Source organism: Dipodomys spectabilis, unplaced genomic scaffold (genome assembly GCF_019054845.1).
Source record: "Dipodomys spectabilis isolate Male_0828 unplaced genomic scaffold, ASM1905484v1 ptg000006l, whole genome shotgun sequence".
NCBI classification, from domain to species: Eukaryota; Metazoa; Chordata; class Mammalia; order Rodentia; family Heteromyidae; genus Dipodomys; species Dipodomys spectabilis.
Window position 1 is genome coordinate 14,652,040 of NW_024870683.1, and position 72,089 is coordinate 14,724,128.

Consider the following 72,089-nt stretch of genomic DNA (forward strand, 5'->3'; position numbering starts at 1 on the left):
TGTAATCCTAGTTACTCAGAAGGCCCAGATCTGAGAATTACAGTTCGAAGATAGCCCAGGCAGGAAAGTCCATGAGACTTTCATCTCCAACGAACTACTCAGAAGCAACTGAAGTGGCGCTGTGACTTAAGTGATAGGGCACGAGCTTTGAGCCAAAGCTTAGGGAACAGTGCCTAGGCCCTGATTTCAAGCCCTAGGACCAGAAAAAAAGGAAAGAAAAAGAAAAGAAAGAAGGAAAGGAAGGAAGGAAGGATGGAAGGAAGGAAGGAAGGGAGGGAGGAAAGAGAGAAAGAGAAAAAGGAAAGAAGGAAAGAAAGAAAGAAAGAAAGGAAGGAAGGAAGGAGGGAGGGAGGGGGGAGGGAAGGAGGCATGGAAGGAAGGAAGGAAGGTAGGAAGGAAGGAAGAAAGGAAGAAAGAAGGAAAGAAAGTCATTGTCGGGAAAATAGTACTAGAGATCATCATATTAACTGAAATAAGGTAAAGTTTGTAATGTCAAATAATCACTCTCTTATGTTGACTCTAATCCTTAAAAATGAGTGACAGTAATGAAAAATATTCTGTTTGGGTATATCAATAGAAGAGGGTGTGGTAAAAGGAAGGGGTATAAGGACGTGAACAGGATCTAAGTGTTCTACACACGTATAAAAAATAAAAGAACCTGTCAAATTTGTTCAGGAAAAAGTAAGGAGGAAAGTAGAGGTAGTGATTAAAAAAAAAATGGGTTTTATCAGGGAGTATAGCTAATATATGCTAATAAAAATTCTAAAAACTAGAAAGAATCAAATTAGGCAAAGCTTCAATACTCTTACATTTGCAATTTTATGGACTAAAAGCTATCTGTATACACAAATTCCCTTTCTTTTCATCAATAAACTATTAAACATTAAAAAATTTATTGCATATTTACAAAGACTTGGGGGAAAAAAATCTAAAGAAATAAGACATTTTTAACCACCAAGTTCATGGATATCTACCTAGTAAGGATTTTAAAGTTTTTCTCTAGCACTTTTAACCAAATTAGCATGTTATTGTTGAGTTACATAATAAAAGACTTGAGGAACCTTCTTCTAAATAAGACATCATTTATTTTTTGTTATAAAATGATCTCCAAAAAGCTGTTTCTAAATTGAAATCCTAGATGATATTGTATGCATTTATGTGATTTGATGCATGAAACAGACTTTTTTAATTCATTAAATTTTAAATATTTTGTATTTACTTCTACATTTTCTGTTGGTCTTATATGTATGTAAATTAAATACACTTTTAACTTGTTACTTGGAACAAAATAGACTATTAATCTGATGATTTATCTTAATGAGGCTTATATAAGTAATAATTACCCAGAGAAAATAAGTTCATCGTTTCCAAGTATTTTTTTCTCTCCTACACAGATATTTTCTATAGACACTGGTAAACCTAAGAAAAACAAGCCAAGTGAATTTTTCCCCACAAGTCAGGATCACCTACCAATCTGGAGATCAACATCTAGACAGAAACTTAATACTGCTTAGTCTAAACGAAACTTTCTGCAATAACAAATAAATTGCTTTTTCCCTCAGGCAACTAACAACTTAATTTAGGGAAGTGAAAAGAATCTCTGATTTAATTTATTATGAAATCCATATACTTGTTTTAAAGGTAGAAGGTAGGCCAATTTTTACAACCATTTATTTGGAAATCGAATGCATTTTTATACCATCCAGATTGGTAGAGATATATTATCTTTGACTAACAGAATTTTATCAACTCAATGTTACTGAGTATATTCTAAAGTCAAGTATAGATTAAACTAATCGGTAAAACCACTGTGAAAGGCAATGCTATCCATTGAGATGCTTGGAAAAGCATCAAGGAATAATCTGAGTAAGATAGTAAGGTATTCTATTCTCTTTTCATTTTTCAGAGTAATGGGATTTGCTATTTCAGTGCAGAAGAAAACCTCTGGGCCTTTTGATATTTGATTGAACTTTAAATACTAAATCTATCCTGCATGCAATCTATATTCTCAAAGTAAAATCTGAATGAAAAAGCAAAATCTATGATTAGGAAAATTTAAGTCTGCTACTGCCCTCCTTCGTCACACTTAGCAATTTTAAATTCACCTTCATAAACACAGATTATTCTACAGTTTGCAATATTTATGAAAAGTTCTGCTAGACTGATCAATTACTCTAGTAGAAGTACCAAGGTAAGTATTTAGACTACTTCAGAAATAAAGCTATTTTCAAACTTCCAAAACTATACATTTTTTTCCTGCATGGTGTCAGTCATTAAGCAGCTGGTCTCATGTAGTTATTTCTTCTTCCTTGTAAGACTGATGTTCATGTATAAGAAAGCACCGAACTCCCAATGGAAATTACTGTAGTGTTGAATTCTTGTGTAGGCATTATTATATAAGCCAAATTCTTTAAAAAATTATTAAATCAGTTTAAAACATTTCCACTGTAAACAGAGGGAGATGGTTCATGCCTGTAATTCAAGGTACTCAATAGGTGAAGACAGAGTAATGGATAGTTTTAGGTCAGCCTGGGCAAAATTAGCAAGACTTTACTTCAGTTACAAAATAGAAAATACCAAAAGAGGTATGGCTCAGTAGGTACTACACTTGCCTTAACACACGCAAGGTCCTGGGTTAAATCTCCACAATTGAACACATACACACACACTTCCATATTTACTAATAGATATGACTAATAAATGATCATTAGAAGTACAATTGCCAAGAAGAACTTTGTGAAATGAATACTATACTTCATCATCAACATTATACTCTTTTATATCAGTACAGCTTAAAATAATACTGGAAGGACTAAATATTACATGGCAAGTGTGCCCTTGCTACACTTATTTTTTCAAAGTTCTCTTAAGGAAAAATATTCAACAAAAGCAATAGTATATATGTTCCCCAAAAGCATTAAGTGTAGTATTATCAGCAATAAAGTAAATTTTCAGCAATAGAGCAAGTCTTGCTAAATGATGAAACATTCATTAACACAACAGGATATTACATACTTATGAAATCAGTATAAAGACTAAGTGGAGACAATGATTTACAATATAGTTTTACATGAAAAAAAGAAACAATATATTAGAATTCATATTTGACACAAACTGTGTAAAATAATCTACGGTTAGAAATAACATGGAAGTAATAAGCAGAAACAGAAACACCTACTACTTTGTTACTCAAATAATAATAGACGATTTTGATTTTTTTCCTTTGCATTTTACTAGTAGTAAAAATGGAAAACATGGCCATAAAATCACCAATAACATATCCAAGGCAAAAATCCACAGCACAATCAGAGAAGTCAAAAATATTTTAATTTTTTAAAATAGACTTTACTTAAGAGCAGTTTTAAGGTTACAGCAAAACTGAGCACTAGGGTTTGATATGTGGCTCAAGTGGCAGAGCACTTGTCTATCAAGTATAAAGCCTTGAGTTCACACTCCAATATCTCCAAACAAATAAATGAGTAAAAGGTAAAATTGAGCATCAAGTACAGAATTTTCATATACTATTTTCCATATATGTATGCATATGTATACATGTACATATGTATGAGTATATATTTATATATTTAGATACACACACACACATATCCTCCTCCTACTGTCAATACTGTCAACATAACCAAGATGGTGTGTTTGTCACTGTGGCACATCATTACCACCCAAAGCTGATAGTTTACCATCAGGAATCACTCTTGATGTTTGTACATTCTCTAAGTTTGTGTAAATGTATACTGACATGTTTCTACCTTGCTTCCAGAATAGTTCATGGTCTTTCAAATTCTCTTGGCTGTGCTTATCTATCACTATTCCAGACTCCCCTAAACTCTGGCAATTATTAAGTTTTTAAAATATATTCTGATTTATTACAACGGATACAATTCAGAAACAGCCAATAGGAGAGAGATCTAGAACAATTTTTTAAAGCATACAGAATCACTGTTCTTACATTTTTGTTGCTACATTTATTGAGGTTTTAAGAATTTGTATATATTTTGCATTCCTTTACTTTTTTGAGACAGGTATGAGCGTGTGCCTTTTATAATACAACATTCACTGGACTAACCGGTCAAATAATATATTTGCTAGGATTATGTGGCACGTTAGTAGTCAGAAGAGCAGGCAGTTATATTTCCACTCACAGAGGTTCTTTGTTTAGATTAAAATTGTTAATAGGTAAACTGAAATTCCAATGGGGCCACTAACCTGGAGTTTCGAGTAGCAGTGGCCCTCTCTTAATATTATAACTCTGGGCTTTCAGTGCCAACATCTTAGCTCCCAGCAAAAACTGTTAACAGTTCTCTGGACATCCTTGTTGGCTGCTCCTTTCTTATTAGCATACTATAGCTGTTCCAGCTGCTATTATTCTCTAAAATTCCTCCTCCATCCTTGTCTTCAGAGCTCTTCACTCTCTAAAATCTTGCAATTTCATGACATTTCACTCTCAGGTCTCAAAAGTCTCTTTCAGTTCTCAGAAGCCTCTTGCCTTCTTACCACTTCTAGAGTCCTTCAGAGTTTCAGCTCTCTGCAGTTTCACCTCCATGCTGCTTTCTAAAATTCTTCACTCACTATCATTTGCTGTTGTGCATAGGAGTTAGCAACCTTAATAGGTATCTGCTGTTCATATTAACAGCTAGGCTCAGCCTGCTTTATCAGTGTTAAACACCACAATGGGCAATAAATTTCCTTGAATGAAGCTTTACTAGGGTCTAGGTTATAACACCAGGAGAGGTGAAGCTCTTGTCACATATGGTGACAAGATTTTTTTACAGAAGAGGCATTAATAGTAGGAAAAGAATTTTCTTCTCAGAGAACAAATATTATTGTTTGAAATAGTATATACATATATCCAAACAAATAAACCTAAAATTTACATTAAATAAAAAAGATCCAAGCAGGAAAATAATATGAGGAATTCTTACTATCAGATGTTGGTATTTAATATTACTAAAATATAATAAATAAAATAGTATTGAAAAGACTCAGGAATAGATATTTAGACATTCAGAGGAGCCCAGAAAGATATCCATGAATAGATGTAGAATACTGTAAAATTCTTTTGGAATAAAAATCACTGAAGCAAATTAGATTATTCCTTGCAAGGATTAGGAAAGTAAATTAGTCCAATGGAATAAACCAAAGGCATCAAAGCTAATAGAAGACACAGATGCTAGATAAGTGTATAGAATTCACTAGGTTTTAGGAAACATGACTAGAAAACAAATTGTTTTCAAGCTGTCAGTATGAAGGACTTTCATGGGATCCATTTTCTCTTTTGTAAAAATAAAAACAAAAGATTACTTCAACTAGTTGCCAAAGAAAGGAAAGATTTCTGAAAAGGAGAAAGATGGGTATTAGGGAATCATTCTCAAAAATTTACAATTTTTTTTAGAAAAAGTAGTGTCTTCAGGAAAATCAAATAAAAGGGAAGACCTAATTTAGAGAATACACTCAGAGCCATTAAAAGTTCTGGTATCCCATATAACAGGAAACCTTTTCTTCACTAAATTCATTAAATAGCTGATAATCTAATAGCTGCTAGGCGGTAAATTAGGACCTAAGAAATAAAAAATATATTAGCCAGTGTCTCTGAACCTTGGAAACTGAAAGAGTATTGTTAGGGATAGCAAAACACAAAAACCTATACATTATGTGATACTTCTTTAATGCTATAATAATAGTGTCAAGTACTGCAGTGTCTGAGACTTTACCTTCCATGAAAGATAAATAATAACCTGCAACATTTGCACATAGATTAATAAAATATGTAACTCTACACATGTATATGCATATATGCTAAACATATAAATGTACATATAACACATATATTTTCAATTTTTAACAGCTACTATTTCTTAGATAATTGTAATTATTTCAAAATTATTTTCCTCCAAATCAATGCTTTGTTATGTCCTTTATTTACAATGCTTCCTATATATTAGTACCCAAATTATTGTTTACTACATGTTATAGGATATGTTTTTGATGTGTGTTTGTAGATTCCTTTGCTCCTTTGGAAGAAAATTTGATGATGTGCTGAATAGAATTTTTCAGTTTCAATGTTTATTTTTTATGTTTTTTTTTTAAATTTTATTTTATTTTATTTGAGAACATACTGTACAGAGGGGTTACAATTTTGGGCAGGATAATGCATACATTTCTTATCAAGCATTGCAGCCTCCTCCTTTGTTTACCCTTCACCTCCCTTCCCAGCCTCCCCCCTCCCCCCCCACCCAATCATTCCCCCCCTCCCCCCCCACACCGACATTGTAAAGCTCGTTTTTGACATGACATTTTATACTTCTCATTGTTGCAACAGGTCCACCTGAATCCTTAAACGACTTGTTTGTCCCCCATCTCCTCCACAAGTTATACTGACATCAAATATAGTGAAAGCGGGAGTTACACTGTGGGGGAGGGACATACAAAGCAACAAAGAAATAATCTTATAAATGTGTTAGAAACACATGCATGAAAGAAAAAAAACATTAAAATACATATTTAAGGGTTCGTTTTCCTAACATCACATTATCTGACCTTTTCCGATTGACTCATACATATACTAGATATTGCAAATAAGGGAAACCATGGGACCTATGTTTCTTTGGGCCTGGCTTACTTCACTTAATATAATTTTTTCCAAGCCTTTCCATTTCCTAACAAATGGGGAAATGTCATTCTTTCTGATGGAGGCATAGAATTCCATTGTGTATATATACCACATTTTCTTGATCCATTCATCTACTGAGGGGCATCTGGGTTGGTTCCATATCTTAGCTATGGTAAATAATGCTGCAATAAACATAGTTGTGCTGGTAGCTTTAGTGTGGTCTTTTTTGTAAACATTTGGGTAAATGCCCAAAAGTGGGATTGCTGGGTCATAGGGGAGTTCTATGTGAAGTCTTTTGAGGAACCTCCATACTGCTTTCCAAAGTGGTTGAACAAGTTTACATTCCCACCAACAATGAAGTAAGGTTCCTTTCTGTCCCCTCCAGCATCTGTTGTTGTTAGAGTGCTTGATTTTTGCTGTTCTAACTGGAGTGAGGTGATATCTCAATGTTGTTTTGATTTGCATTTCTTTTATGGCTAGGGATGTTGAACATTTCTTCATGTGTCTATTGGCCACCTTCTTTCTTCTTCAGAGAAGTTTCTCTTTAAGTCTTTCACCCACTTATTTATTGGGCAGTTGTTTATTTGAGGATTTGTTGTTGGGGGGTTTAATTTTTTGAGTTCCAAGTATATTTTAGATATGAGACCCTTGTCCATTGTATGAAAGCTCACTATTGAACACATTCTATGAAGCCATCATAACCCTCATCCCAAAACCAGGCAGGGACTCATCAAAGAAAGAGAACTATAGACCCATTTCGTTGATGAACATTGATGCAAAACTTCTCAACAAAATTTTGGCCAATCGACTTCAACAATTCATCCAAAAAATCATACACCACGATCAAACAGGATTCATTTCAGGATGCAAAGCTGGTTCAATATACGCAAATCAATTAATATTATTCATCACATCAACAGGAGCAAGAATAAGAACCACATGGTTATCTCAATAGACGCAGAAAAAGCATTCGACAAGATCCAACACCCCTTTATGATGAAGGTTTTGGAAAAATTAGGAATCCATGGAACATTCCTCAATACAATAAAGGCTGTATATGACAAACCTACAGCCAACATTACACTCATTGGTGAAAAACTAAAGCCATTTCCTCTTAACTCAGGAACAAGACAAGGATGCCCACTCTCTCCACTTCTCTTCAATCTAGTATTAGAATGCCTAGCTACAGCAATAAGACAAGATGCAGACATAAAGGGGATCCAAATAGGGAAAGAAGAAATAAAACTCTCCCTCTTTGCAGATGACATGATCTTGTATTTAAAGAATCCCATAGACTCCACTCCCAAATTACTCAAGCTGATTCAAAACTTTGGCAAAGTAGCAGGTTATAAAATTAACCCCCAAAAATCAATGGCTTTTCTGTATGCCAACAATGAGAAAAGTGTGGCTGAAATTAGGAAAGCAACTCCATTTGTAATAGCCCCACAAAAAATAAAATACCTAGGAATTAACTTAACTAAAGAAGTGAAGGACCTCTATGATGAAAACTTTAAAATCTTGAAAAAGGAAATCAACACAGAACTTAAAAAATGGCAAAACCTCCCATGCTCCTGGATTGGAAAGATTAACATCGTGAAAATGGCAATACTTCCCAAGGCTATCTACAAATTCAACGCAATACCTATCCAAATTCCAACCTCATTCTTCAAGGAAATAGAAGAGGCAATCCAAAAATTCATATGGAACAATAAAAGACCCCGAATAGCAAAAACGCTCCTCAACGGAAAGAACACTGCTGGAGGAATATCAATACCAAATTTCAAACTCTACTATAAAGCCATAGTAATCAAAACAGCTTGGTATTGGCATAAGAACAGATCTCAGGACCAATGGAATAGAATTGAAAACCCAGAAATGAACCTACAGACCTATAGCCATCTAATCTTCGATAAGGGAGCTAAAACAATAGAATGGAAGAAAGACAGCCTCTTCAGTAAATGGTGCTGGCAAAATTGGTTAACTACATGTAGAAAACTAAAGCTAGATCCTTATATATCACCCTGCACCAGAATCAACTCCAAATGGATCAAAGACCTTGAACTCAAAGCAGACACCCTGAAAACATTACAGGATGGAATAGGAGAAACCCTAGGTCTCCTTGGCTCAGGCCGAAATTTTCTGAATAGAGACCCGGAAACACAACAAATCAAAGAAAGGTTGGACAAATGGGATTGCATAAGGTTGCAGAGCTTCTGCAGGGCAAATGACATAGCTAGCAAGATCAATAGAAAGCCACGGATTGGGAGAGGATCTTTATTATTTTTTATGTTTTGAATAGAATTTTGAACCTACAATTTTATATAAAACCACAGACTTCTTATTAATTATGTTGATTTTGTAAGAATCAATTTGGTTAGAAAGCCAGCCAGTTAAATCCATAAACTACACCAATTGATTACTGGCTGACTGTGCATTTTCCTGAAGAAAAAAAAAAAAACAAGGGAATTATTGATTTGCTAATATCTGAAGTATATTTTAGGAACCATCTAGCTAATACAGAATTTATCAATCCAAGCATCATGTAATTAAATTCAGTTGACCTGAATAGGCAGCATTTCCTTTCTCTTTCATTGTATAGTATTTTCCTTTGTGAATACAGGTGCTGGAGTTAAGGGAGGATGAATTCCACTCTTTTCTCTTTTGAGGGTAGATGGGGGGAGGGAGAACCTGGAGAATAACTGAGTGCCTAAACTTTTCTGTTTGTTTTGAAGGTTCGCTTTCCTCATTTTATGGATATAGAAAGTCTAGGATAGCTAGGTTTTTGCTTCAGGTAAAATCATTAATTACAGATAGAGCTGGGTCACAAACCTTCAACAATGCCATGTTACTCTTTCCAAATCATTACTTGACACAAGTTATTTCAATCAATTACAACATATATGCACATAGGAGTTTTTCTGGAGAAGTCATATGGAGTGAGATAGAAAGAGGTAAATATCATAAATCAAAAGGCTTGTTTGTCTAAAGCAAAAGCCCATCAATGAAATGAACTGATGCTCTATGTGACACAGGTAAGACATACTATATAAATATTTTATTTTAAGAGTCTATATACTGAGTCTCCAATAAGGCCATAATTCCTGGATCTGGGTTAATGGTGACGGAGACATGTTTACCTTTGTCAACTTGTCTTCAGGATATAAATGAATTTGAAGATACAGAATGACCAAGATCCATAAATTGCAAGACTGAGAAAAGCAGAAGATGACTGTGCTCCTCAACTAGAAAAAAGTAACTTTTGGTCCAAATATGTTCCTGTTATTTAAGGATTTTTCATAAATTATGTTAATGCATGAGAAATATTCAAATACACACATACCATTTTTCTGTAGTGCATCAGTAATATTTGATCACTAATACTTCTTGAGAAGATTTTGATAGGCTATTCACTTAGCCTGAAAAACAGAGTATAAAATAGCATTGACTATGGGCTTTCTTTATACAGAGAAAAAAACTGAAGCCATAGCCAGCTGCCAGATGGAAGATGTGTTTGCAGAGCTCAGAAAACTGCTGCAGAGAACACACTGCTAAACAAAGGCAACTGGGGCCTGCCTTGGCACTTCTTATCTATTTGCAGTTACTCATAAAACTTTAATGTTTGGACATTAAACAGGACACAGAAGAGATATTGCTATGGTCTGCTAAATGTTAGTGCTGGAGGAAGACATACCATTAGAGTTATGAAAAACACAACAGCACAAACAGCTATAATGATTTAAGAGGACATGACTGCTGTCGCTCTTGCATCTAAGCAGACAGAGTTAACTGATATATATACAGATTGCTTTATATAACTTATTTATCATCTACATGGAATTATACTATCATGTTGTGTAGTGATATATGCTATTGTTGGTAAGTTTATGGGAATAGTTTCAGAAATAATCTCTCCTTGGGGTGTCAATATGTAAGAACGTAAGATCCTTGTTAAGCTTAACTCAGTCAATTACCATTGAGTAATGTTACCAAGTGTTATTTTTTAAATGAGTGTGTGAGTATATTTTTGTGGTATGAGAGATATAAAAAGAACCCTCTGAAATAAAATATGTAATATGTTGAATAAGAGAACAGAATTTGAAGCTGGATAACAGAAAGGTGTTCCTCACTTTCTCTCTTACTTTATTACTTTATTCATCTATAAAAACTGACAATATGTTGTTCACATAGTTTAAAGAATAATTTAATTTAATAAGACATCATAAAAGTATGCAATTGTCATAGTTTATAACAAGATAAGAATTATAGAGAATTTGGTTGTTGCTGCTAGATTTCTTAAGGTTCAGAATTCTAAACTCTGAGGACGGATTCTTCAGCAGAACACCCTGGAGAAAATCTGGCCACTCTTTATCACTCTCCCTTCTACCCTATCCCTCCCACCCACTTCAATATTAGTTAGGGCATATCTCACCCAATTCTAGAAATGATCTATGTATGCCTGTAGGCTAAAACCCAAGTAGTATGAGAATTAGCCAAAAATGTTTTAGTAGTTCTCTTCTTAGCAAGTAAATTGGAAATAGTTCAAGCCTGTCATGCCTGATGAATGAGTTTCTAGAGGTGTTCAAAATTCCCAGTGCCTGTAAGAGCATCTTGTTGAAACTTCTTGACCCACACTAATGCTGGGCAGCAACTCTGCTGGGCTAGCTGTAGATTAACCTCCCTCTGACAAGCTGTGAATACAATTTCTGGCCTCAGCCTCTGGTCATTATTCAGACTCTTCTCCAATGTTCTTTCTGTTGCTCATAAATTCATCAGACCACACAAAATGTTCCAGTGACCTATTTAGAATACTTAGAAATAAATATTTCCCCAACCTGAATTTGGGTGTAGTTTTTAATATAGATTTATTCCACCATTCATTCCTTCCCTACCTGTGGTTGTACCCTCTGTCCTGATTGCAGGCTGAAACTCACATAAACTGTTAAAAGGTTTTATCCATCTAGTTATTGCCTTTCCATCCTTGAAACAGCTTCTAGTATTAGTAACACAGCCCAGTCCTATAGTTTAAGACACTCAGGAATTTTTATAAAGTCTCAATTAGCATAGAACTCCTACAATAGGAGAAGTAAATTTGTGCTTTCTGCTTATTATAAAGTTGTTAGACAGTTTTTCTAGGTTAACAACTAGGTTAACAACTAGTTTTTCTAGTTGTGGTTTGGGCTGAGCCTTGTCCCTGAGCCTCTTTGTGCTCATAGCCACCATTGTACCACTTCAACCATGGCACAGCTTCTGGTTTAGAGTGGTTAATTGAAGATAACATTCTCATGGGGACTTTTCTGCCCAGGCTGGCTATGAACTTCAGTCTTCAGATCTCAGCCTCCTGAGTAGCTACAATTACAGGCATGAGCCACTAGCTCTCAGCCAAACTTGTTAAAAAAAAAATATCTACTGAAATTAACTTTCTTATTTCTGCCATCTACACATACAACAAATAACATTTTTCAATGAAAATAACCATTGGAATTTCAAAACCCATTGGAATTATGGAAGATTATGTGTATTATACCTGAATTCAATGTATAGCGTACAAAAATAAGAAAAGTTAGGAAAGGGATAGGTTGAGTGATATTGATTGAAATTCATTGTATTCATAAACTGCTTTGTTAAATGGCAATTCCTTTGTACAACTACTTAGAGGCAATTAAAAAAGAAAACAAGTCAAGAAAAATTCAGGAGAAATTAATCAACATTATGCATATTATAAGATATAACATATCATTACTGTACAAATGATAAAGTAACCAAAAGCATTCAGTTTGGAAATATGAAGAAATAGAAGCTAATGATTGTTTTTGTCTTCAAGGATACTTTAAAGACTATCATCCATAAACTGAAGTTTGACAATATCAAGAACCTTGCTAGGCAAGGCATGCTTTAACATCAACTGGGAACTCATTAAAAGAATGCAGAATCTCCATATGAGCATTAGAGGCTCAAACCAGTAATCCCAGCTATTCAGGAGATTAAGATTAGGGTGATCTTGGTAGGAGTTTGGCCCAGTAAAAGAAGTTTATAAGACCTCCACTTCTCAATCTAATAGCTGGATGTACAATGAATGTCCATTACCCTAGGTATGTAGAAGCTGAGATCAAGCAAGATTGCTATTCCAGGCCAGCCAGAGCAAGAACAACCACAAGAATCCCACTCAGAAGAAATTGTGTAGTGGAATGTGCTTGTCATTGCAAGTATATCAGTAAGTGAGGTGGGGGAGGAGAAGTGAAAACAGGAGCTTTGTGGCTATAAATTGGCCTGAGCAGCACAAAAAAGAGTGGTGTTATTGCTCAGAGGTACAATGCCTGCCTAGCACACGTAAGACTCTGAGTAGAAACTCCAAAACACAGAAGAAAAAGTAAAGCTAAAGAGAGAGAGAAAGAGAGAAGGGGGGTGGGAAGGGAAAAAGGGAAAGAGGAGAGAGTGGAAGGGAGGGAGGGAGGGAGGGAGAGAAGGAAGGAAGGAAGGAAGGAAGGAAGGAAGGAAGGAAGGAAGGAAGGAAGGAAGGAAGGAAGGAAGGAAGGAAGGAAGGAAGGAAGAAGAAAGGAAGGAAGGAAGGAACAAAACAAATAAAAATATCATGTCTCATTCCAAACTGATTAGACTCTGCATTTTAAAGGAAGATCACCAGGTAGTTCCTACATGCTCCTTCAGGTAGAGAAATGTTTAATAAATACAGTAATTACTTACTATTTTAGATAAACTGCATAAACCCATGCATGCCCAAAATCAGATTTCTGGTTTAGCTTTTTCAGGGGGCAAAAAAGCCAGATAATATGAGATTTCACAACTACCACTCAGGGAAGTTTGGGAAACTGCTCCAATTGACAAAACTAAATCTAGATTTTGACTACAGTTTCTAAAACTTTGTTCTCATACAAGAACAAGCTGGTTTAGGCAGTAATGAGCCTCAGTCATGAAGCTTTTATAAGTAGATGCTAACCATCTGTCAGAAATGACAAAGAAAGGAAGTTTGTTCTCTGTGGGAGGTAGAATATGATGATTCTGTGTTTTCTTCAGAATGTAAAATGTAGATTCTTCTAAATCCAGCTGTGAATTCTCAAGCCAATTTGTAGAGACAAGCTTACTAATAAAAGCCCTAAGGCAAATCCAAGAATAAAAATGTTGACCTCCATTTCTGTAGGCCATTCCCACTTCTGCCTTTCATGAACATTTGCTGGTAATTCAAATAAACCATGATCCCAATGGCACTAAGAACTGAAAATAGGTTCACGATTTCCAGGAAGTAATTAAGGGTTTTTCTACTAAGCTCAGCTTGAATTAACTTCAAGGAGTCTTGCAGCTGCCTAGATTTTTCACACCAAGTCATGTCATGGTGCATAATTTGATGCTGTAATTTATTCACAGTTAATTCTTATTAAATGAAACCCAGTGGCAGTTTTACCATAATAAGGAAAGAAAGTACCGCTTGTTTTATTGCCAGAAAAAAAATTGTTCACTGAGGTGAAAAATAGGGACTCATCTATGATCTGTTAATATACAGGTAATTGTTATGAAGAGTTTGAAAATTGGTAGGCTACAAGGGTTCTCAGGTGGAACTACTATGAAATTCTACTCTTATTTCTCTTTTATTACTCTACTAATTTGAAGATAAGGCATCCATTAGAGTTTTATCCTTCTATTTCAAACTCCAGTACAAAGTTACACCACTCAATCAGAATTTTCCAACAGATAGTTCAACAAAATGAGACAGCCATCATTTCATTTGGCCCTGCTCTCTTTTTTACATATATTAAAGTTATCATAAAGGGGAAAACAGTTATTCTGAGAAAAGATGGAGAGTAAAGAGAAGAGAATATGACAGGAGAGAGTATTGGTTTTGCCAGTCTAAAGCTTAGATTTAAAGTGTATGACCCTTTTCTTGACTCAAGTGTACATCACTCACATGAGTTTGAGATTTGGGTTGGGAGGTTGATCTTAGTGGAGAGAAGTACAAAGAGTGATGAGAAACTAGGTGAAGTTATGTGATGTTCATCTAATGCCATTTGCTGTCATTTTAAGAAATAGTCTTTCCCTCAAGTTTGCATCTAATAAGGTATAATTGAACCTGTCTCAATAACCATTCTTGCTAGAAATCCCATAGTCATGCTCAATATTCCTTTTTCCTCAATTCTACCTCCAATTTTGTTGACTTTTTTGCACTATTCATATATTTTAGACATAAATCTCCTGTTGGATAAATATATGGTCGATTTTCTCCCAATGACTCTGGTCATTGATTCTTTTGTTTTGAAAGAGCTCTAACTTGATTAAATCCCATTGATCAATGCTTGGTCTCATTTCCTGAGCATTCTTATTCAGAAAATAATTGTCTGTGCTTAAATGTTGATGCATTTTTCCTCAGTTTTCTTCTAGTACTTTCAATATTTTACGTTTTCCATTAAAATATTTGATTCGCTTTAAATTGACTTTCTGTAGGCTAATATCTTACAATTTGGTGTAAAATAGGTCTTGTGGCATATGTTTTTTAAAGATTTCGCCCTATACCTGTGCAAACAAAACCAGAAAACATTTTTCTCAGGCAGCCAATATCCTTTTTTATCACCAAAGTAAGTAGAAACTCATTATTTGCAGAAGGAAATTAGAAAACTAGGCACTTTTGCATACTGTCTGAAGTTTTGCACACAAAAAAAGCTTGAAAGCAAAGATAATAATACTTCTCAGCTACAATTAGTGAGTCAGTGCTCAGCAGCAGTCATCACATTAAAACACATAGAACATACTTAGATGTTTATTTAAAGTAAAGGCTTTATCATTGGGTAGATGAAAATGCGGCTAAATCTCAGTATCTGTTGTGTGAAAAAGGAAACTGAGCCATTTTTGCATGACGCTCTTTCCCAGAAACATTTCAAAGTCAATCATGTAAATTTTAAGGGAAAATCACAAAAGTTTTGAAACTAAAATAAGAAATGTCTTGACTAGGAGAAAACCAATAAAAAGCACAAAACAAGCAAATGAACATTTGTCTGATATTGCCTTCCAGATCAGTTTCAAATCATCATGTGGACGAGAATCTCATATTTAGAAGCAAATTTAGAAAAGTGCTGTTTGCAGATAGGGCCAAATCTGTATGAATCAAAAGAGAAGATAGTTTACAGTTCCCTTTCAGATTTTGTGAGCTAATAGATTTTAATATATTCTGATTATGAAATGAATTATTCAGAAACTAAGGTACCAATTATATCTTACAATTGTTGGGAAGCACACAGCATAATGATTTAATGATATTATTTTTCTGAAGTACTAAATACATCAGACAAAAGTTCTCCAGAAAAACATAATACACACACACACACACACACACACACACACACACACACACAGGTATATATTATTGACATCATAGCATTGACTCACAGTATAGAACCTAGAAAACCTAAAGGCTTTTTTTTGGAGACCCACAAAAATCAACAGTTAGTTCTAGACTAGGCCACAAAGCCTAACAACTAGAAAAATTGAGCTTATTTCCAGTTCAAATGCTGGTAGGCTCAAAACTAAAGAAGAAATGATATTTCAACTTAGGTTCAAAGTCAAAATAAACAGCTGATAAGATATTGATCAAGATGTATTATATTCAAAAAGTACTTTGTTCAGTGGCAACTCCTTTGTGCAACTACTTAAAGATAATTTAAAAAAAAGATCAGAAGGAAAAACTTTTTGTTGTATTCAAGCCTGACTGATCAGAAGAGTCCCATTCATTATGGAGACTACTTATGCTTCTCTCAGCGTAGTGATTTAAATGTTACTCTCACTCAAAAGCACCTTTAGAGAAGCAAATAATAATGAACAGAGTAGGTGCTACTCTAACACTGAGTAGAATTAGATATGAAGAAGAAATTCTGCTATGCCCTGGCATAGTAAGGTAGTAACATAGTAAGGTAATAACAATATATATGTGTACTGTAAAATTCAAAACGTTAGAAGTGATTTTGAATGTTTTCACCACAAAGAAATGATAACTGTTTGAAAAGGGAGAATTAAGCTGATTTAAAGACTACAAAGTGTACCTGTGTATCAGAATGTTCATGGTACAGGATTACTATGTACAATTGTTACGTTCTTAGGTGTTAGTTAAAAGTAAACTCTAAAAAGAATCTTGTTAGTTAAAAGTAAACTCTAAAAAGAATCTTAAACCTTAAGTGCATAAAATATGCACACAAAAATTTAGTGATTCTAATTGGCTTCATAATTTGTAAATATAAACCTTAGTTCTTATATTCTTTTTTCTTATCTCTGGCCCCTCTAAAATCCACTTCCTAAGTAAGTGATCTCACAGAAATAAATAACAGAGAGAGCTGTTAAGCTTCCTTCAGATGGGGGCTGTTTTAGTATAGGAAATCTTAATTCTGAAAGAAAATAATAAAAGCAATACTTATGTGTGTATCAAAAGACGTTATATGATTTGGAATCATGAAAGGTTTTGTTATTTCTCACTTACATGATGTTTAGATGTATTGAGGAATCTGAAGAAAGTTAAACGACGTTAGCCCTGACATGGCTCTGAGACTCCCCCATAGAGTTGAGTACGTATCTGTGTTGAACTGTGGTGACATGGCATTTCTATTAGTTTCTTTCATCTTCAGTATAAGCTTATTTTCCTCTCTTAAGCTGGTATGCCAAAGGACTCTTGGACAATTGAACCTAACAGACCCTGGTGACTTTGGGCCATTTTCTACATGTCACTCTTTTCTCAACTGTAAAACTACACTCTGAAATCTAAACTAGAAAAGGATGGTCCTTTAGGATTTGAATAATTCTACTTCAAGGGCATGCTTCTACGATTAACAAGGAAAGAGGAGAAGGAAGAGATGTTGCATAGATCAGCAGGATGAATGGTTTTAAGTGCCTTCTACTTTGTAATTTTTCCTTCCTTCCTTCCTTTCCTTCTTCCTTCCTTCCTTCCTTCCTTCTTTCCTTCCTCCCTTCCTTCTTTTTTTTAAAAAATTGTGAAAATACCATACAGAGGGGTCACAATTACAGGGGAAAAATAATGAGTACAATTCTTACAAGCATTGTTGCCTCCTCCTTTGTTTCCCCTTCCCATTCCTACCCCCCTTCCCCCGCCCCAAGATGTAAAGTTCATTTTTCGACATAATGACTTGTACATCTCATTGTTGCAATGGGTCCACCTGTATCCCTAGTTAAATGATTTGTTTATTCCCTTCCCCTCCACAAATTATACCAACATCAAATACAGTGAAAACAGGGGGTATACTGTGGGGGAGGGACATACAAAGCAACAAAGAAATAAAAAATATGGAATGCGTCACGAATTTGCGTGTCATCCTTGCGCAGGGGCCATGCTAATCTTCTCTCGTTCCAATTTTAGTATATGTGCTGTCGAAGCGAACACCTTCCTTTCTTTCTTCCTTCCTTCCTTCCTTCCTTCCTTTCTCTCTCTCTCTCTTTCTTTCTTTCCTCTTTTTGTCTGTCTGTCTGTCTGTCTTGGGGCTTGAACTCAGGGCCTAGGCACTGTCCCTGAGTTTCTTTTGCTCAAGGCTAGCCATTCTACCACTTGAGCCATAGCACTACTTTGGCTTTTCCTGTTTTTGTGGTACTGAGGAATTGAACCCAGGGCTTCATGCACGCTAGGCAAGCACTCTATCACTAAGCCATATTCCCAGCCCCAACTCTGAAATATTTCTATAAAAGAATACTAGAAGCCTAACTTTTAGTAACTCAAAAAAAAAAAAAATGCTGCAATTGGCATCCTTGAAGATAAGCTCTTTCCTTTTCCTTTTTTTTCTTTCTTTCCTTTTTTTTTTTTTTTTTATCGGTGGTGGGGCCTGAACTCTTGGCCTGGGCGCTGTCCCTCAGCTCTTCAGCTCAAGGCTAGCCCTCTACCACTTGAGCCACAGCACCACTTCTGGCTTTTTCTGCTTATGTGGTGCTGAGGAATCGAACCCAGGGCCTCATGCATGCAAAGCAAACACTCTACCACTGAGCCACCTTCCCAGCCCCAAGATAAGCTCTTTTCAAAGACTACTTCCCTCCGGGTGCTGGTGGCTCATGCCTTTAATCTTAGTTACTCAGAAGTCTGAGAAAGCCAGTCTGGGCAGGAAAGTCCATGAGACACTTATCTCCAATAAACCACCAGAAAACTGGAAGTAGTGCTGTGGCTCAAGTGGTAGAGCACTCACCTAGAGCTGAATTGCTGAGGGACAGCGCCAAGGCCCAGAGTTCAAGCCTCATGACTGACCAAAAAACAAAACCAAAAAATAAAAACAACAACAACAAAAAACTACTTCCCTTTCTCTAAAGCAGAAGGAAGTCTTCCCATTGTTCTTATGTGTAATTGATTATGATACACATTAAATGTAACTTTTTCAAATTTACCTGACTAATATATGCCTCTGGAGTTCTGAATTTTTCCTTAAAGTGTAAGTAAGTACTTCACAAAAGACATCCTAGTAAAGAGACATGTAAAGACACACATGTGCTCACAGGACGGTTTCTACTTTCTGATGTCAATGCTTATCTTCTTGGTTATATCTCCTCCATTGCTATTTCAGTGAGTTAAAAAATTATAAAGACATCCTCCTTCCCTCCCAGCTCCCTCCCCCTACCCAAGAACAATGCCATACTTGAAAGTGGAAAAGAGCCTGCCAGAGCACCTGGCCAGAAACACTTGCTTGAGAAGCAGTGCCATTTTTTAAAAGCATAAAGGAACCTGAAGTTACCTTGCACCACTACCCTCTGATGGGGAAAACAAAAGGCCCAGGGAAGGCAGCCCTGCCCAAAGGGAGGTGACTCCCTTTCTCCACCCCTAGAGTCAGCAGTGAGCAAGGACAAGCTCAGTATTCCAGACATACTGCAACTCAGCCCAAGGCTAGCCAGTAACCTTGGAATTAATAAACTGAAAATCTCTAAAATCTCACTAGAAAAAAAAATGGACAGGCTGTAATGGCTCAGGGTGATTTCAGGCTGGGCTAAGAGGACAGTCTCAGGAAGGGGAAAGCCACTGGTTGCTGCTAGGCCACAGTACCACCCACATCCAAGGGCTGCAGAGATATTAAGTAGCAGATTACAATCACCTTCTTAATGTTCTAACACACAAAGCAACTCCCCCCTCCAACACACACACACACACACACACACACACACACACACACACACACACACACACACAAAGTTAGGCTGGGTGGAGGCCAGCAAAGTCTCCAAGTTTGTAAAGCAGAACTTTATACTGGCTATTCAAACAAAGAGATTTGATTATTCAACTATTCACTTTGAATTATAAATAAGGTTAACACTTACCTGGGTATGGCAATGTAGGTAACTGCCACACCCCCATATCAAGAAGGCTTCTAAATTCAACTACTCCACAAGGAAAGCTACCACCACAAAGACTCTGTTAAGAAATAATAGCAGACATTGGAAGATAGAAGGTTCTACACAAAAAATAAATGGAGAACCTTTTTATAAAATTTTCTGTTCTTCTTAGGTCTTTTGTTTTTCCTTTTTCATGGCTCTTCTGCTTAGTCTTAGATGTAGAGTCTAGAGTGATTACTAGGCCTCTTAGTTGTGTGCATACCTCATTCTGGCTATATTTTTGATTGCTCAATTTTCAATTTCTCTACTTTTCTTACTATTTTTAAAATGTTAATACTTTTTATATATAATTTTTAATTGTTTTTATTTGAGATCATAGCTTTCTTCTTTTGGTTACTTTCCTTTACTGTATTCCTCTATTCTTATTTTATCCTTCCTCTATTTTCACAGTATTGCTTAATATTTCTTTTAATTTCACTTTAACTTGTTTCTTTTTTTTCTTTTTTTCTTTTTTTTTGGGGGGGGGGGGGTCCGGTCGTGGGGCCTGAACTCTGGGCTTGGGCACTGTCTTTCAGCTCTTCAGCTCAAGGCTAGCACTCTACCACTCGAGCCACAGCACCACTTCTGGCTTTTTCTTTTTTCTTATGTAGTGCTGAGGAATCGAACCCAGGGCCTCATGTATGCAAGGCAAGCACTCTACCACTGAGCCACCTTCCAAGCCTCTAACTTGTTTCTTTTATTTCTGATACTTCTCTCCTTCTTCCTTTTTGTGAGACTGATGATCCCTAATTATTTGTCTGGAGATAGACTGTATTTGTTTCCATTTTGACTGTGTATAATTGGCTCATCCGGCTATCTTTTTGGTTCAGATTGTTTTATTGCTAACAACAGATTTGTTCACTGGCTACAACTATGTGTAATCTCTTTTCCTGAACCATAATACCCTTCCCCAAACAAAGAAAAAGAAACTTAGATGGAAGAATAGCTATCACTGATTTCGAACCTCTAAATCTCTGCAATTTCAGCCCTCTGGGTTGCTTTTTTACTTAAAGTTGTGTTCTGTCATGGTTTTAGATTTGCTTTTGTTTCCATCTGGGCAGAACAAAACACCATATTTTGCCCCCCAAAAACAAAAATATTCTGAAAGTGAAAGGCTAGAATAAAATCTATCAAGCAAATGGCCCTATAGACAAGCCAGAGTTGAATTACTAATATCAAATAAAATAGACTTCAAATTAAAATTGTGAGAGGAGACAAAGAAGGACATTACATACTAATAAAGGGATCTCTTCAAAGGAGGATATAATGATTCTAAATATCTATACACCAGATGCCAGAGCATCCAACTTCATGAAGCAAGTAATACTTACCATGAACACAAATAGATACAAGCATATTGTTTTTTGGTAACTTTAACACATTACTGTTGCCTCTGGATGGATCAACCTGGCAAAAACCCAACAGAGAAACCTCAGAACTAAACAATTGCATTGACAAACTAGACTGAACAGACATCTACAGAATATCTCACCCAGCAGCATCAGAATATACACGCTTCTTAATAGTATATGGTATATACTCCAAAATATATCATATTTAGGGCACAAAGCAAATCTGTGAAAATTCAGAAATACAGAAATTATTCTCTGGATCCTATCAGACCACAACGGAATAAAAATAGAGCTTGACATCCAAAGCCATTATAGAAAATTATCTAACTCATGAAGACTGAACAATAAATTGTTGTAGAACTAGTGGGTCATTAATGACTTCAGAATGGAAATTCAAACACTTATGGAACTTAACAAAATGAATATATAAAATACCAGTTCCTCTGAAATATAGCAAACGCAGGAGTCACGGGAAAATGTATAGCTCTGAGTACCTACATCAACAAATTGAAGAAATTTCAAATCAACAATTTAATAATGTACCTTAAGCTCCTTGAAAAAGAGGAACAGGACAACCTCCCCCAACCAGTAGATGGAAAGAAATAATCAAAATTAAATCAGAAACAAATGCATTAGAGACCAAAAAAAAAAAAAAAAAACTACTGAATCAACAAAAACTTAGTTCACTGAAAAAATTAACAAAATTGACAGAACCTTAGCAAATCTGACCAAAAAAAGAAGAGAACATACCCAAATAAAATCAAAGATGAGAATGGAAACATCATGGCACAAGCAAGCATGATCCAAAACATTATATGATGATAGCTTGCAAACTTTTATGCTAACAAATTGGAAAATCTGCAAGAAACGGAAGAATTCCTAGGAAATATTGATATACCCAAATTAAAGAAGATTTGAACAATTAAATAGACTCATAATAAGAAATGAAGTAGAAATTGCAATAAAAGACCTTCCATCTAAGAAAAGCCCAGGACCAGATGGATCATAGCCAAATTCTGTAAGGCATTCAAAGAATTCAAAGCAGTACTCCTCAAACTCTTCAATGAAATTGAAATGGAAAGCTCACTACTAAACTCATTCTATGAAACCAATATAACCCTCATCCCAAAACCAGATAGGACCCGGCACCAGTGGCTCATGCCTATAATCCTAGCTACTCAGGAAGCTGAGATCTGAGGATCACGGTTCAAAGCCAGCCTGGGCAGGAGAGTCTGTGTGACTCTTATCTCCAAGAAACCACTCAGAAAACCGGAAGTGGCACTGTGGCTCAAGTGGTAGAGTGCTCACCTTGAGCTGAAGAGCTGAGGGACCGTCCCAGGCCCCGAGTTCAAGCCCCACGACCGACAAAACACACACACACACATCAAAAAAAGAGAAGTATAGACTCATTTCTTTGATGAACATCGATGTAAAACTTCTCAATAAAATACTGGCCAACCAATTCAACAACTAACCAAAAGGAAAAAATCATGCACTGTGATTTAATGGGATTCATTCCAGGGATGCAAAGCTGGTTCAATACATACAAATCAGTGAATGTAATTCAACACATGCACAGGAGCAAGGACTAAGGACATCTCAATCAATACAGAAAAATCATTTGACACGATCCACTGTCCCTTCATAATGAAAGTCCTGGAGAATCTAGGAAAGCATGGAACATTCCTCAATATAATAAATGCTGTATATGACAGATATGATAGACCTACAGACAGTGCTACATTCAATGGTGAAAAGTTAAAACCATTTCCGGTAAAATCAGGAAAAAGACAAGGATGTCCACTCTCTTCAATATAGTACTAGAATTCCTAGCTAGATCAATAAACCAAGAGACAAACATAAAGGGGATCCAAAAAGGGAAAGAAGTAAAATTCACCTTCTTTTCAGGTGACATGATCGTATACTTAAAGAACTCCATAAATTCCTCTCACAAGTTACTTGAGCTGATCCAAAACTTTGGCAAAGTAGCAGGATATAAAATTAATCCACAAAAATCAGAAGCTTTTCTGTATGCCAACAATGAGAAGAGCTAAGCTGAAAGTAGAAAAGAAACTCCTTTTGTAATAGGCTAACCAATCCCAAAACCCTATTAATTAATTTAACCAAAGATGTGAAGGATGTCTATGATGAAAAATTTAAAGACCTGAAAAAGGAAATTTAACTAGATTTAAGGAAATAGACAAACCTCCCATGCTCCTGGATTGGAAGGATTAACATCATGATAATAGTAATACTGCCCAAAGCTATCTGCAAAGTAATACAATACCCATCATAATCCCAACAACATTCTTCAATGTTATAGAAGAAGCAATCCAAAAATTTATATGGCGTAAAAGACTCCAAATAGCAATAACAATCCTTAGCAGAAAGAATAGTGATGAAGGAATATCAATACCAAACTTAAAGCTGTAGGAAAAAAAAAAAAAAACTGGTACTGGCACGAGAATAGGCCTGTGGACCAATGGAATAGAATAGAAGACCCAGAAATGAACCCATAGACCTATAAGCGACCTAATCTTTAATAAGAGAGCCAAAAACAAATGATGGAAGAAAGATAGTATTTTCAACAATTGGTGCTAGCACAACTGGCTATACACATACAGAAAACTGAAGCCAGATCTTTAAATATCACCCTGCACCAGAATCAATTCCAAATATATCAAAGACCTCAATGTAAGACTAAGTACCCTGAAATATTACAGGAAGGGATAAGATAAGGTGGCTCAGTGGTAGAGCACTTGCCTTGCATGCATGAGGCCCTGGGTTCAATTCCTCAGCACCACATAAGCAAAAAAAAAGCCGGAAGTGGTGCTGTGGCTCAAGTTGTAGAGCGCTAGCCTTGAGCTGAAGAGCTGAGGGACAGCACCCAGGCCCAGAGTTCAGGCCCCACAACCAGACCCCCCCCCCCCAAAAAAAAAAAACACTAAGGCTCATTGGCTCAGGTCAAAACTTTCTATGTAAAGATCCAGAATCACAACAAAACAAAGGAAGAGTAGATAAGTGGGATTACATTAAACTGAAGAGTTTATGCATATTAAAGGACATGAATAGAAAGATAAATAGATAGCCCATAGAAAAGGAGATGATCTTTACTAGCTAGCTATGTATCTGACAAGGAAGGGCCTCATATCTAAGATATACTTATAACTCAAAAAAATTAAACCTTCCTAAAACAAATCCTCAAAATAACAACCCCATTAATAAATGAGCTCAAGGCTTAAAAAGTGACTTCTCCAAAGAAGAAATAAGAATGGCCAATGGACATATGAAGAGATGTTTCACATTTCTGGCCATAAAACAAATGCAAATAAAAACAATAGTGAGATTTCACTTCACCCCAGTTAGAATGGCCACTATCAAGAAAACTAACAATAACAGAGACTGACAGGAATGTGGCCAAAAGGGGATGCTACTACACTCTTGGTTGGAATGTAAAATTGTTCAACCACTCTGGAAAGCAGTATGGTGGTTCCTCAAAAGACTAAACATAGAGCTTCCCTATGACCTAGAAATCCAGCTTCTGAGCATGTATTCAATTGACCACAACCAGGCTACACTAAAGCCACTCATGATTTTGTTCATTCATTGCAGCACTGATTAACATAGCCAGGATATAGAATCAACCCAGATGCCCCACAGTGGACAAATGGATCATAAAAATATAGTATATATACACAATGGAATTCTATACTTCCATAAGAAAGAATGGCATTGCCCCATTAATATGGAAATGGAAAGATTTGGAAAAGACTATACTAAGCAATGTAAGCCAGAACCAAAGAAACACAGGCTGCATGTTTTCCTTCATTTATAATATCTAGAATGTGCTTATAAATCTACAAGTAAACCCAATCAACAGTAAAAGACAAATTATTATACCTGGGCATGATGAATGAAACAGCAATATAAACATTCACACAGAGAGAAGAAAGGTAGATATTCATAGGGGAGAATCACAAGGGTTCAATAACTATGTGCATAAGGTCATATAGAATGATGCTGATGGAAATGAACTCCAAGAAAGAAAGAGAAGTATTGTTTTTTACTGCACTGTTTATGGTTTTTTACTGCATTGTTTATGGTTTCTTCTCCTTCCTCCTCTCCTCTTCCTCCTTCTCCTCCCCCTTCTCCTTCTTCTTCTTCTTCTTTCCTTTTTTCTTTGGTTTATTCCCTTCTGTCACTGTTTTTTTTATTTTTGTGACCTTTATCTTGTATATAAGTTTATCTGATTTGGGGAGGGGAAGGGGAAATACAGAAATGGTGGGACAAAGTTTGAACGAATTCAGCAGTAAAACCCAACAGATACTATGTTGCAAGTGAACTATACAACTGGGAGTTTGGGGAAGAAGTTGGGAAGGGGAAAACTGGGAGAAAATAAGCAATGGGGTGGCATTGCTCTAAAAGAAATGTGTTCATTACTTGACACATGCAACTGTAACTCACATTTACAATTTTTTTATTTTTATGTTTTTTTTATTGTGAAAATACCATACAGAGAGGTTACAATTACATGGGCAAGATAATGAGTACATTTCTTATCAAGCATTGTAGCCTCCTCCTTTGTTTCCCCTTCCTATCCCTATCCTCTCATTTCCCCATCCCCACCCCTCACCTTTACAATATTTTTTGGGGGGAGGGGGGTCTGGTTGTGGGGCCTGAACTCTGGGCCTGGGAGCTGTCCCTCAGCTCTTCAGCTTAAGGCTAGCGCTCTACCATTTGAGCCACAGCGCCACTTCTGGCTTTTTTCTTTTTGCTTATGTGGTGCTGAGAAATTGAACCCAGGGCCTCAGGCATGCAAGGCAAGCACTCTACCACTAAGCCACCTTCCCAGCCCTTTTACAATATTTTTTTAAAATACCACAGCTTCAATTTAAAAAGAGTAGTAGAATGTTTGAGGCAAACTATCCACTCTATCCTAATTTCTGTTAAGATTCTTTATATTTAAATATTTATTAGCAGAGATATTAGGCATTTGTTCTCTATCAAGAAGATTATGAAGTTTATAAAGATTTTTCAAATTCTGTCATATTCTTATGGTTCTGCTCTCAAATATATACATTTAAGAAAATGAAAGATTATAATTACAAATTGTCCTGGGTTCTTATCTCTTGTGTTTTTCTACAGCAAATTTATTTCTTACTTATCAGCTTTTACTCCACAAGATTATGAGTTCTTTTTGCCTAGAAATAATGTCTAACATATCTTTGTATACCCCTACCAACAGATGAATGCCTAACTCAGAAGGGAGAAAGATGGTACATATTTATGCAACAAATGAATGAAAAAAATGAATGAGTGAGAACATGGGACTAGAACAGTTACATGATATTATTTTATGTACTTCCAGATGTAACATGACTATCCATATTAGAAATAAAAACTAGTTGTTTAACATACTACATAACATATGACATAATGCAGCTTCAGATAGGAAGATTATCCTAGAACATTCAGACAGGCCAAATATAGAAGAATGGGTTCTATAGCTGACAACAGAAAAAGACTACAGAATTTCAGTGCAGAGGGAGTCGATGAATCACTGATGAAAAATGAGTCAGAGCCAACAAACAGTAAGAAAATGGGTACTACAGTTCTACAAATGAATATAGACAAAATAGTCATACATGTATGAAAATGGAGCTTGTATGAAAAAGTCAGCTTGATGAGATTGATTTGAAAATAGAGATGAGGGAAGAAGGGGAATAATAGAGGGGTAATTATGATCATGAAGCATTGTATATAAAAAAGGACTTGTTAAAATGAAACCCCCTTGTACATCTAATTAATGACAATAAACTATATGCTATTCTACATAGCTTTGGAAACAGATTTTTTTTCTCTGAGTTTGATAAAAAAAAAAACAAAAAAACATCGCTCAAGCCTAGCTCTTCCAGACTTCCAGACACGAAACAGAGATAGAGAGAGAGAGAGAGAGAGAGAGAGAGAGATGGAAGGAAAGAAGGAAGGAAGGAAGGAAGGAAGGAAGGAAGGAAGGAAGGAAGGAAGGAAGGAAGGAAGGAAAGGAAGGCAGGAAGGCAGGTAGATAACTGTAATCTGCTACAATAGGCAAATTTATCCTTAGCTTCACATAAACCTGTTTCGTTGTGTCATTTCCAGCTATTCAGATTTCAATATGGAAAACTGAACACTTATAAATAGACCAGATCTGTGCAATAATATGACCATAAAACAAAGAAAGGCCACTTTGTCTGAAATTAACAACGTAAGTTTTTACTAAATAAAAATGTTTCAAAATAAAATATGACCAAGATAAGTTTTGTGTTATAAATAAATATCATGTATTTCAATTGATAAATCATCTTTCAGCCAGGTGTTGGTAGCTTTTGCCTATAATCCTAGCTACTCAGGAGGCTGAGATCTGAGGATTACTGTTCAATGCCAGCCTAAAATGAAAGTCCATGATACTCTTTCCTCCAGTAACTATCAAAAAAGCCAAATGTAGCTGTGGCTTAAGTGGTAAAGTGCTAGCCTTGATCAAAGAAGCTCAAAACCAGTGACATGGCCCTGAGTTCAAGCCCCTGAAACAACACAAAATATTTAAAATTAAATAAATTATGTTTAAAAAAAATTTGGGGGGCCTGGCTTACTTCACTTATTTGCAATAACTAGTATATGTCTGAGACAAGCAGAAATGGTCAGATAAGTTGATGTTAGGTGAAATGCACCCCAAGATAAGGATTCAAATGGTTTTTCTTTCTTGCTATTGTTTCTAACATATTTATAAGATGATTTATTTGTTGCTTTGTATGTCCCTCCCCCACGGTATAAGCCCTGTTTTCACTGTATTTGATGTTGGTATAATTTGTGGAGGGGAAGGAAAAAAAACAAATTGTTTAAATAGGGATACAAGTGGACCCATTGCAACAATGAGATGTACAAGACATTATGTTGAAAAATGAACTTCACAACTTTTGCAAGGGGGAATGGGGCAGGGTGGGGGAAGAGGGTGGAAACGGGGGAGATGGGAAGGGATCGGAAGGGGAAACAAAGGAGGAGGCAACAATGCTTGATAAGAAATGTACTTATTACCATTCTCATGTAATTGTGGCCCCTCGGTATGGTATTTTCACAATTAAAATATATATATATATATATATATATATATATATATATATATATATTTCTTTACTGAGATTGACTATGTACATTCACAATACTGTGACATACTTAGCTAGTCACAAACACATTTTAACCTTCACAATAATACTCATCATTATCTTAATCTATAAAGTTCATGGACTTACAAACTTTAACAATAAAACTATTTCTTATAAATTGAGCAATATATACATTTCTTTCCATTTGCTTTCTTTCTCTTTTATTCCCATCTTGCTCTCATTCTCATCTTTCAAAGATTAATACTGGCAAGCATAACATGTATATATAGAGTAATTTGATCTATATGCTTGATGTTAATATATGTGTAATTATTAGGTCACAGATTAACTAGATATCATCATTTGAACTTTATAACATCTTTTTTTTAAGTAGCTAAAGTTGAAATTTTATTCTTGCTCTTAAGAAATCAGAAAAATGAGTATTATTAACTTCACTTACTTGCTCATCCATGCAAAGCCAAGATCAAACTTAGGTCCCATTTCAAGTGACAGAAAAAGAACCATCTTTTCTTTTTTTTTTCTTCTTTGTGTTGGTCATGGGGTCCTGAACTCTGAGCCTAGGAGCTGTTCCTCAGCTCGTCAGCTTCAAGGCTAGTACTCTACCACTTGAATCACAGCACTACTGCTGGATATTTTTTCTGCTTATATGGTGTTGAGGAATCAAATCCAGGGCCTCATGAATGCAAGACAAGCACTCTACCACCTTCCCAGCCCTCACAGAATTTTTTAGAGCCACTTGTTCTCAGAACATATATATTTCCTCAATGGCACCTCTTTTCCCCTTGGATCTTCTACATGTCTTCCAGACTCTATGTATGAGCAATTAAAAATGCTACCATAGGTAACAATCTGGACATCTCCCTCTGCTTATGTGGTGCTGAGGAATCAAACCCAGGGCCTCACACATGCAAGGCAAGCATTCTAAAACTGAACCACCTTCCCAGCTTCAAGAATCTTATTTTCTAGTTACAACTTTCAGGAAGTTTATACAAGGTGGACAGTTCCTCCTTCCTTTCTTCTCTTGCTCTGAGAACCACTCACACATCCATGTGTAAAGAATGGACTTGAGGATAAGTGCAGCAGACTCTTCTGACAGTCTTATCAGATCAGGGATCTGGAAGACAAGCTCATTACCAAGAAGTTGCAATGAACAATTTATTCCATAATGCACAGACCCTCCCTCTGTTTCTTACTAATATGATTATGAGGGATGTACAATCTTTCTGGACTAAATGAAATTGGGCAGTTTCAATATACATACTTTTTAGGGTTAGTTGAATTTTAGAAGAAATCTTTACTCAATCTCTTTGTTCTCTTTTGGTGGGAAGGCCCTCCTAAGTATGCGTTTTCTGTCACAAATATAGTTTTTACTTTATTTCTTCTTTTATTGCCACTCACCCTTCCCCTAGTTAGTTGAAATTCTGCTTTCTGATGTCCTACTTGCCTAATCTGTTTATCTAAGTGCATAGACTTTATTATTGTCATACCAGTAAGCTGTTGCATCATGTAAGCAACTTTTCATTCAGTACCAGGTACCTTGTCTTTAAAATAGTCCACTACTGACTCTACTTTCCATATAGCCCTGACTAATTTTCATGAATTCTAAACCATTCATTACTAGGGCCCAGTTGCCTCACTGTGAGCATACCCATACCTCTGTCTATAGTCTACCTCCACTTAAACACAGCTCTAATCTTTTACTAGCATACTAATCATCTTGCCTACAACTAAAAGCCATAATCAAATATTTCCCTGAGACGCTAGCATCCCAGAAAGTCACTGAGACTAGGTAGTATGTCTATTATCATTCTGAGCTATAACTTGCATGGTGTTTCAGGACAATATCCTAGGACTGAACCTAGTTGTCAGCTCACTCAGCTTAGGTGGCTGAGTTGAATAAAAGAATGCCAATGACTCTATATTCAAACCTTTTTAGAGTGTCATGAAAGAGTGTGACTTTCCTCTCCAGAAACAGAAATTTGGGCTTTGAGATACTGGACTGAGACCTGTCAGAGAAACAAATCATGAAAAAAGGTATTATTCTCTCACAATCTGGAAGCCTGGAGGCACAGGGACTAACTCTCCTGATTCTCAGCTCCCTAACAACAAAATACTAAAATATAATTTAGACACCATTCATCCAGAGGTGTGAAATTATCATATATTACTATAACTAGATTTTCTCAGTGCCTATACCAAGGCTGCATCCCTAATGACTTGAACTGTCCCACTTACCACACCCCCACACACACCTCTGCCCATCAAGATATCATGACAGTCACAGGCCACATGATAGCTTATAAGACATTATACCCTTACACAAAAATAGACTCACTTCCTCCGCAACCAACCTATAGCAAATTTTGAACACAAAAGCTATAGGCTCATGATTAAAAACATAAGGAACCTAAGCTTTAAAAAAATGATAAGGAGCAACTAAGAAACAACAAACTAATTAAATCAGAGCATGAGATTAAATATGGACAATCTGATTCCAATTCTGAGTCTAGGAGTTATTAGAGGGGATAATACAGAAAATGGAAACTATGTCGATGGACAATGGCTCTCAAAGCTGCTGGCCAATGTAGTATCATGTCTCAGAGGTCAGAGTAAAGTCACACTGAATTAAAGGTGACACCTTCTACTTTTTAGTGATGACAATAAAAGAACCAGAGTAGTGTTTGTATATGTTTTAATACTAGTTGTTTCAATCCCAATTAAAATAACATTTCAATAAACCACATAGGGAATAAGTATACAATAGAGAACTTCTGAATTGTAAGCACACTAGAAAAATTTTAGTTTTCCATGCAAAAACCTTCTTTCTTAGGAAACATCCAAATCCTTTTTGGCAGAAATTTTACAAAAAACAGAGTATCTTCAGTGTCTCAAAAGCCCTGCTCCCAATCTGACTTCCAAGCCTGGTGCTCTGCCCCTCACCCCTCCTCCTCACATGTGACCTCTGTCCCTCTAACTCCACAATACTGTCAGTTCCACAGAATGCCAAAATCTTCTTATTTCCAGGTCTTTTCTTATATCTTAATTTTTGTTTGGAACATTCTTATTCCACTCATTCCTTTTGTCGTTTTTCCACAAATCAACTTATCCATCATTACATTTGAGTAATCTTCCTTAATGCCTTTGATTACAGATTTCTTTTATTGAAGAACTGTACTGTATTTTTTGCTAAAGACATAACTCACTAAAAGTAAGCTCCTGAACAGAAAATTTCCATCTGCTGTAAATGTGCCTGGAATAAACTATAAGCTCCAAAAATACTTTTGATGTAATATTGTATGCTTACTGTTAAATATAATTTTAGATCCAAAGTTACTTACTTTTATAAGAACTCAAATTACAACACAATAAATGAACTAATGAGTTAAAGAGAGACTTCTCAGAAGAAGGAGTAGACATGGCCAATAGACACATGAAGACAGGCCCATCTCTGGTCATAAAGAAAATGTAAATCAAAACACTACTGAGATTCCTCCCATACCCCAGTTAGAATGGGCATACACTGTTGGTGGGAATGTAAGCTTGTTCAATGACTCTGGAAGGCATTATGGAGGTTCTTCAAAAAATTAAACATAGAACTATTCAATGATCTAACATTAACACTCCTGGGCATTTATGCAAAATATTACAAACCAGGTTACAGTAAAGCAACCAGTACAACCATACTTTTTACAGCACTATTTACCATAGCCAAGACTAGAATCCACCAAGATGCCTCTCAGTGGACAAATGGGTCAAGAAAATATGATATGGATGTACAATGGAAATTTACTCATCTATTAGAAAAAATGATATTGTACCATTTGTAAAGAAATGAGAAGGTCTGGGAAAATATATGTTAAGAGAAGTCAGGCCAAGAGAGACAAAAGATCCATGCTTTCCATGAAAGACAGGTTTATCTTATAAATTTATAAGTAATTATGTTGGGTTGTATGCAAAGGTATATAAATGCATTAATTGAGATACAGTAGATATTAGGGAGCTCTATAGTGTAGTTCCTTAGAAAGCCAAAATTAAAGTTCAGCAAAATAAAACACCAGAAAGCAAAAGGGGTGGGATTAGATCAAGGGGGAAAGAGAAGACAAATGGAGAAAAGAAGAGGAAATGCAGACAAGAATCCAGAGGTTCCTATGAACTTAAGTATGGGGAAGAAGTAGGAAGCAGGAGATCAGTGAGTATGTTGAAAGGGGTGATAATAAGTTGCTTTGTTAAATGGCAATTCTTTTGTACAACTAGTTAAAAGATAATAATTAATAAAATAAAATAAATAAGATTTCTATCTTTAGTTGAGAGTAGGCACTTTAAATGAGTAAGTCTCTGAGAAACCAACATCTGAAAGGACCCAGTCACCCAATAGATAAAGCTCTTATATATACCATCTACTCATATGGTCACAAAGAATTTATTCTCAGTGCAGTAGTGTGCAATTATTTTATTATAATCCACAAGTACTAACCCTGGAATTGAAGGCAGTATTGTCTTCAAGCAAAGAACTATCACTTCTTGCAGACATCAATCAGTTTGATATTAAAGGTGGTTAACTTTAACACAATCACCAAGCTTAGAACCAATGAGGGTATTTTTAGAATCAGGAAGTCTGCAATACAAGTATTAGTTGTCAAATAGAACTGAGAAAATAAGAGAGCGAAATGAAGAGAAATTAAACAAAGAAAACCACTAATGGATTTCCCAAGCAAGTTTTCTACTTCCACCTTGTGGCCAAAGCTCCTTTTGTTCTCCCTCAAAATAGCGTTTATTCTTATTTGGTCATATTATAAAAATGCAACTGACTCATTTACAAGAAAAATATGGGGTGTATGTTGGAACGCTTATATAGAATGCCATGTGGAAATGTATAAATTCTACAACTTTTTATTAACAAAAATATTTCTTTAAAGGATTAAATTGGCTATCCATTTTAAAGCAAAGTAATCCAGCCAAGATCCTGACTGATTTTTCCAAAGTAGAAAAAAAAATGCAACATGAGAGCTGCCAATTATTTTGTGCTTACTATGTTCTATACATGTGTAAGCATTCTAATTTTAATCCTCAAAATATGCCAATAGGATTAGGTTTCATTAGCCTTATTTTTTCATAGGTTAGAAAAACAGTCTCCCACTTCAACTTTCCTAGATGAAATTCCTTATGCAAAACATATAAGAAACTCCAATCAGATCAGTGAGTTTCAAATTCTCCAATATAACCACTACTCATGTTGTCTTGTTTCTTACTAAATTCCAATTGTTATATTTTCTACAACTTTCTAAAAGTTGATTCATATATTTCTGACAAGAACACCCCGGACCTGTGCAGGATGATCATCCCCTCATTGTGCTGCTCTAACTTTCTATACCAAAAGGTGAGATAAACATTCTTCTTGACGTGTATATGACTTACCTACTGCAATTATATTCAATGGGTATCTTGGAATTAAGAAATTCATTTTGTTTTCTTCTACACACCCTAATCAGCATACAGAAATACTCCATAAAGATAATACAGCAAGATTATTTTCTGTAAAATTATAGTAGCCACATCTGGAATAGGGAGCATTTGAAAGAAAACTGCAAAATCATACAAATCAAGTGGAAAGACCTGTGGATTTATGTTTTACTATACCAGAAAATCCTAATTGTCCTTTTTCAGTACAACTGGGTGGGTTTAATTCTGCCCAATCTTCTCATACTATTTAAATGGTAACTATAAAATACATTGATAAACAAATGTAAAATACACAGAGTTGTAGGCTAGGTGGATTGTGGTAGAAGCATAAGATAGGAAAAGTAATTATCAAATTCTAAAGGCTTAATATTTTGTTTCTACAATATAATACCCCATCTAGTAAATGATTAAAAGCCCAGTTGCTGCTTTAGTTTAATGCTTGGCTTTTCAACTTTACAAGAGTGTGACACTCAGCAGATTCATATGTTTTGTAACCTTCCATTCCACATTTGTGGTGATGACTACAAAAATCTGACCTGAGTCTCAAGTGAGTAATGTTCTTAAGTACAGAATATGAGAGAGTTCAATTAATGTTTGCTCTTTGTATTGGAGCCTCAAAATTACCCAATCTTTATACTCAAAAGACATATTTAACAGCATGTTAGTAGTAGCTATACTGTGACTATCAAAGTCAAGAAGAATCTGAGTAGCATTATTTCCTTGATAATTTCCTGATGAGATTTCCTTTCATATTTTCCAACTCTGTTAAATATATCTTGCACTTATAAAACAATTACATGTTTCAAAAGCAATCCTATAGATTTACTTACTTGTTATGACAGCCAGAAAGCCACTGTATGTTTCTGTAGCTACTTCTGCCAGTTAGTTCTTGTTTTAAGCTTCAATTTGAAGCATTGCTAGAACTATATGTGGTAACCTGTGCTGTTTGCCCCTAAACATCTGTATAAAATACTGTTAAATTATGTGCTAAACATTAGGACATTATTAATTAAATATTCCCCACTAATGTACTTATCATTAAAGCTATTCTGACTAGCTTTTGTGTAATTAAAAAGGTAAAACAACTGTAAATATATATAAGAAAAGGAACTGGGTGCTAATGCCTCATACCTCTAGCTATTCAGAGTCTGAGATATGAGGATCACTATCTGAAGCAAATTAGGGCAGAAATGTTCATGAGACTCTTAGTTCCAATTAACCAGGAAAAGGCCCTAAGCCAGGGTGTGAGTCAAGTGGAAGGGGCCAGCCTAGAAAGAACAGGCCCAGAGAGAGTTCAAGGCTTTGAGTTCAAGTTCAAATATTGCCACACACACAAAAGAAAGAAAAAAGAACATGTGTTCTTGTGAGGGTGAAGATAGGCCTTGTCAACACTTTCATGCATTTTACTCTATAATTTTTCTATAAATGTTTATAGTTTTATTAGGTATAGAAAGGAAGTTCAATACACACATAGAAAAAAAAATACATACATCTTGTTCACAGGTTTAATGAGACAGTGGATGTGATTATCTGAGGTTTCAAATATAAATGGGTCTCGTAAACAGCAATGATATGCAACTATACTATGCAACTATACTATGAGTGTCTTAAGGGTAGGGTCTATGGATTGTTTACCTTAATAAGAAATCAATGTAATGGCTAAAGAATAGGGTTCTGGAGTAAGATTGGACAAACTAGTTTATTAATTCAGCTCTCTAACATTTGGAGAATCATTTATGAACCATCTTGTAAAATAATAAAACAGAACACTAAAGAATTGTCAAAATGATTTTCCAGAACTTATATATAAGGAAATTAGTGTGTGGTAAATGCTCCATAAATAATAGCTCTTATTATTGTCTTTACCAATCCAGAGTTTAAGATTGAGTATGGCATAAAAAAGATCATTTAAGCGACTATGACTAGCTTTTGTGTGATTAAAAATGTAAAAACAACTGCAGATGTATAAGAAAAGAAAAGGAACTGGGTGTTAGTGTCTCACAGCTCTAATCCTAGCTATTCAGAGTCCGATATCTGAAGTTGTAAGAAACAGCTCTGGATTTGGCCTTTCTCATCTGTAATGTGGAAATAATGAGTATTAACATCAACAGATTATAATGAAAGCCACTCAAAAACCTTACTTTCAGCTTATTTTCCTGAGATGAATGCTTTCTAGAATCACTTCTAAGGAATCAGGCTATGAATATTTTATCAGGTGCTTTGATATTTTTCTTCCTTCATTTCCAAAAATGTTATGCCAGTTTTCAAACTTAGTAGCACAATTTGCATTTCACTCTCAGAAGATTGTTATTTTTAGAAAAACAATTTGCCAGTTTGATGACTTTGTTAGTTTTTATTGTTTTTTCAAGTTGCTTTTTCAGTTATGGTTGGAACTGTTAGGTGTAGCTTTTTATTGATTTACCTATGTATTTCCAATTTGTTTATTATGTCTGCTTCTATACTTTTTTTATTGTTTTCTTTGGTCATTTTCCAAAGGACTATTTCATATTTTCGTGTCAACTATGTAATATCCTATTCCTTATAAAGGATTTTAAATAATAACAAACTTTTTACTCATTTTGGAGATATAAACATAGAATAATTATAAAATAGAACAGAATACTGAATATGAACTGAATATAAACCTCTTAGCTCTTTTAAATAACTTTTCAAAATAATTCTAAAATACTAAATGCAAGTACAACTTAGTCTTCAACAGCCTTCTTTATACCTTATAGACTAATTTATAAGTATAATCTCATTAGACGCAAGCAAACTTCAGAAGCACTCCTGAAATATTGTGTGAAGTGCTTTAAAATTGTAAAAATTTTAAGTTGTCACAGTTCTGAAAAATAGCCTGGTTTTGCAGCTAGAAGCTGGAGTGAATTCTCACTGATTAAAGTTTAGAACCTCTTAAAACATTTAATGAACTGAAAGTTTTTCTAATATTAAGCACTCTCACAGTAAATTTTAAAGAGCTTTAATATCAAACCCAAATTATTTTCCCCCTAAACTAAAGCCACCATCCATTTTACTAAATAGTAAAAAGTTTTAAAACATTTTGGCAAAATGCAGTTGTTTTATTTTTCCACAGGGTTACCATAAAAAATCCTTAATATAAGGAGAACATTTAGCCTTTATATTTTAAAGCCATCCACTTAGTCGTTGAGTTCCGACTCCTAAAAGTTTTTGTTAATGGATTTCTTTTGTAGCCTTTAAGTCAGTGCTGTTACTGAGAGTAACATAGAACTTTCTTTCTCTGTTGACAGAAAACATATGTTTATGTATTTATTTTATCACAGATTCTCTTTGAGCTGAGAAGAAATATTAGTCATTCTCCCTATAGAACCAGTACTGTGCTTGGTCTACAACAGATCCTAAGTAGTGTTTTATGGAACCTAGCAATGGTGAGATATATACAAGAACTGTGCCATTAATTTACCTACTTCCTTCTTATTTATGTGGGTAGAAAAAAAATTTAAAAATTCTTGTATAACATTTTCCAAATTGGGATTCTATTGGATGACATTTAAGGAGATTTTTACAAGTCTCTACATACTCATAGGAAAATGCTAAATATTTAGAAAACATTGCTCACTCTTGGAGAAGTACAATGAATCTAATATACCAATGAATCTAATATACCTAAGAAGCCTCTAAAGAGAGCTTCTTTCACCTTCAAAAATAACTTGCCTGCTTGGTTTATTTTCAAAACTATAATATGTAACTTCTTGAAAAAACAGAGCTACAAGCTGAGAGTTCTTCCAGAGACATGTGGTTTAAGCACAGATGCAAAGATATTCTCTTCAAATAGTAAGAACATATAAAGTATATTAAAGACATTTAGTCCTCTGGGTATCAAAACAGTTATTTGATGTCTCTGTGTTTTTGTATTTACTTATTGCTAATTACAGTTCACTGAAATCCCTAGCATAGTTCCAACAGAATTTAAGAACAGAAAAAACAGAAGAGACACTGCAGGGAGGGGGTGGTTCTTTAACATCTAAGACTTTTATTAGAAGGATATTTAGGGGTTCTATTATTATCTATTTTTCAAAATACAACTCTCAGGTAAATCTTATCAGTCCACATTTCCAAATGTATAACTCTCTTGTTTCTGTTATCCACAATGTTGAGAATTTTGTCTTAGTCCCTCTCTTTAATTCCCTTAGAAGATAAAGTAAAATCTTGTGAATAGATTTTCTGAGAGTCAAGATTGGAGAATAGAGTTGTTCAACAATGCTTTTCATGGTCAATATATACTGTCACACTTCATTTTCTATGAAGTTATCACCACGTTGGCTTCTGACTCACCTTACCCTTCCAAAATCAAGTTTCAAAAGAAATCAAACTGAAATGGTATCTTCTGAACATTTTATTTCATGATCTAAGGTAGCCTGGCATTTCTTAGTAGCTTAGGTACAAGTTTTAATGTGTCCTTCATAGAAAGGATGTCTTCAAGTTAACTGTATATTCAGAAGCATCCCTCAAGGTCTTTTAGCAATCTTCAGAGTTTAGTGAGACTAGCAAAACAGTTTGCTAAGAAAATCATCAGATTCCCAAAAGTAGTATATAGCAAGTAGTTATTACCTAAGAACTACATATACTCAAGCATTCACTTAAAGTCTACAAGAACTTAAAAGTATCTTAATTCATGAACACTTATCTGAACCAGCAGGATGCCCTTCACGTGTCCCTTCCAATACAGAATCAGAGATCCTACCCTAAACTGAACATGTCAGTGTTTAGATAAATGGTGCCATGCTCTCTGTAATACTTCACATATGCATTACAAACTTCTGTGCTAAACCACAGAGAGTTTTCCCAATTATAAATATATACTTCGTTTTGGATTTTACTTATATCCATCATTTCGCTCCCATTCCTTACTATATAATAATTTATATCTCCTGTAATTTTCTCTGTCCATCATGGGTCTAACAGATATTTTCCTAATTTTTTTGCCCTGTCTCCACCCAGTTAAATATATGAAAGAACAAGAAATCTTCCCTGTTGCTGCTTTCTACTTCAAATGAAAGCATGATTCATTTAGGAAGAAGTTTGATAAACTTTAAATTAGTCAAGTACCTATAGGTCCTCTGACACTTCCTAAATACCTATATTACTAAGGGTGAGTTATTTCAGTAAGTCACAACTAGTCATGATGTCAATTTTAGTGCTAAATGATTTCCAATTTAAGTGCATGTGCTAAAAGTAAAATAGCATTATTAAAAAGGAATTATAAAAACAATCTCTTCTATGAGGAAGGGAAAATATCAGCAAGATAGAATCAGAGCCACTAAAAGTATTTTTGACTGGAATGTCAATAATAGCAATTTTATAGCTGAAAGTATTGCTATAAAATCTAAGTATCGCAGATTAAATGTTCTCGGAAAGAAGACAGGGGTTATAACATAGGGAGTTTGGTATTGGGGAAGGGGTGATGTATTTTGGTTTATTTGTTGGCCTCTAACTTGAAGTCTTCTGCCTTAATCTCCCAAGTGCTAAAATTATAGATATACTCTATCACACGCAATATGCACACATTTTCCTATGCAAAATAAAGGGCTTAGGTTTTCTATCTCCAAAGGCAAGAAATTGAAGAATTTTGCATAGTGAAAAACTAAAATGTTTTAGTTTTTAAAAATATATCACTCTGGCTTCATTCTGAAAATACATTAAGAAAAACAAGTGGATATATTAGCACAAATATGAATCTATATGTGCTAATATATTAGCATAGACATGAAGTGGGAATGACAATAATGGTGGGTTTGTTCTACTTCTGGACTTACAAAGAATTCCTCAGACCTTGACTTGTCTGTTTACTTGAGAATTCATTTGCAGAAATAAAAGCACAAGACATTATGCTGAAAATCATGTTTACATGATACTGATGTTCTCTTCTTTATTACACTGAAATGAATATCTTTGTGAGTAAAATTACAAAATTAAGATTATTTTATTGGATTGGTAGAAAATGAGGGAAGAGGTAACACTGTTCAAGAAGAAATGTATTCACTACCTGACCTACGTAACTGTTAAACCCTCTGAGCATCACCTTCACAATAAAATTTTTTAAAAGATTATCTTATTGGAACATGAAAATAGATAAGAAATTTAAAGTTTTGATACATTACTGAAAACCGTTCCCCAAATTTTATAGCGTTTAATAGTTCCCCTCTATATGATAATATTTTTCTATTTCATTTTCCCCAAAATTTAGTTCATTTTTCAATGAATACGCATTATTAAATAGACAATATCTATTCACATTTATCTCTATTAAGAATTATCTTCAGCATTGTACATACAAGTTTCTACTGAAAAAGCTATGGACTAGAGTGCTATATCTAAACTAGAATTCTGCATTTGAGACATAGGGAAGAAATTGACTGGTATCAACAAAGATTATATCACCTTGAAGCAAAAGGTAACTGAAAGTCTTTCTATTTCCTAATGGGGCAATGTCATTCTTTCTGATGGAGGCATGGAATTCCATTGTGTATATTTACCGCATTTCTCTTGATCCATTAATCTACTGAGGGGCATCTGGGTTGGTTCCATATCTTAGCTCTGGTAAATAATGCTGCGATAAACATAGTTGTGCTGGTAGCTTTACTATGGTCTTGTTTGTGATCATTTGGGTAAATGCCCAAAAGTGGGATTGCTCTATGTGGTGTCTTTGAGGGACCTCCATACTACTTTCCAAAGTGGTTGAACAAGTTTACACTCCCACCAACAATGCAGTAAGGTTCCCTTCTGTCCACATCCCTTCCAGCATCTGTTGTTATTAGAGTTCTTGATTATAGCATTCTAACTGGGGTGAGGTGGTATCTCAATGTTGTGTTGATTCGCATTTCTTTTATGGCTAGGGAGGTTGAGCATTTCTTCATGTGTCTATTGGTCATCCTTCTTTCCTCTTCAGAGAAGTTTCTCTTTAAGTCTTTAGCCCACTTATTTATTGGGCAGGTGTTTCTTTGAGGATTTGTTGTTGGGGGATTTAATTTTTTGAATTCCAGGTATATTTTAGATATGAGACCCTTGTCCGTTGTATGGCTAGTGAAGATCTCCCAATCTGTAGGCTTTCTTTCCCTTATTTGCAATTACTAGTATATGTCTGAGACAAGCAGAAACGGTCAGATAAGTTGATGTTAGGCTAAATGAACCCCAAGATAAGGACTCAAAAGTTTTTTGTTTCTTGCGATTGTTTCTAACATTTATAAGATGATTTCTTTGTTGCTTTGTATGTCCCTTCCCCACGGTATAACCCCTGTTTTCACTGTATTTGATGTTGGTATAATTTGTGGAGGAGAAGGGAAAAAACAAATTGTTTAAATAGGGATACAGGTGGACCCATTGCAACAATGAGATGGACATTATGTCGAAAAATGAACTTTACAACTTTGGCTGGGGGTGGAGATGGGGGGTGGTGGGAGGGAGATGGGAGAGGATGGGAAGGGGAAACAAAGGAGGAGGCAACAATGCTTGATAAGAAATGTACTCATTATCTTGCCCATGTAATTGTAACCCCTCTGTATGGTATTTTCACAAAAAAAAAAAAGGTAACTGAAAAATAGCCTTCGTGGGTGAAGTTCAGATTGAAAAGTCAAATGAACTAAAAATCCAATGATAAGCAACCAAATATGTTTGTGTTATCTTGAATCACTGTTTAGGAAAAAGCCAAGTGTATGTCAAAAGAATACTCAAGATTCCCGTGGAGAGAACCATGTGATTACAAACTTAGGTGACTTGCCAATAGCTACAAAAGCAGGCCAAATTTTGAGCAAATCTTCCAGCTCCAAACAAGTCTTTAAGAGACTGTAACTCATTTGAAATCTCAGCAGAAACTCTGAACCAAAACCACCCAGTGAAGGCATGATTATATTCCTCAATCATAGCACTGACAAATAATATATATGTGCTTTTCTGATATGGTACTGCTCCAGAATATTTTATCAGATAGCAGTAGATCTGTTTCACCTACTTTACTTTTATCCCATGGCTCTCATTACCAACATACTAATTTATTTATTATGTATTCATTTTAATTATTGCATATTGTATTGCACATATTCAAGTGCCCGTTCCTATAGCCCTCTGGAGAAGGATTTCAGTTTCTTCTCATTCTGATATGTCTTTGACAATTGTAATCAGAGTAAGTACCCAGTAAGCTTTGACTTAATAAATAAAACATATAGTAGGTCCAAATAGTAATTTCAATTAAGCAATTAGATAAAAAAAACAATTCCAAAATTGCTGAAAAGAGCCATGGATAGAGAATGAGATTTGCAAGTCTTAAACACACTAAGCATGCTAAAGATATTCTTGGAACTGAATAAAGTCACCCAATGCTATAGAGAGATAAAATACATCAAAAGTCATACCTCTGTACTGCTCCAATATTTAGCAAGGTAAAGGTAACCAACTAAATGAGCAAGAGCACTCAGTGGGTGATAGAGATAAGCATAGAGCAAGTATCAAAACCTGACAGCAAAACAACAATAAAAGTATAGAATCCCTGCTATTTACAAAGCTAGCCAGTTAAAGGAATTTAAATCATTTAATTATGGAAATATCCCTGAAGGTAGGTTTTATTACTCTCAGTTTTTAGGAAGAAACCAAGGTTTTTGGAGGCTATCCATGTGCCTTAGGTAACATCGTTAAGAAGAAGTGTAGTTAAAAAATGATTCCAGATCAGGCTAAAGCCATTTCTATCCATTAAGTCATTACTGGAATTAGTACTTAGCATTCATGATATCACATCTTTCTATGTGAAACTTATGTTTCACTTTGTATACTCAGACTCAAATGCATATTAATATAGTAAAATAACACATGGCAAAGTTTCAAGGCAGCTGGAAGTTAATACTAATAAGTAAACTGTAAGGTGTAACACCTCAAGAATTATCAGGATACTCAAAGAGATACTTTGAAGATAAGTCGCTACTTGACTTTTAAAATTTAATTTGGTATATTTGGTGAATTTACCTACATGCTAAAATATATGAGTAAACACTGTAAATTTTATTTAGTCATAACTAATGACTATATCATGCTAAAATGTAGTCAAGTATGCTGTTCCTTGAATGACTAAAGATTTAAATTGTTAATTATTTAATTGAGACTCACTTCAGGCCAGGGGCCAGTGTCTTATTCCTGTAATCCTTACTCAGAGGAATGAGATCTGAAGATCACAGTTCAAAGACAGCCTGGGCAGATAAGTACTTGAGACTCTTAGCTCCAATGAACTACCAAAAGAGCTGAATATAGAGCTGTGGCTCAAGTGGTAGATTGACAGCCGTGACCAAAATTGCTCAGAGCCAGCACAAAAAAAAAAAAGAAAAAAGGAACTGAGAATTTTTTTTTATTTTTATACATGACTTTTTTATTGTGAAAATACTGTACAGAGGGGTTACATGGGCAAGATAATGAGTACATTTCTTATCAAGCATTGTAGCCTCCTCCTTTGTTTCCCCTTCCCATCCCATCCTCCCTCCGCCCTCCCACCAAACCCTCCTCCCCAACCCCACACCAAAGTTGTAAAGTTCCTTTTCCACATATGACTTGTACGTCTCATTGTTGCAATGGGTCCACCCATATCCCTATTTAAACAATTCGTTTTCTCCCTTCCCCTCCACAAAGTATACCAACATCAAATACAGTGAAAACAGGGGTTATACCGTGGGGGAGGGACATAGAAAGCAACAAAAAAAATAACCTTATAAATGTGTTAGAAACAATCACATGAAAGAAAAAAACACATTTGAATACATATCTTAGGGTTCATTTCCCTAACATCAACTTATCTGACCATTTCTGCTTGACTAAGACATATACCAGTTATTGCAAATAAGGGAAACCATGGAACCTATACTTGTTTGGGCCTGGATTACTTCACTTAATATAATTTTTTCCAAGTTTTTCCATTTCCTAACAAATGGGGCAATGCCATTCTTTCTGATGGAGGCATAGAATTCCATTGTGTATATATACCACATTTTCTTGATCCATTCATCTACTGAGGGGCATCTGGGTTGGTTCCATATCTTAGCTATAGTAAATAATGCTGTAATAAACATAGTCGTGCTGGTAGCTTTAGTGTGGTCTTGTTTGTGAACATTTGGGTAAATGCCTAAAAGTGGGATTGCTGGGTCATAGGGGAGCTCTATGTGAAGTCTTTTGAGGAACCTCCATACTGCTTTCCAAAGTGGTTGAACAAGTTTACACTCCCACCAACAATACAGTAAGGTTCTCTTCTGTCCACATCCCCTCCAGCATCTGTTGTTATTAGAGTTCTTGATTATAGCCATTCTAACTGGGGTGAGGTGGTATTTCAATGTTGTGTTGATTTACATTTCTTTTATGGCTAGAGAGGTTGACCATTTCTTCATGTGTCTATTGGCCATCCTTCTTTCCTCTTCAGAGAAGTTTCTCTTTAAGTCTTTAGCCCACTTATTTATTGGGCAGGTGTTTCTTTGAGGATTTGTTGTTGGGGAATTGAATTTTTTGAGTTCCAGGTATATTTTATATATGAGACCCTTGTCCATTGTATGGCTAGTGAAGATCTTCTCCCAATCCATAGGCTTTCTATTGATCTTGCTAGCTATGTCCTTTGCCATTCAGAAGCTCTGCAATTTCATGCAATCCAATTTGTCCAACCTTTCTTTGATTTGTTGTGTTTCTGGGTCTCTATTAAGAAAATTTCGGCCTGTGCCAAGGAGACCTAGGGTTTCTCCTATTCCATCCTGTAATGTTTTCAGTGTCTGCTTTGACTCCAAGGTCTTTGATCCATTTGGAGTTGATTCTGGTGCAAAGTGATATATAAGGATCTAGCTTTATTTTTCTACAAATAGTTAACCAATTTTGCCCGGACCATTTACTGAAGAGACTGTCTTTCTTCCACTCTATTTTTATAGCTCCCTTATCGTACATTAGATGGCTATAGGTCTCTAGGTTCATTTCTGGGTTTTCAATTCTATTCCATTGGTCCTAAGGTCTGTTCTTGTGCCAATACCAAGCTGCTTTGATTACTATGGCTTTATAGTAGAGCTTGAAATTTGATATTGATATTCCTCCGGGACTGTTCTTTCTGTTGAGGATCGTTTTTGCTATTCGGCGTCTTTTATTGTTCCATATGAATTTTTGGATTGCCTCTTCTATTTCCTTGAAGAATGAGGTTGGAATAGTGATAGATATCACATTGAATTTGTAGATAGCCTTGGGAAGTATTCCATTTTCATGATGTTGATCTTTCCAATCCAGGAGCATGGGAGTTTTTGCTACTTTCTAAGTTCTGTTTTCATTTCCTTTTGCAAGTTTTTAAAGTTTTCATCATAGAGGTCCTTCACGTCTTTGGTTAATTCCTAGATATTTTATTTTTTGAGGGGCTATTAGGAATGGAGTTGCTTTCCTAATTTCAGCCACACTTTTCTCATTGTTGGCATACAGAAAAGCCATTGAGTTTTGAGGGCTAATTTTATATCCTGCTGCTTTGCCAAAGTTTTGAATCAGCTTGAGTAATTTGGGAGTGGAGTCTATGGGATTCTTTAAATGCAAGATCATGTCATCTGCAAAGAGGGAGAGTTTTACTTCTTCTTTCCCTATTTGGATCTCTTTTATGTTTGCATCTTGTCTTATTGCTGTAGCTAGGCATTCTAATACTAGGTTGAAGAGAAGGTAAGAGACTGGACATCTTTGTCTCGTTCCTGAGTTAGGAGGAAATGGCTTAAATTTTTCACCATTAAGTATAATGATGGCTGTAGGTTTGTCATATACAGCTTTTATTGTATTGAGGAATGTTCCATGGATTCTTAATTTTTTCAGAACCTTCATCATAAAGGAGTGTTGGATCTTGTCAAATGCTTTTTCTGCATCTATTGAGATAACCATGTGGTTCTCATCCTTGCTTCTGTTGATGTGATAAATTATATTAATTGATTTGCGTATATTGAACCAGCTTTGCATCCCTGAAATGAATCCTGTTTGATCGTGGTGTATGATTTTTTGGATGAATTGTTGAAGTCGATTGGCCAAAATTTTGTTGAGAAGTTTTGCATTAATGTGGGTCTATAGTGATCTGAGAATTTTTTAACAGATTCATTCTAATATTGTTCTGAAGATTACAATTCGTTTTCCATATCAGAAGAATAGTAAGCTATTTATCATCTATTTTATAAGTTGTCAATAACAGTGAGATAGAATGCTCTAATATTTTCAACCTAGCAATTTGCAACCAAGCAAACTTTAAAAACCCAGGCATAAATGATTTCCACAAAGGTGTCAGAATAACTAAACATAGTAGAAATACTTCTGCAGTATCTGCCAAGACTTGTATGGATGTCCTTGTAACCAATCTTGAGCCTACCTAATCTAATGTCCCCAAAATCCCAACTCCATGTATACATAGTAAAGATATACAAACTAGGAGAAATTTTATGCTTTAAATCACACACACACACACACACACACACACACACAAATGGATGCATGCATTTACGTATTTATGTATAGTTAATTCTCTACTTCTATTTCTATTCCTGGTCTAAATTATTAGTGTAAGAGCTTGTGACTGGTTTCCGATCATATTCACTTCAAATTTTCCAAGTACACTGTTGCCAAATTTTGTGTTCAAAACTGCAAAATCATACCTACTGAAATCTATCCGATAGCCTGCCTCTGACTACAGAATAAAATTCAAGTTTCTCACATGGCATAAACCCTTCATTATGCATCCCCTGCCTGGGGCTCCTGCTGCATCTCTCATTACTCCCTGTGTTGCACTGCATGCTCCAACAACTTCAAACCACCAACAATTTTCTACTCATGAAACACTATGCATTTTCTCTGCTGCTCCTTTCCCAGTGACCTCTTGCTTATTCTTTCAGACTGAACCCAGTTATCACATCATCCTGGAATCTTTCTTGAGCTTTCCAAAGCTTCTTACAGTAAAATACAGTTTATATACCTTTATCACTCTATTTTAGTGAAGTTGTAGTTACTTGTTTAGGGATTTATCACTTACCAAAACCTGATTTCTTGGAGTATAACAGCAAAGTTTCCCTGCCTAGTGTTTGTGATATGGCTTTGGTGCTGAAATACTAAGAATGATTCTTTCTCCCTTTAAGTATTCTCTTATGAAAAAGCTCAGTAAATATAAGTGATCATAACCAAGTAAATAATGAAGAATATATTTTGTTAATCACTATTTTATTATTACAAACAAAAGCATTTCTGGCAAACACAATTGGTGTGAAAGTAGAAGACTGAAAAATGAATGGAACATTCTTGAGTTATTTTTCTCAGTCTGAAATGGTCTTTGCTGTAGGTGATGATGAGATCTATCTTACCTACTTACCTACTTACTTATTAACAAAACAGAGGAACAGGAAACAGCTGGTTTACAGAAGTAAACTTTGGGGCTGGAAAGGTGACTTAGAGGTAGAGTGCTTACCTAGCATGCAGGAAGCCCTGGGTTTGATTCCTCAATAACACATTAAGTCAGAAGTAGTACTGTGACTCAGTGCATAGGGCCTGAGTTAAAGCACAAGGACTGGCCAAAAAAGAAAATCTCAGCCTCTTGAATTAAATTTTGTTTGGTGAATTTTCTAAGTAAAGCTAAGGGGTAGAAGAGAGGAAGTAGAACCTGAGGCCCTATAGTTTACAAATAATAACACACACTTTACGAAGATGAATCCTAGAGGTCTTAGGTTTTATCCATTGAAATAAAGGAAGAGCAAACAGAATTGGGCATAATGGCACAGGACTGTAATTACAGCTATAAAAGAAGGAGACATTAAGATAGAGGATTTCTGACTAAAGCTGGCTCAGGCAAAAATAAGGAAATCTCAGATAAAAAGAAAGAACAAAGTAAAAGAGCATAGGATATGAGGAGTGTGACTCCATAGCTCATGCCTACCAACTGGGAGGCCCAAAGATCAATCCCCACAAGATTTCTTTTCTTTTTAATTTAATTTAATTTTTTTTTTGTGAACATACTGTACAGAGGGGTTACAATTACATGGGAAGGATAATGCGTATATTTCTTACCAAGCATTGCAGCCTCCTCCTTTGTTTACCCTTCACATCCCTTCCCAGCCTCCCCCCCCCAACCCCCACGTAATCCCCCCCCCCTCCCCGCACCAACTTGTAAAGCTCGTTTTGGACATGACAACTTGTACTTCTCATTGTTGCTACAGGTCCACCTGTATCCTTAAACGACTAGTTTTTCCCCATCTCCTTCACAAGTTATACTGACATCAAATATAGTGAAAGCAGGGGTTATACTGTGGGGGAGGGACATACAAAGCAACAAAGAGATAATCTTATAAATGCTTTAGAAACACATGCATGAAAGAAAAAAACATTAAAATACATATCTAAGGGTTCATTTTCCTAACATCACATTATCTGACCTTTTCCGCTTGACTCATACATATACTAGATATTGCAAATAAGGGAAACCATGGGACCTATGTTTCTTTGGGCCTGGCTTGCTTCACTTAATATAATTTTTTCCAAGTTTTTCCATTTCCTAACAAATGGGGCAATGCCATTCTTTCTGATGGAGGCATAGAATTCCATTGTGTATATATACCACATTTTCTTGATCCATTCATCTACTGAGGGGCATCTGGGTTGGTTCCATATCTTAGCTATGGTAAATAATGCTGCAATAAACATAGTTGTGCTGGTAGCTTTAGTGTGGTCTTGTTTGTAAACATTTGGGTAAATGCCCAAAAGTGGTATTGCTGGGTCATAGAGGAGCTCTATGTGAAGTCTTTTGAGGAACCTCCATACTGCTTTCCAAAGTGGTTGAACAAGTTTACACTCCCACCAACAATGCAGTGAGGTTCTCTTCTGTCCACATCCCCTCCAGCATCTGTTGTTGTTAGAGTTCTTGATTTTTGCCATTCTAACTGGAGTGAAGTGGTGTCTCAATGTTGTGTTGATTTACATTTCTGTTATGGCTAGAGAGGTTGAGCATTTCTTCATGTGTCTATTGGCCATCCTTCTTGCCTCTTCAGAGAAGTTTCTCTTTAAGTCTCTTTAAGTTTCTCTTTAAGCCCACTTATTTATTGGGCAGGTGTTTCTTTGAGGATTTGTTGTTGGGGAATTGAATTTTTTGAGTTCCAGGTATATTTTATATATGAGACCCTTGTCCATTGTATGGCTAGTGAAGATCTTCTCCCAATCCATAGGCTTTCTATTGATCTTGCTAGCTATGTCCTTTGCCATGCAGAAGCTCTGCAACTTCATGCAATCCTATTTGCCCAACCTTTCTTTGATTTGTTGTGTTTCCGGGTCTCTATTCAGAAAATTTCGGCCTGAGCCAAGGAGACCTAGGGTTTCTCCTATTCCATCCTGTAATGTTTTCAGAGTGTCTGCTTTGACTTCGAGGTCTTTGATCCATTTGGAGTTGATTCTGGTACAGGGTGATATATAAGGATCTAGCTTTAGTTTTCTACAAGTAGTTAACCAATTTTGCCAGCATCATTTACTGAAGAGGCTGTCTTTCTTCCATTCTATTGTTATAGCTCCCTTATCGAACATTAGATGGCTATAGGTCTGTAGGTTCATTTCTTCCCCACAAGATTTCTAAAAAGAAAAGCTGATAATATAGTAACTCCTTTCATAAATTCCTAATTTCATCAGTTCCTAATAATTCCTCTCGTAATTCCTATCTTTATGACAATTTTCAATAGTCAAATTTTCACCATAAAATGTAATCTTAAACAAAACTCCATTGGTAATCATTAATCTTACTTACAGGTATTAAATTGGTAAAATAATCAGTTGTTGTCATAAAACTAATAAGGAGCAGAATCAGCAGACCCAGTTCTTCTCAATGTAAAACTATATGATTTTCAAATAAGCATTGTGCAACAAAGCATACTTTAAATGTGTATGCATAAGACATTCCCAACTGAGGTAACAGGAAAAAATGTTAGAAATATGTCTTCACTATTCCCAAATTCATGTACAGTGTGGCTAGTGTGGAGCCATTTTTATGGGATATCCTGCTCCAAGCTGCCCAAAGAACTATTATGCCTCTATTTTGAAAATTCTAGACATGCATCTTATACAGTATATATCAAAGAAAAAGATTAAAAAATAAAACAGCCTCTTGAGTCTATTTATGTGTGCTTTTATGGCAAGTTTCCATTATAGATAAGTTATTTCAAGGTAGGACACAGACAGGTCTTGACTGACGGACAAAAAAAATTGAGAATAAATTGAGGGACTAATATTTCTTTAGAAAAAACCTTAGAAGAGAAAAATCTAAGATCCCTAGGAAATGAATGCTCCCTACAAAATCTCATTCTGAGAAAAGAGAAATTCTAACAAGTTCAAGGCTCAAAAGAAAGTTTGTCACCTTCGCTGATCTTGACCTCAGAAAAGAAAGAATAGTAAGATTTGAAGGGATTTTTATATAATATACAATAACATATTATGACACATATATTATGCAATTATTATATACTATACTTACATTTATACACATTTACTTGGAAGGGTATGTTACTTTGTTTCAATTTTAAATCACAAATTATTGGACAATAGAATAATCTAAAATATTATTCAAATCACGTATTATGTTTTCTATATTGTAAAAATATAATATGTGCATATATACATTATGCAATATACATGTGTATATATTAGAGGAGAGAATATGACCCATCTTAGGTGTGAGGAATTTCAGTGTAGTAAAAGTAATGGATGATAAGACCTTTGCACAATTATAACATCTCTCAAGTTATAAAGTATTGAAAAATTCAAGTGTGAACAGTCAATGGAATGTGTAATGTTGTTTTGATATATTCTCACCAAATGTGACTAAAAACATTTTTAACTGTCGCTTGAAAGGGATCATTACATTTAATGGGAAATGTGCTTTGTGAAGCATCTCTAATCCTATGATATGCTAGATCAATAGATATAAGAATAATAGGAAAATTTCCTTAATACTTTCCACCTCAAATCTTTGAGACTAAGATCATCATTCTGACATAAAAGAATATTGAGGACACAGCTCAAGATGGCGACGGGGCAGTAGGGAAACGCCACAGCTCTCTCCAACCAAAAAGAGAGTTCGAGTTCCAACCTTTAATCTCCCCAAGAGACCGACAACAACAAAAAGACGAACACTCAGAGAAAAACCAGAGGTGGAAAATAACAAAAAAAGAAAGAGAGGAAAAGAAGAATTTCAGAACAGAGAAGAGCGAAGACCCCTCCCCCAACCTTTACTGGCCGCGCGGCAGTGCGCCAAGCCGCCGGCCAGCCGGCCCGGCCCGGCGGGGGCTGCCGGAGCCACAGAGACACAGGGGGCTGCTTGCAGATCACCAGGTACCGGATTGCAGAACAGCGGATCGCCAGGAACAGAGAAACCTACCAGCCGGGAGTCTCCAGGAGGATCCCACCCCACCCATCACTCTCCACCGGAGCGGAGAGGCTCCATCCCGCCAAAGCCGCCCGGCACCAGCAGCGCCACAAAGGGACCTGTCGCAATCGCAACGACCCGGCGGGGGGGCCGCCCAACCCAGCCCGCAACCACCCCAACTGAACTCGGACTGCAACAACAACTGACGGACTGCAACAACAACTGACGACCTACAGGGTGAGTACCCATCAGGGGACAGGGAATCCATCAAGGGAGACCAGAGCTGGAGGGAATCCCCAGACCCTGACCTAGACTCCCTACCCCAACACCCGGACCACAGGACCCACTAAAACTGGGAACTGTTCGAGAGCCCCACCAGCCGGTGGAGCACACTCTGCTGGCCAGGCCAGAGCAAGAGCGCCCCGGGAAGGGAGCTTAAATGCTCAAGCCAGGAACAGTGCCCCTGGGTCAAGACTACCAACAGCAGAAGAAATTTGAACTGTGTCCTCCAGGCTGCATAACCAAGGTGGTATACACATTAGCACAGGCCTAACGAGCGCGCTCCAGGCTGGGGCCGGAACCAGGCCAGGGGACCGGCGCCTGAACAAAGCAAAAAGGGTCAGAAGTGGGGCTGTGGCTCAAATGGTAGGGTGCCAGCCCTGAGCTGAAGAGCTGAGGGACAGCACCCAAACCTAGAGTTCAAGCCCACAACCAGCCCAAAACAAACAAAAACACATCAGGAGCCCATAGCAGACTCCAGTATTTGGGAGAGTGCATCCAGAGCATCTGATCTTCCCAAGAGCACCCGCAGGAGCAAACACAAGCAGTCTAGGCTGCTCAACCCTTCCAAAGGCGGGAATTGCTACAGCAGAGAGCTGAGAATCCTAAGTGAATAGCAGCTGGAAATAGGCTCCCAACAGAATCCAGATCAGACACAGACTCTCTCTACCAATAGAGAATCAGCAACCAAGCAAAGACAGACACACCAAAACAAGATTGAAGAGCAGTCTCCTGAACCCCCATGCGAAAATCACAGAGAAAAATCACAAGGTTTACCACTACCCAGGACAGCAAGCTCACCTCAAAAGCCAGCAGCCACGCAGGGGAGAGCCCCAGTGGGAGCAAAGCAGGAATGGAAGACAAAAACTACATCCAAGGGTTGCTGGAGGCAATGACTCAAGAAATAAAGCGAGAAATGGATCAGAAATTGAAAGAGCACAAGGATGAACTATCAAAAGATATACAGGATATCAAACAAAAATTGGATGCAAAAATAGAAGCTGCACAAACCTCAGTAAGAAGTGAGATAAACGCCAAATTAGAGGTAATGCATACTGATATCACCTCATTGAGAGGTGAGATCAGTACTCTGAGAACCAACATTGAATCCATAAAGGGATCCATTTCCATCATGCAAACCACAATAGAAGCCACGGTCAACAGAGTGAATGAAATGGAAGGTAGAGTGTCAGATACAGAAGACAGAATACACCAACTGGACCAAAAAGTGACAGATATGGAAAAATCACTCAAATTAAACCAAAGGGAAATTCAAGAGCAAGCAGATAATGCTAAAAAATTTAACCTTCGCATAATCGGAGTGGACGAAGGTGAGGAATTCCAGAGCAAGGGAATGCAACACCTATTTAACAAGATAGTCAATGAAAATTTTCCCCACCTCAAAAACGACCATCTTAACTACATCACAAAAGCTTATCGAACACCCAACAAGCAAGATCCCAGGAGAAACACTTCTAGGCACATAATAGTAACAATGATGGATCTGAATAATAAGGAAACAATCCTGCATGCAGCAAAAATGAAGAAGGAGCTATACTACAACGGGAAAAAAATTAGAATCACTGCAGATCTCTCCACACAAACAATGAATGCAAGAAAAGCCTGGGAAAGCACCATACGAGCCCTGAGAGCCAATAACTGCCAACCCAGACTGATATACCCGGCAAAGCTAGCATTCACATTCGATGGAGAACTGAAAACTTTTAATAGCAAAGAAAAACTAAATGAATACATAAACATTAAGCCAGCATTACAAAGAATTCTAAGAGGGGGGACACAACCTGAAGAAAGCAACCAGGAACTGGGACCTGCCCCAAACAGGCATTACTCAAAGTCTAACTGAGCAAGCACAGGAGGAAAGGAAAGAAGAAAAACTTAGGAAAACGGAATGGCAGGGACAACAATGCATCTCTCTATACTTTCTCTTAATATAAATGGGCTGAATTCGCCAATTAAAAGAAAACGAACTGAGGACTGGATCAGAAAACAAGACCCATCCATCTGTTGCCTTCAGGAGACCCACCTCTCAGCCAAACATACAAACAAACTCAGAGTGAAGGGGTGGAAAAGGATCTACCAATCAAATTCCCCCAATAAGAAAGCAGGTGTAGCTATCCTGATATCTGACAAAATAAACTTTTCATTAAAATCAGTACAGAAAGACAAGGACGGACATTACATATTAATAAAGGGAACAATCCAAGAGGAGGATATAACCATCATCAACTTATATGCCCCAAATATCGGTGCACCCAGATATGTTAAACAAATGCTCTCAAACTTACAGAATAAAATAGATCCCAATACGATAATACTAGGAGACTTTAACACGCCACTCTCACCAAAGGACAGGTCTACCAACCAGAGGATTGGCAAAGAAGCTACCGAATTAAGTGAGGCCATACTTCAAGCGGAATTAACTGACATCTACCGAGTATTTCACCCTAAAACAACACAGTACACATTCTTCTCAGCAGCTCATGGAACTTTCTCCAAAATAGACCATATCATAGTTCATTCAAGGAACTTAAGCAAATACAAAGGGATCGACATAATCCCCTGTATCCTATCTGACCACAGTGGAATCAAGCTAGCTCTCAATAACAAAGCATACCGCAGAAATTTCTCTAATACATGGAAATTGAACAGCACACTCCTTAACAAGGCCTGGGTAACAGAAGAGATCAGAGAAGAAATAAAGCATTTCCTAGAACTCAATGAAAATGAAAACACCTCACAAAGAAACTTGTGGGACACAGCAAAAGCAGTCCTGAGGGGCAAATTTATTGCCCTCAGTGCCCACATCAAGAGAATGGAGACAGACCAAGTAAATAATCTCATGTTGCAACTAAAACAGCTAGAAAAACAAGAAAAAATGGGACCTAAAGCTACTAGACGAAGCCAGATAACCAAATTGAGAGCAGAGATTAACCAATTAGAAAATCAGAAAACCATAACCAAAATAAACCAAACAAAAAGCTGGTTCTTTGAAAAAATAAACAAAATTGATGGCCCGTTGGCAAGATTAATTAAAAAAAGAAGAGAGGAAACCCATATTAATAGGATTAGGGATGCCACGGGAAACATCACAACACGTACCCAAGATATCCAAACAATTCTAACAGACTACTTTCAAAAGCTATACTCTCTAAAGGAAGAAAATCTGGCGGAAATGGATGCATTTTTAGAGAAATACAAGTTACCCAAACTGAGCAAAGAAGAAGTTAACCAATTAAATAAGCCAATATCCTATAATGAGATACAGGAAGCTATCAAAAGTCTTCCAACAAAAAAAAGCCCAGGACCAGATGGATTCACAGCAGAATTCTATAAGACCTTTAAAGAAGAACTAATACCCATACTCCTCAAGCTCTTCAGAGAAACAGAGAAGGAGGGAGCTATCCCAAACTCATTCTACGAAGCCAATATCACACTCATCCCCAAACCAGGCAAAGACCCAACCAAAAAGGAGAATTACAGGCCAATCTCCTTGATGAACACAGATGCAAAGATCCTTAACAAGATTCTAGCTAACAGAATCCAGAAACACATAAAAAAAATAATACACTATGATCAGGTAGGCTTCATCCCAGAGACACAGGGATGGTTTAACATACGTAAGTCAATAAATGTAATCCAGCATATCAACAGAGCCAAGGTCAAGAATCACATGATTATCGCCACAGATGCAGAAAAGGCCTTTGATAAAATTCAACATTCATTCATGCTAAAAGCTCTGGAGAAAATAGGAATAGAAGGAACATTTCTAAAAACAATAAAAGCCATTTATGACAGACCAATAGCCAATATTATACTTAATGGGGAAAAGCTACAACCAATCCTCCTAAAAACAGGAACAAGGCAAGGATGTCCACTGTCTCCACTCCTCTTCAACATAGTCCTAGAACCCTTAGCCAGGGCAATAAGGCAAGAAAAAGACATTAAAGGGATCCGCATAGGGAAAGAAGAAGTGAAACTATCCCTTTTTGCAGACGACATGATACTATACCTCCACGATCCCAAAAACTCCATCCCCAAACTTTTAGAAATCATAAGTCACTTCGGCAAAATAGCAGGATACAAAATAAACCCACAAAAATCAGTTGCCTTCCTATACACTGATAACGCACAGGAAGAGAGGGAAATAAAGGGAGCAACCCCATTCACAATAACCTCCCAAAAAATAAAATATTTAGGAATTAACCTAACCAAAGATGTAAAAGAACTATTTAATGAGAACTATAAAAAGTTAAAGAAAGAAATTGCAGAAGACACTAGGAAATGGAAAGACCTCCCATGCTCCTGGATAGGCCGACTTAATATAGTAAAGATGGTGATACTTCCAAAATTAATATACAAATTCAATGCAATTCCTATTAAAATCCCAATGACGTACATCACTGAAATACAGAAAACAGTCCAAAAATTTATATGGAACAACAAAAGACCTAGAATAGCCAAAACAATTCTAGGGGATAAAGACAATATGGGAGGGCTATCCATGCCGAACTTCAAACTCTACTACAGAGCTATAATCACAAAGACAGCATGGTACTGGCACAAAAACAGACCCGAAGACCAATGGAACAGAATAGAAGATCCAGATATAAATCCACAGGCCTACAGCCAGCTGATATTCGACAAAGGAGCCAAAGACATACAATGGAAGAAACACAGCCTCTTCAACCGCTGGTGCTGGGAAAACTGGGCAGCCACATGCAGAAAACTAAAAGTGGACCCCAGCCTATCACCATGCACCAACATCAACTCAAAATGGATTAAAGACCTTAACATTAAACCTGAATCTCTGAAACTACTGCAGGACAGAGTAGGAGAGACACTTGAACTAATAGGCACAGGAAGGAACTTCCTGAACAGAGTCCCAGGGTCACAACAAGTTGGAGAGAGACTCGACAAATGGGACTACCTTAAAATAAAAAGCTTCTGCACAGCTAAATCTATCGCAACTAAGCTAGAAAGACAACCAACTAATTGGGAAAAAATATTTACCAGCAATATATCAGACAAGGGGTTAACATCCTGTATATACAGGGAACTCAAGAAACTAATCCCTCCCAAACCTAACAAACCAATTACTAAATGGGCAAGGGAACTAAAGAGGGACTTCTCAAATGAAGAAATAAAAATGGCAAAGAAACACATGAGGAAATGTTCATCATCCCTGGTGGTGAAGGAAATGCAAATAAAGACAACCCTGAGATACCACCTTACCCCAGTCAGAATGTCCCACATCCACAAATCAGCCAACGACAAATGCTGGAGGGGATGTGGAGAAAGAGGAACCCTATTACACTGCTGGTGGGAATGTACACTTATACAACCACTTTGGAAAGCAGTCTGGAGGGTCCTTAGAAAGCTAAAGATTGACCTCCCTTACGACCCAGTCATACCACTTCTAGGCATCTACCCTGAACAACAGGAACCAATATACAAGGACACGTGCACCTCCATGTTTATTGCAGCACTGTTCGCAATAGCTAGGATATGGAAACAACCTAGGTGCCCCACCACAGATGAATGGATCCAAAAATTGTGGTATCTATACACAATGGAATATTATGCAGCCATTAGAAATGACAAAATAATGGCATTTGCAGGGAAATGGATGGAGCTAGAAGGAATCATGTTGAGCGAGGTAAGCCAAGAACGAAGAGACAAACGGTACATGGTCTCCCTCATAAGTGGATGCTAAATCCAAAAGGTTAGTGATACGACAAAACTAACAGGACTTAAGAAACAAAGAACTCCCGCTCATCTGGTTGAACCACTACTAAATATCCTCATGCTGCTGATCACAAATATGGTATATAACATGTGAACACTGTTATATATTACAGACTGTGGTAGACAATTTGCTCCAGGGAAGTTAGAATGAACTTGTGACTTTGAAATTATGTAATCATTTAATCACAATCAAAAAAAAAAAAAAAAAAAAAAAAAGAACCTCGGGGAAGGGAGGGAGGGAGGGGATGGTAGGGGGAAAACAATGGAGGGGGTAACAATGTTCAAGAGGAAGTGTACTCATAACCTCACTCATGTAACTGTGACCCTCTGTATAGTAGCTTTACAATAAAAAAAAAAAAAATTAAAAAAAAAAAAAAAAAAAAAGAATATTGAAGTACTTGAAAAACATGTAGACTTGTCAAAACAATTGTGAACTAACAATCTTCTAACCTAATTATAAGACTTTCATACAACAATATATGCTGTCATCAAACACTCAATTACTTACAAGAGTGTGTTGTTTGCTTTCTTTGAGCTCACTTAATGATAAGTTTTCTTGATAAGCTTTTACCAAAACAGTTTGTAAATCACAAATTGATGGAAAAATAAAAAATCTAAACTTGGATTCATACTTTATATTAAATTATCAATTGAACTTGGAATCAGATACTGTGAAGAAATCAAATAAATAGTCTTGTCTACTTCTTTTTGTTTTCTTGTACAATAAAATAGCACCTGTCAAGAAAAATAAACCAGTGAAAGTATAAAAACATTGTGTCATGTGAATGTAGAAGAGGCTGGAGTTGATGGAAATTTGCCAAAGTTAAAAAAAATTAAAGCAGGCATTGGTGGCTCACAACTGTAATCCTAGCTACTTAGGAGGAAAAGATCTGAGGCTTGTGGTTCAAAACCAGCCTGGGTAGGAAGGTCCCTGAGATTCATATCTCCAATTAACCACCAGAAAACTAGAAGTGGCACTGTGGGTCAAAATGGTAGAGGGCTAGCCTTGAGCAAAAGAGCTCAGGGACAGCACCCAGGCCCCAATTTCAAGCCCCATGATGGACAAAAAAAAAGGAAAATAAAGAAAAGTTTATTTGAAAATTTAATGTTCTTAGTACTGTATTAATGATTCTAGGATGTTCAGTATTTACAAAATGACTTGTGACTAAGTCATATCCCATAGGATTAATCTCCTGTGACAATTATTTTTGTTTTCCTCTTTCTTACAAGAATACTATTATTTCCCCCTCTTCCAGCCCACTCTAAAATAGAAATAAAGATTCAAACATAATTCCTTACTTGAAGGGTTCTTTTAATCCCTTTCCTGAAACTACTTATGGGATCTGAAAAACCAAATATGGGAAGGAAAATGGAAATCTTTTAAGAGAGATTCACTCAAAGAAAAAGGAAGAAGGTGGGTGAAAGAGAAAGAAGTAACTAGAAAAGCATTTCTCATACCAGGTTCTCTGGAAACCTAAGGTTCTACAAGATGTTGTTGAAGGTTTATTAATAGTATGTGAACAAAAATCAAATTATATCTTGTTTTAGAAACTTTGTGCTTTGTGGGATACCAGCATTTACAGTGGTGGACAATCACCAGCAAGTCTTATTTCTCCATGTATTTAATGTTTTAGTCCAAACTAATCTAGTTTGGGATATGATTGAAGAGGCCAATGATAGTTGATGAGTATGATATTGTTTCAAGAAGATAAGAGGCTCATGATATTAGTATCTCACTCCCTAATATGGTTTGGATGTGAAGCATCTCCCTAAAGGCTTATGTGTTCAAGGCTTGATCCCAGCTTGTGGTCTTATTGAGCTGATTAGATTATAAGGATGCAAATTTCATTTAGAGATTCAGGCTGAAGAAATAAGTACCAGGCTGAGAAGGAATTAGCAAGTGGGATATTGTTGGATGAAGTAGGTCCCTGAGAAGTGTTATTGTTCATACATATTCTTGCCCCAGACCCTTCTTTTCTGTTTTCTGGATGTCCTGAGGTTGAGTCTTCTGCCATAGATTCTTGCTGCAATGATGACTCTAGAACAATGAACCACTGAGACTACAAAACCCAATAAATCTTTCCTCCTTTAAGTTTATTTTTCTCAAATATTTTATCACAAGTGTTTTAGTATAGCCTGACTAAAACAGTGCCACTACAAGTTCATCCAAACAGTTGGCCATCTAGTAGCATAAATTCATTCTTCAGAAGTCTTGCCTGCAAGGATAAGATCCTTAAGAGTAGAACTAATTCTACCTCAGTAATGTGTTGTCATTTTTGAACCTCTGTATTTCACTGGAAGAGGAAACAATTTCACAGAATTCCACATTGCTATTTCCACAGGATCTATAATAAAGGTTGCTTAAAGTATTCCATATCCAAACACAGAACCAAGTAGGTGGCCAATGGGTGGAATCACAGAATCCATAGTTTACGTTTGCCTAGGATTCCTCTTACTAATTTGTCCCTTAGATCTCTGCTCTAGCAGAGGCTATTACAATCTTTGGGATGACAAGTATCATTAGCAACTTAAAAACTATATCTAATAAACTTCACAATGGACATTATTAGATCCCTGAAGCATAGGCAACTAAATAAATGGCTACAGCTGCCGGGCGCTGGTGGCTCACGCCTGTAATCCTAACTACTCAGGAGGCTGAGATCTGAGGATCGTGGTTCAAAGCCAGCCCGGGCAGGAGAGACTGTAAGACTCTTATCTCCAATAAACCACCAGAAAACCAGAAGTGGCGCTGTAGCTCAAGTGGTAGAGCGCTCGCCTTGAGCTGAAGAGTTGAGGGACAGCGCCCAGGCCCAGAGTTCAAGCCCCACAACCGACAAAATAAATAAATAAATAAATAAATGGCTACAGCTACCTTTGAAGACTGAGGAAATCATTAAAAATTATACCAACTATGGTATTGCTTATTCCTTCCTCTCAAAATATCATCATCTCTGAACCAAGTTGAGAAATCTTGGGCAGATTATGATTTCTGATTAAGGTGCATCAATCATCTTGTGCATGCATAATTATACACTTTTGATTGTATACATTAAGCAAGATTGCTGTTTGCTCTTAGTCTTTATTACCACTAAGAGTTGAGTGTTTTAATCCCTTCTTGCATACTTGGTCATGAATGTTTCTAAATGACTTCCTGGAAGACAACAACTTCCCTGATGGAATAGAAAACCACAGAGAAGTTTTGTTATTTACTTTTTCTTTTGTTTTTCGGGGGAGGGGGGTTGTTCTTGTTGTTTATACCTTTGTCATTGTTTTTCATTGCTGTGCTTTTTGTCTTGCATATAAGTACATCTGTTTTGGGAATGGTGAAGGAGATAACAGAAATTGTGGGACAAAGGGTGAACTAATGCAGTAAAGACACTCACTAGACACTATGTTGAAAATGAACTATACAACTTGGGGAGGAGGAGGGTTGGGAAGAAGGAAAACTGGGAGAAAATGAAGAAAGGGGTGACACTGTTCAAAAAGAAATCTACTTAAACTATTTGTTTTTTTCCCTTCCCCTCCACAAATTATACCAACATCAAATACAGTGAAAGCAGGGATTATACCGTGGGAGAGGGACATACAAAGCAACAAAGAAATCATCTTATAAATATGTTAGAAACAATTGCATGTAAGAAAAAAAACATTTGAATACTTATCTTGGGGTTCATTTCCCTAACATCAACTTATCTGACCTTTTCTGCTTGACTCAGACATACACTGGCTATTACAAATAAGGGAAACCATGGGGCCTATTTTGGAGGGGGCCTGGCTTACTTCACTTACAAGTCGTTATGTCGAAAACGAACTTTACAACTTTGGTGGGCGCAGGGGAGGATCAGATGGGGGGGAGGTATGGGAAGGGATAGGAAGGGGAAACAAAGGAGGAGGCAACAATGCTTGATAAGAAATGTACTCGTTATCTTGCCCGTGTAATTATAACCCCTCTGTACGGTATTTTCACAATGGAAGAAAGAAAGAAAGAGAGAAAGAGAGAAAGAAAGAAAGAAAGAAAGAAAGAAAGAAAGAAAGAAAGAAAGAAAGAAAGAAAGAAAGAAAGAAAGAAAGAAAGAAAGAGAAAGAGAGAGAGAGAGAGAAAGAAAGAAAGAGAAAGAAAGAAAGAAAGGAAGGAAGGAAGGAAGGAAAGAAGGAAGGGAAGAGAGAAAAAACAGAGAAAGAGAAAGAAAGAGAGAGAAAGAAAGAGAGAGAAAGAAAGAAGGAAAGAGAGAAAGAAAGAAAGAAAAAAAGAAAGAAAGAAAGAAAAGAAAGAGAAAGAGAAAGAAAGAAAGAAAGAGAAAGAAAGAGAGAGAGAGAGGAAGGAAGGAAGGAAGGAAGGAAGAAGTCTGCTAAAAAGAACACCTACTCATTATCTGACTTATGTAATGGTAACTCTTCTGTACATCATCTTTATAATTCAGCCTTAATTCATCTACCAACTATTTCTTTGAAGCTATAAATATTGCTAAATATGAGTTATGTGAAATAAAAATAAATTGCATTATAATTATAAAGGTTTATTCTTGGCAGTATTCTCTACTTATTTACTTTATTCATTTTTTTTACTTTACTTTATTCATTTACTTTATTTACTTTATTCATTTGCTTTACTCATGTTTTTTTTTTTTAATTTTTTTTTTGGGTCCAGTCGTGGGGCCTGAACTCTGGGCCTGGGCACTATCCCTCAGCTCTTCAGCTCAAGGCTAGCGCTCTACCACTTGAACCACAGCGCCACTTCCGGCTTTTTTCTTTTTGCTTATGTGGTGCTGAGGAATTGAACCCAGGGCCTCAGGCATGCAAGGCAAGCACTCTAGCACTGAGCCACTTTCCCAGCCCTATTCATTTGTTTTATTCTTTATTAATGTTTATATTTGACAAGTAACTCCAATGGCCCAACATGGTGATTTTTAATGACAGGATGTATCACGAAAGAGAAAAAGATTGGATTTGGGCCTATGAATAAAGCTTATATTACTGGCAAAAGGTGCTATCTTGAGGGTTATTTCACTGCACTAGCTATTGAAGGAGAAAAATATACTCCATATTTACAAGGAAAGCTACTACCCTTACCTGAAGTAGCAATCTAAGTTGCCTTAACCCATTCCAAGTTTTCTGTGGTAGACAAAATTCCACAATGCCTCAAGATAACTTGGAAAGTTGTTAAATTACAAATCCTATCCACTCAACAAGGAAGAAATGTTAATTATTTTAAATATTATTAAAATTTAAGAGTAAAGATTTTGTCAAGAATGGTCACATTCAGTCAAAAGTGTCAAAATTGAGTTACTAAATAATAAAGCAAAAAGCTGCACTAAGAGAGAGAAACTAAAAATACCAACATGTATAAGATGAATAAAAATTAGATGCAGTAAGAAAAGCTAAAAAGACTTTACTCTTGAAAAAATGTAATTGTGACCTGTCACATATTACTAAAGACTTCTCGTTCAGTGAACTGAGAAACAACAGCTCATTTTCTAGGCTTATTAGTAAAATGATTTCACAAATATTGCACTATTACATTTAATGCTTGCAAAGCCAGTGCTCCATCACTTAAATTAACTCCTTTTTGCCTTGGTCTCAATGCCCAGGCCAGCCTGGGCTGGGATCCTCCAATAGATATGTGTTTTTAGATGTCTCTGTGGATGAGTGAGATTGATTCCACTGAGTGAGATGTAGTCTCATAAACTCTTATGCCTAGGACTGCCCCAAATCTCAGTACCCCCAACCCAAGATCTACCTCCCAAGTACTTACAATTTCAAGTTTGAGCCATTAAGCCCAGTCTAACTTAGTAAGGTCTTTAAATGGTAGCGAAATTCAAGAAAAATGTTATTGCTGCAAAAGTTGCTGCAAGCAATAGAGGTCAAGATATACTAAGCAAATACCAGGCTGCTTTTTAAATGCTAAAAAAAAAGCCTGTAAAAACCCAGGTGAAGAGCAGATAAATTTCATCTCCGTGTAGAAATATTATGACTGAGAAATGAAAAAAATCTCAATATAGAGGCTGATTTTTTAAAATACTTCAAATGGTCTTTCAAGAAAGCACTTCCAGAAATCACTTCAAAATAAGAATTACTTCAAAAAAGACAGACTGTACATTGCTGAGTTATCAAGAGAGACAGACAGACAAACCAATGGACAGACAGAGACATGGACAGAGACAGAGATAGAGAGAATGCTACAGAAACTAGCCTATCTAAATATTTTTCTTCATGTAAAACAGTTAAGCACAAATGAAAGACTCTTGAACTTTAAAAAAACTGATTATTTTAGATTTCAAGTCAACTCCTTACCTTCTTAAGTAAAGAATAATGAAATACAAAAGAAAAATAAGAAAATTGAGAATAGGGAGAAAAGGGAATTTTGAGGAAAGACGGATGTCAGAGGATCCACTTGCAATAAATTCTTACTTTATACTAGAAGTATGGGTGGTTCATTTCTTTGTAAAATAAAATTAACTGCTTATATTATATAGGAGAGAAACCAGAGATCACATTCAGGAGCTGAACCTAGTGTGACAGTACTAAGACATGAATTCAAGGTCTCACATACTGGATAGGCTTTCTTGCTAGTAGCTGAATCCTAATTATTTATCTCTTGTGTGTCTACTAAAAGTTATAATAGTATAATAAATGCAAATTATAAATACTTACATCTGAAAGTATACATTTGAATCAAACCACTGACTCACTAGAGATAGTTGCCTATCTTTCTGAAGCATACTTACTTAAGATGTTCCATGTGAGACTAAACAATTTTCTTTGGAAAAAGACTGAAAATATTGGGGGCAAGGATAAAGAAGGGAGAAGGAGAGAAAGAGAGTAATGGGAGAGGGAACGGAGAGGGAAATGGAAAGAAAAAGAAACAGAGAGAGAAACAGAGAAAAACACATAGCAAAAAAGGAATGAGAGGGAAAGAGAGGGAGGAACAGAGAGAAGAGAGAAAAAAATAGAGAAAGAGGTAGAAAGGCAGACATATTTTAGTCAGAGCCCTGAATCTTTAGTGATGTGAGAGGCTTGTAATTTGTAAAGTACCCCTAGGGCCCTAAAACATGATTAGCAAAACACATAGAAAACATTCCCAAAACTTCCCTTAATTGTAACAGATGGCTGAGCAATAAATTTCTATTTCAAGCTAAAGGATGAGTTGCAAATATACCTGGCTTTAGCCCAACTGATCAAGATAATATTTCATTGTTCAAAGAAGATAGTGTCTGTATTAGTGAACTGTTACAATTGTTCACACTGGCTGCCTGGGTATAAATATTATTACTGAAATTGAAATGCTTAATATTTATAATACAGTTTCAGACATGAAAGAAACAAATACCTACATTGCTCTCACTTTACAGATAAAAACATAAACAAAAAAAAAAAAAAAAAACTGAAATCTAGACAAGTTATTTTCACCAAACCACAGAGGTACTTAATTGCAAAGCTGAATTGTTATTCTAATTCCTCTTCTAATCCTATAGAGGATTGTATGGAATGGAGAAATTTACAATATTTCCAGAAGCATATCTAAACACAAAATGACTTATAACAAAGTACAGAAAAATATATGTGGGGACATTTATATATTTACCTAAGATATGTATTCAAATGTTTTTTTTTCTTTCATGCGATTGTTTCTAACGCATTTATAAGATTATTTCTTTGTTGCTTTGTATGTCCCTCCCCCCCCCAGTGTAACCACTGCTTTCACTGTATTTGATGTTGGTATAATTTGTGGAAGGGAAGGAGAAAAACAAGTTGTTTAAATAAGGATACAAGTGTACCCGTTGCAACAATGAGAAGTACAAGTCCTTATGTCCAAAACGAACTTTACAACTTTGGTGGGGGGGGGGGGGGGAGAGGATTGGTTGCGGGGGCAGGGGGGGAGGATGGGAAGGGATGGGAAGGGGAAACAAAGGAGGAGGCTACAATGCTTGATAAGAAATGTACTCATTATCTTGCCCATGTAATTGTAACCCCATGTAATTGTACAGTATTTTCACAATAAAAAAATAAATAAAAATTAAAAAAAATAAAATAAAAAAATCAACTTTTTCATGTTCTTACCCCAAACTATTCCACTATTTCCCAAAGATGCTCCAAATATTTGAGAATGCTCTGACTTTACTCATTGTGTTTCTAGATGTCCTTAATCTCTTCCTCTACCTTGAGATTCAAGTCAATCTTTTCATATATCCATCAAAATAGCAATCACATTACATCTGTCCATTCCTCTGAGAATTGTTTCTCTAGATATTATACTCTACCAAATTAGTTATGCACATGCATACATAACTAATCCCTAGCTCTCTTTGTTTTATTTATTTCATTATTATTATTATTATCTTTAAGTGGTTGTGAACAGGAGTTGCCATTTAACAAATCAGTTTATTAATACAATATATCTTTTTTATTGTAAAGGTGATGTACAGAGGGGTTACAGTTACATAAGTCAGGTAATGAGTACATTTCTTTTTGAACATTATCACCCCTTTCCTCATTTTCTCATGTATTTTTCCCTCCCAACCCCTCTCCCGACCAAGTTGTATATCATATGCAACATAATGTCTGGTGAATGTCACTACTGAATTAGTTCACCCTTTGTCCCACCATTTTTGTGCTTTCCCCTTCCCACCCCCAATTCAGATAAACTTACATACAATGTATCTGGATGGATATCACCTCTGCAACATTCTCACCCATTCTTCCTCTATCTACCCCTTCCCTTACTCTTCTTAATTTTGTAGGATATACATTGGATTCTTGACTACACTCTGCCTTTCCTCTTTCTTTTCATTCATCTACTGCTTTCTCCTTGACCCTCCTCTACCTCTTTCCAGTATCTGCTTCCTAGTGTTTTATTTTGCTCAATTTTGATTTTGCCTTTCAAAGGAATTACACTATTTAAGTTCTCCCTTGAATCTACCATGTTTCAGTTGATACACATATCACAATATTTACTTATAAATTTATAAGCTAAATCTAGTTTCCTGGCTTCTATTATCACTTGGGTTTTTTTTTGTTTTTTGTTTGTTTTTCGTCGGTCGTGGGGTTTGAACTCTGGGCCTGGGCACTGTCCCTCAGTACTGCAGCTCAAGGTGAGCTCTCTACCACTTGAGCCACAGTGCCACTTCCGGTTTTCTGAGAGGTTTAATGGAGATAAGAGTCTCACGACTTTTCCAGCTTGGGCTGGCTTTGAACCGCAATCCTCAGATCTCAGCCTCCTGAGTAGCTAGGATTACAGGAGTGAGCAACCAGTGCCAGGATCACTTGATTTTTTTTTAAATATGTTTTTATTGTAAAAATAGTATACAGAGGGGTAATGAGTAAGGTAACGAGTACATTTCTTTTTCTTTTTTTTTTTTGTCGGTCGTGGGGCTTGAACTCTGGGCCTGGGCGCTGTCCCTCAGCTCTTCAGCTCAAGGCGAGCGCTCTACCATTTGAGCTACAGCGCCACTTCCGGTTTTCTGGTGGTTTATTGGAGATAGGTGTCTCACGGTCTTTCCTGCCTGGGCTGGCTTTGAACCACGATCCTCAGATCTCAGCCTCCTGAGTAGCTAGGATTACAGGCGTGAGCCACCAGCGCCCAGCAAGAGTACATTTCTTATTGAGCATTGTTACTGCCTCCTTTGCTTTTCCCCTACCATCCTTTCCTTCCCCACCTCCCCAACTCCTCCCTCCCTCCCCCCATACAAGTTGTAAAGTTGGTTTTAAACATAGTGTTACATTTCACCATTGTTACAATGGGTCAACCTGTATCCCTATTTAAGCATTTGGTTTTTTCCCTTACCATCCCCAAATTAGAAAAGTGAATATACAAGTTGCAGGATACCAGAATCAAATACAGTGAAAACGGGGTTATTGCATGGGGGAAGAACATACCAAAGAAACAAAAAAAAAAAAAAATCACATAGTACATTATAAGTATGTTAAAAACAATAGCAAAAATGAAAAAAACACTTGTGAACCAGTTTTGGGGTTCATTTCACTTAATATCATCTTACATGGGCATATGTACATAGCTTTTGATGTTTCTTGCTTGTCCTAGACATATACTAGTTATTGCAAATAAGGGAAACCATGGGACCTATGTTTCTTTGGGCCTGGCTTACTTCACTTAATAGAATTTTTTCCAAGTCTTTCCATTTCCTAACAAATGGGGTGATGTCATCCTTTCTGATGGAGGCATAGAATTCCATTAAATATATATGTACATATATGTATATGTATATGTATACATATATGTATATGTATAGACATATACATACACATATGTATATATGTATATACATATATGTACATATATATGTATATACACCACATTTTCTTGATCCATTCATTTACTGAGGGGTATCAGGGTTGTTCTATATCTTAGTTATGGTAAATAATGCAGCAATAAACATAGTTGTGCTGGTAGCTTTAGTATAGCCTTGTTTGTGATCGTTTGGCTAAATGCCCAAAGTGGGATTGCTGGGTCATAGGGGAGCTCTATGTAGAGTCTTTTGAGGAACCTCCATACTGCTTTCCAAAGTGGTTGAATAAGTTTACATTCCCACCAACAATGGAGCAGGGTTCCCTTCTGGCCACATCCCCTCCATCATCTGTTGTTATTAGAGTTCTTGATTATAGCCATTCTAACTGGGGTGAGGTAGAATCTCAATGTTGTTTTGATTTTCATTTTTTATGGCTAGAGAAGTTGAGCATTTCTTCATGTATCACTTGATTTTTTATCATTATGTACTATTTTTCAACTACTTTTTAATGATCTTTAAAAAGGGCAGTCATATTTTTTTTAAATTTCTGACCTACCATTTAATATAGGGCTGATCAGTTGGTACTGTATAAACTTTCTTGTCTGAGCAAAACTCAAACTGATTCTTCCACAGAACAGCAGATCATTGACAGGCTGCAGATTAACTCATTAATATTGATATATATTTTCAATTTTACTTGGAATAAAAAGAAGGAAAATGTTTCTCCATACCTTTTCACAAAATTAGCATACATTAATCATACATGTGATTTCGTTGTGAAAATTCCATAGAAGTGTGTATACTAAACTTTGGAAAAGTTTTTCCCCTTCATTATTTTCCTATACACTCCCTTACTCTTCCTTTTTCCAAATACACTTAGTAGGTTTCATTATGGTGTCTTTATATATGCATATATATTCGCATTTACATATGTGTAATTCAATTGTATTCATTCTTAGTATCTTTTCTTTTTTTATATTTTTATTATCTTAAGTTGTCCAAAGGAGTATTAAACAAATCAGTTTATAAAAACAATGTATCTGGGTTGATTCAACTGCTTTCATCATTCTCCCCCATCCCTTCCAATCTAACCATCCTTATATTTTCTTCATTTCATAGGACTAAGCATTGAATATGCGTTCTTCCCCTTCCTCTCTTTCTCTAATCCCCTCTCCTTTTACTTCCCCAACACATCTTTCAAATGCCAGTTTCTTGGTATTCATTTAGTTGGATTGTGATTATCCATTAGGAAGAATGATATCACATCATTTACAAATAAATGGGTAATCTGGGGGAAATTATTTTAAGTGAAGTAAGTCATGTGGAAGCTAGAACTAATTTGTAAATGTACACATAAACACACATAGGGCTATATGCAAAGTGAACACAAATGTATTATCCAAAGTATGCTATTTGTAGGAAAGAATTCAAATGGTGTAAATTCCTTACAAAAACTAAATCTCAGTATCCATTCTTTTTCTTTTCTTTCTGTCTGATCCCTCCATAAGGTCCACTAACACTTACATCTCGCCTCCTCATTTTATGTGTAGGTTCCACATGAGTAGCAACATGTAATTCTTAGACTTTTGAATTTTGCTTATTTCATTCAACATGTTAACAGGTTCCTGCTTTCCTGCAAATGACATAATTTCTTTCTTCTTCAGAAGCACAAATTACTAGCAAGTACATGGAATAATATATAACATACTTATCTATATAAGAAACAAAAATTAAAAATACATGATTCTATCTCACCCTAATCAGAATGGCATTCATAAGAAAAGCTGGCAAAGATGCAAGAGAAAAATATCTTCATATATTGTTGGAAGGAATATGAACTATTATACTCACTATATGCAAAAAATGCTAAATAAGAGAGAGACCTATCTTGTGACCCTCTCATACATATTCAAGGGAGATACCTCCATAGTGAGGTTTGCTGCAGCTCTGTTCACAATATTCTAACTGTGGAATTAGCCACAATGCCCAACAAATGATTAGTGCAAAAAGGAAATATGGTTCTTAGACCTAAAGAAAAATAAATTGCCCATTTGTGAGTTGTGTTTAAAGAGCTAGAAAGATCACAAGAAACACCTGTTCTGACCCAATTTCAGAACTACATCTGACAGAGAACAAATACTGGAAGATGCCGAAAGGATCACTGTAAGAAGAAATTTTAGGGGCTTGGTGAAAGAAGTGCTAATTAAGATCTTAGGAACAAACTTTCACTGAGGTTAGTGCAAAGTATTTATCGCACTACAGTCTGTGGCTTGACAAAGTGTGAAATGGCAAGCCATGGAGAATCCCTGGCCTAACATCAGGCAAGATGAAGGCCCCCAGTACAGTCTCATTCTCCATGATCATGGCTGGTACAGAGGTGCTCCTTACTCAGTACAAATCTTTAGCAATTTATCAGAACAAAGGGAAATGGAGGGGTTTATTCAGAACTCATACAAACTCCTTCTTAGAGAAGGAAATTATTATGTATCTCTGAAAGCAATAAGCAAACTGAAGTTCTGCAGGCCATATGGATTAGAGATTAAAAAAAAAAAATGGGAAACCGAGTGTTAAAGTTTATATAACCTCATCCGAAGCTGGTAAGGCCTAAGGTCATTCAGGTTAAATAAAAAGATTTAATGAATGAACAAATGAGAAATCCATGATTGGATAAAGGTTAGAGAATTTTTTCTTGTTTATTTTTTCGATTTTTACCAAATTATATGCTTTGTTTTAGATCCCAGGCTCATCTTTAAAAGACTATGAACTTACAGCTTTCAAAGTCAGCTCAAGACAGGAGTTAATTACTTCAAAATCTTAATTCAGTAGCTAGCATCCATCCTTGTTTGATCCCTGACTCTATTATCCTAACTCAGTTCATCACTCCAACTCCTAAATCAACCATACACTTTTTATTATACCATATATATGTTTCTTTGTCCTCAGAGGGTAATTCCAATTTATTCACTACATAGAATTAAAAAGAGATAGATATGTAAAGTACTTTTAACTTTGGGATGGAAAAGGCTCTATTAAATAAAGTATTATGATCTACTTAGCCTTGATGTTAACTGAGAGGAAAAACAAAACAAAACAAGATGCAGAGTCAAAATAAATAAATAAATGGGACATTGATATGGTGTATTTTTTCTGTTGTGCAACTGCCTATGAGATGCTAGGTTGAAATATTGTCTAACATTTTGCCAGTAGAAAAAAATAACAGCAGATGGTCTAAGCAGAAGGCAGAGCCAAATCATTTTGTATTCTTTTCTGTGTAGTTTTTCTTTCCAATTTCATTACAGATATGACTGAGATAGATAATCATACATCAGAAAACATGCATCAAACATTCTTATAATTATGTTACACATGTGCTCCTTTTTAAGGCTATTTTTATAAACAGGATATTATCATTATAATCTTTTCTAGAGGAGACAGATGAGATTACCAAGCCTTGAACAGTGGAAGAATTGTGGAAGTACAGAGAAAATGGACAGAAACTACTTAGAAATTGCATATTGTGCAGCACTACCCTGCTTTTGATGATACCTGATTTTACACTAAGATATGTATTAGTCATTATGTGCCAATTCTGACCATGGTCAATTTGTCATCAAGAGCTAAGTGGTATAAGAGCAAAAGGCAACAGATGTTGGGAGTGACAAGCCAAATTACTGAAAGCTCTGCCAATAATTTCCCCTCAAAAGTAAATGGTCTGACTTTATAATCTCCTGAATTTGTTTCTTTCATATGTAGCTGATGGTTTTGCATTGTTTAGTTAGTATGCCATCTGTTTCCTGGATGCAGATAACCTTAGATCCTTACACCCATGATCAGTCCACCCATCACAGTTCAACTAGTAAGCACCTGTCAGTATAAACTACTTCTTCCAACTGAAGCATCATCAGTGAGGACCACAGTTGAAAAACTGATACTATTCCCAGAGGAAATTTGCATAGGATGACAAAATCACCTTACATCCATAGTTTTTGTATTCACTGCACTATTCCCAGTATATTTGTGTGTTTTATAATTACATGTATATGTATATTAATAAAGTGACTTCCTTGAACCTGTATGTTGATAGTACCTTTTTTAATAATGTAGACCAGCTTCATTTAATAATCATCTATACTAGATTACTATTCATAAAATATATATTAGTTCATATCGATTGCAACAACTCTGATATTGTTATCCATTATTTACAAAGGAGGAAATAAAGACACTGGATATTGTTTATCCATTTTTATTGAGAATTTCCTAGGAGCTGAACAAGAGAGGTAAAAAGTAAATAGTGCTAATAAAATAACAAGCACAGATCCTGCCTCATGACGCTTAAATCTAGTAGAGGGGAGAAAGTTTTGTATATTGTTGGGAGCCTATAATGCTAACTGCTCTAGAGAACTGCATTTGAAGCCAACCCAGGAATGAGAATCTGGGAGGCTTGGGTGCCTATAATATTAACTGCTCTGGAGAGGT

General features: G+C 36.1%; 1 non-coding gene across 1 annotated transcript; it reads right to left on the minus strand.

Annotated features, from left to right (window-relative positions):
• Window positions 1-17,905: 17,905 nt before the first annotated feature.
• LOC122124285 lies at window positions 17,906-18,008 on the minus strand. The gene has a single exon (XR_006150517.1). It is a non-coding gene; the product is annotated as a U6 spliceosomal RNA (small nuclear RNA).
• Between the last annotated feature and the right edge of the window lie 54,081 nt (window positions 18,009-72,089).